This window comes from Ornithodoros turicata, chromosome 2 (genome assembly GCF_037126465.1).
Source record: "Ornithodoros turicata isolate Travis chromosome 2, ASM3712646v1, whole genome shotgun sequence".
NCBI lineage: Eukaryota > Metazoa > Arthropoda > Arachnida > Ixodida > Argasidae > Ornithodoros > Ornithodoros turicata.
This window is the reverse complement of record NC_088202.1, coordinates 30,961,334-31,033,200: the sequence shown is the minus strand read 5'-3', so window position 1 is coordinate 31,033,200 and position 71,867 is coordinate 30,961,334. Positions and strand designations below refer to the sequence as shown.

Below are 71,867 nucleotides of genomic sequence, written 5' to 3'. Positions count from 1 at the left end.
TTCAAGTGTAGAGGATGCATCTCTAGAAAATTAATTAGCGTTCCTTAGTCATAAAGTCACAACTACATCTCAACAGGAAGTATTCTTGTACCCTTCAAACAAGCTAGTAGTTCTCACCAGTTTCTTCTCCCCTTGTTGACGTCACACGAATGTTCTGCACCTGTCCAAAGACTAAAAAAAATGTCACAAAGTCTGGAACACGTAACAAATCTAGTGCTTCCATGTGTGGACTTTGCATACCTGTTTTCAGCTATTTCTGTCCTGTCAGTGCCTGGATCACACACACACACGAAACAGTTTTGCGCCACTTCAACACTGGAAGGCCCCTAAAATTAAATTTGTTGATGTTGACAATGTTGAGTACGGGACAAGTAGGATAACATAAGTTAAATGGAATACGTCGTCGCTATATTATAATTTATACATGTGTGACGCCTGTACATACCTAAGACGTTGTGTTGAACTCGTCATCTCGGTGAAGCAAAATCACTGGTTACTGAACGGCAGTTTCCTTCGGACGTCTTCACAATTCGCCTTCTACGGCATCTTCTTAGTCATCGGCAGCGAAATGAGCTCAGCACACACGACACGACTGCTACATCTAATAACCGAGTGTTTCCAACCACATTCGTTTTCTCGCACTCTCCTCTTGAATCTTGTGGTAGAAAACACCCGCCGCCGATGGTGAACGAACATGATTTTTGCATCCCCGGACACCAAAACTACACCAGGCATATTTAGGCCTCTCGAATAATTGACACAACAACCACGAACATGTCATTCACTTCTCTTCGCGCGACCAACACGACCACCCACGACGTAAACAATAAACGCGATAACACGGACTGCCTTGCAGATGGCGCGGCGGATCGTAGCTCGTAGCGGCGAAGTAGCTGAATGCTTTATTAACGTAAAAGCTATGGAAGTGAGCGTCATTTTTAAAATGGTGTTTAGCTGTAAGATAATGTGCGTCAGCTTTGTTCTCTACAAAATTAACTCTCACGTGGTAAGGGTTGACCAACCCCTGGGAGTCCTGGACCTGAAACCCAAGTTGCTCTTTTTCGCCGTTCGCTGGCAGCACCGTCCACGTTCCGGCAATCTTCAAAATATTTATACGTAAAAAATATGCGGAATTGAGAAGTAATGCTTTCTGTATCTTATGAAACAACGAAGTTGTGCACGACAGTTGGCAAAAATATGGGGGTTATTTTTCACTTTTCGGTCCCTTTAAAGTTGTTTAGGATGGCTGGATAAAAAGGCCGCTCGAGATTGATTCACGGAAGCAAGTCGGATACATGGCGGTTCCTTTCAGTCTCGTAAAAGAAATGAGGTCGAGACGATAGATGACTAAAACAAGAGATGAACGACAACGACACAGCGGTTAAATTTCGTGACATGTCTGTCAGTCGGGACATTTTTAGAGGCCATACTTTTGTCTTCATCAGCTTCGCGGCAACAATTGAGAGTAACTCATTTGGTACCTCGTGAAAGGACTGGTGTGATTGCGATCGGCCGATCGCATCAAGTAGTACGCCTTCATGGGCGCAGCAACTGTCCGCAATTAACTGTAAGAGGTACTGTACCCGCTAAGTAAAGTACAGATCACCTTACAATCGTGCCCTTTGCACATAAACTGCTCTAGAATATCCGGTTGAGGGCTTGAAGATAGGAGACTCGCGACAATACATCCGTGCCACTCGAAGTGGTCGGCAGCAGCTTTCCGCATAAAATAATGCCGAACAGAAAACGATTATTCGATTATAGTTGCTGCAACGTAGCAGGAAACCATTGCAACAACTAATGTTCTTGTAGGATGTCTGGAAAAGCGCAAAAACAACACTGAATCTGCCGTTCCCATGACTGGCCCGAGCGGGAGATTCTACCGCGTTCCGATCGCGGCGCCACCACGCGGCTCCCGTTGTCCCTAGGCCAACTAGTTTGACGGAGCTGCATGACCAGAAAGCTATCAAGGGGCCGTGGTTTTACTGACACTCCCATACAGAATTGCAATACGTCCACTTCCACGTACGCTTCGTCGACAAAATGCGAGGAACAAACGTGCCGAACGTGCGATTTCTCTGCCACGACAGGAAGCTTGCCGGCGATTGCTGCTTCCAACTTTCGTTTGGTGTCCCTGTCTTTGGGCCCGTGAAATGTCAATTCTGTGTTCGCCTCAGACGATTATTCTGCAGCCAGGAACAGCACGACGCGTTCCCGAACTCAACGACACGTTGCAATTTCACCACTGAGCGAAACTCGCAGCACTTTCGAAGAAGTAGGTTGTTTCATACACGTAGCCATGCACGACGCCATCTCCAAAGCCGACGATATCTCCGAGAGAAAATGGGGGAACGGCTCCGGCGACGCACCGCCCTCGCATCGGTCCGGTTAGCTACTGTGTCACAATGATGTCATCAGAGGTTTCGCAGATCGAAGAAACTCGTTTATTTAATACCCGAACATTTCTCAGCAGAGAAAGTCGGTGAAATCTATTGTCGAATGATGCCACGCATTCTCGTAACCATTTCCTACCCATGTCTCCGGATGCGATAGTCCCTTTAAAGCTCATCCTCGACGCATGAGGCGACACTGTGCTCCGTCACCCTCTGACATTGGGGGTGAAGGGAAGACGCGTCTCTGGAGATGCGCAATGAACAAAATAAAGAAAAAAAAGGTGTTCCTTAACGAATTCTTTGCGGACGATCTATGGAACGGTTTGCGTTCTAAAAACGACTATGGTATCAGGTGACCGAAGGGACCAGATGTTTTCATCGGGACAACTTCGTAGCTTTTATAATTAAAAGTTAAATATTGAAAGTTAATGAGGACGTTGCCTTATGAGTTTGCTGGCGCCCTCTTAAGGAGTGCCCTTCAGCATATGCTATATTGCAACTGACTTCATCGCGAAAAAAGTGATATATACATTTTTAAAGTATCTGTTCGCATTTAGCTGGGACATCCTGTATATCCCCCTCAACCTTCACCCAGATCCCTCGCGAATTCATGCGTAGGTGGACCTTGAGCGGGTTAGAACCTGTCCGTCCAACCTTGTCTCAAATTAACAATATTCATTTTCGATCTATTTTGCCCTGGAGTTTGGAAAGTCTTGTTTCGCAGGTCCTCTGTATAGGTATTCTGAATGACCTTCTGAAGCAAGTTCAACGAAATGGGACTTATATGTGACCAGTTTTATATCGAAGAGTATTCAAATCTGAGACTCATATATCAAACTAACGTTAATTAACCAATAACCATTTGCTGGAGCCATTGGTCATACACAAATTATTGTGTGTATGTGTGCGAAAGAGGGAAAAACTAGATAATTGCATGTCAGTGACTGTTTATTGGACGCATTAGGTACGACCCTGACAGGTTGGAGGTGAATATTTTGCCCTTCTCACCCGTGTGGATAAGTCATATACGTTCCACGACGGGATCCGCTGTGGTAGTTCTGGCATCTGCTGCAAGGAGTGCATCTTGAGCAAGAATGGCGCCCTGCCGTCCTCCCGTCATGCCTGACTATTCGGTATACAACTGGCGTTTGCCGTGCTGTGCTCGATTGCGAAATTTGCGTAGCAGTACCTACGTGTCCTCCACCTTTCGTCATTGACAAGATATTTTGTGTAAGTCCGGCGACTTGACGTGCAATCTGAATGGCCTCTCTCACTTTCGCTGTTTTACTGGAGACCTGCCCATTAGTAATAGTAGCGGACCCGCCGTTTTCCTCAAGCCTGGTACCTTGGTGCGCTATGCTTGTTCCGCCACTTTGTGCGACATCGACTCTTTGTCGTTGATCCGTCGTGCTTGAGCCTTTATTTTCTGTAAAACTGGCGGCTTGCCGTGCAGCCTGCGTGGCCGACATAAAATGTTGTCTTTGGTCGGAGGAATACTGTTCAGTTCTCATATTTGACTCGGCATTTCGCAAAGAATTCGCGTTTTGCTGTGCTGTGTATCTGGTGTGTTCATCAAGACCAGTGTGTTGCTGCTGACCCGCAATGCTTGACAAGTCACCTTGTGTAAACCTGGCGCCTTGTCGTCCACCTGTTGTGCTCAACTCATTATTTTGTATTAGATTAGCGTCTTGCCGTGTAGCCTGCCTGGTCGATATGAAATTTTGTCGTTGGTCAGAGGAATGATGTTCTCTTCTCATGTTTGACTCGGCATGTCGCAAAGAATTCGGGCTTTGCTGTGCTGTGTATCTGGTGTGTTCATCAAGACCAGTGTGTTGCTGCTGACCCGCAATGCTTGACAAGTCACCTTGTGTAAACCTGGCGCCTTGTCGTCCACCTGTTGTGCTTAACTCATTATTTTGTATTAGATTAGCGTCTTGCCGTGTAGCCTGCCTGGTCGATATGAAATTTTGTCTTTGGTCAGAGGAATGATGTTCTCTTCTCATGTTTGACTCGGCATGTCGCAAAGAATTCGGGCTTTGCTGTGCTGTGTATCTGGTGTGTTCATCAAGACCAGTGTGTTGCTGCTGACCCGCAATGCTTGACAAGTCACCTTGTGTAAACCTGGCGCCTTGTCGTCCACCTGTTGTGCTTAACTCATTATTTTGTATTAGATTAGCGTCTTGCCGTGTAGCCTGCCTGGTCGATATGAAATTTTGTCTTTGGTCAGAGGAATGATGTTCTCTTCTCATGTTTGACTCGGCATGTCGCAAAGAATTCGGGCTTTGCTGTGCTGTGTATCTGGTGTTTTCTACACGACCGGTGCTTTGCTGCCCACCCGTAGTGCTTGACAAGTCATCTTGTGTAAAGCTGCCGTCCTGTAGCCCCCCTGTCGTGCTTAACTCATTATTTTGCCTTAGACTGGTGTCTTCCCGTGTAGCCTGCACGCCCGACCTGAAATGTTCCCCTTGATTGGAAGAATAGTGTTCTCTTTCCATGGTTGACCCGCCATATCGAGCAGAAGTGGCACTTTCCTCTGCCACCTCTCCTTGCGCAGGACTGATGCCTTTCCGTCCCCCCGTCGTGCTGAACCTGTTATTCTGTGTAAAACTGGTGGCTTGCTGCGCATCCTGCATAGTCGACCTGGTGCTTTCTCTTTGACTGTGATAGTGCTGTTGCGTTGCCGTGGTTGACCCGGCGCTTTGCTGTGCTCTGCTCGATCCGATATTGTGTGCAAAACCAACGTGTTGCTGCCCATCCGTCATGGCTGGCCAGTTATTTCCCGTGAGACTTGCGCTTTGCTGTGCCGTGCTCAATGCAGCATTTTGTGTGCGTCTGGAGCTTTGCGCTGTCACACTCTCGCCGCGCGACCAACCAGTATGTACAGCATTGCTCTCTTGCTGCGCTCTCCCAATGTCTGTGCTCATAGTTCTAAAGGGCCTTTGCGCATTGGCGCAACGAGAACATCCCGTTGAATGGTACTGTCCCGACATGTGCTCTGTCGCAGATATACTTCTCGAATCCGCACCGAGTAGTGGCGTGACTGTAAAACAAAAACGGACAGATATCAGCTGCGACTTGTGAACGACACTGTACGGATACTAGGTCGTACAGCTTACTCCACGGTCTACGGCTTACGACCACAAATAAGGAGACTTTTCGAGCAGTGGCTAACGCGATAATATAGACGTAATTAGTGGTACAATGCTAGACTAATATAGTATTCGTCACACCACTGGAAATAGGCCATATGTTTATATGTTTATTCACTTTAAAGGAGCACTGAAATCGCATATCGCAATGCTCGAAACATCGTCTCGTTCATGAACCAATTAGTCATGAACGACAAAGCAAAATATTTTCGCCCAGCGGTGTCATTTTAGTGACTTAGGACGCCCGGTCGGACCTGCTGATTTGATGCATGGAGGACTAGCATAGCGGGTAGCCGTGAGCTCCTATTTCCCATTGATAATTCGTTTGCCACGGGCACGGCGTGCCGCTACTTGCAGCGCGCAGCGTACTCCGCGAATGATGAGGTTTCATCAGCCTCACAGATTTGTTGGAGGGATCTCTGATGTAGTAATGGTGATGGTGATGCGATAAAGGAAAAAAAAAAAGCGGGATCTGAGTCTCTGAAGTAGTTGCCCTGTATGTAGAGGGCTTGCAGATCAGAGGTCACTCTCGTGCGTCATGGATGAGCATAGATCATCGTTCTTGTGCAAGAAGCCATGCCATTTATAGCAGAACCAGGCGCAGCAAAACACGAAAACAAAATATGGATGGGGCTTTCACTTGTTCAGGTCTTTTTTGTAAATCGAATATCGCAAGGACAATACACCGTTAATCGAATATAAATATTTTATGGTTCCTCCTGGCAGCCTACTTTCTGCAATGTTTCGACCAGTTCTGTATGCCATTTCACTGCACGTTGCAAGTGCGTGTGTACTAGAGATTCACGTGCATCACATCAAGTGTGTTAACTCAGCCGTTGTGTTTTCTACTACGAATTGAAACCTGCTGCATGGCCGAGCGGGTTAAGGCGGCTCGCTCGTTGGTGGTAGCCAAGGTCGTGCTGAAGACTGAGAGATAGCGGATTCAAATCCTACCACCGACTGTGCTGTCTGAGGTTTGAGGTCTGCGAGTTTCCAGACGAATGTCGGTGCAGTACCCCACTGAAGTCAGCCTAGGGCGCATACTAACCGCCTGCACCCCACTCCTTCCTGCTGTCCTTTCTCCATCTCTCCACATCTGTGTGCCGCTCATAGCCACAGTTGCTTCGCGGACTAACGCGGAATCAAGGAAAGACAGAAAGAAACCAGCTGCATGGCCGAGCGGGTTAAGGCGCCCCCACTTGAAACGTCCTTACCATTACATAGCAACTATGTTGAACATAATATCATTTTAATAATACAGATAACCACTTCTAAAAAATAGGCATAGTGAGTCATAAATGGTCTCATGTAGAAGTTAACCCGCCGTATTGGATTACTGCGTTTGTGTGCATCTGAAATATGATGCGATGAGCCCGACTACTTCGGAAGTGAAAGTCGCAAACTTCGAAACTTGTGGGCGAGTTACATTCAAAGATTGCACTGCACACTTTTTCATCACCTCTCATTTGCGCATTACACAACCACTTGTCCAGTGCTCTTGTACGTTCACGTGCGTTTCACTTTGACCGACTCAGTCAAGCTAAATCAAAATGATTATCAAGCAGCAAAATCGTCCAGCCACAACGGGTACATCGATGGACGCGTTCAAGTTTGACACGTTTGCCTGGGCGCTGTGCACGCGAATAGCAATGGTGGGAAGTGTCCCCCAGTTTGTGTGTTTGCAAGTGCAAGCGATTTATCCACAGACACCCCCAGCATCCTGTTCCAAATTCTTTTCTTTTCTTTCTTTTCGTTCTTTTGTTTCCTTCTTTGTCTTCCCCTTTTCTTTTTTCTTTTCTTCCCCTTTTTTCCTTTTCTCTTCTCGTTTTCTTCTTTTTCTTTGCATTTTCTTTTCTTCCCAATTTGCCATTTTTTTTAATAGCAAGCCGACCTCCGCCTGGCTGATCTTTCCTTTCTTTTTTCTTAATAAACATATTCCCCCCTCCCCGGTTCCAAATGTTTAGCGTCACTTCCATCTTTTTTGTCCTATGCATCCCCTGCAAGGGGACCTAAAACAAGTTCTAAAAACACGTTCGCAGTGGATCCCAAAACCAGAAGGCGGGGGGTTCCTTGAAGCCGAGGCGGAAACAAGAAGAACGGACGGGACGAACTCAAATGCAGCATCTCTGGTGGTGGTGGCGGTGGTACGATGTTCAAAGGAAGATTAGTGAGGTCTGCCTGCTCAGGCAAGTTTCACTCCTTTGTGAAAGGGGAAGGGAAGAAGAGGGAGTAAAAGAGAAAGGATAAAGAGGTTAGAAATTAAAAGAAATGAGAAATTAGAAACTTAGAAAGAAAGAAAAAGTAAGAAGGGAGGGAGAGAGAGGGAGAGCGTTCACGACAGACCCACAGAGGAGGCGAAAGCTAGGAGCGCGTCTCATGCTTTTCTACGGATGTGGGTGGGACCGTGTGGTTACAAAGTCTCGTCAAAGTCTCGTCACAGCGAAGTGGTAAGGCTCTGAAACTCGAGGTCAAGGTGTCTCTTGCTGCTTGAGACACTGCACAGTCCATGAGCATGTGCGCCAGGTCACCGAAACAGAAACACGTCTCACAGCATGGCGATGACGAGAAGCCTAGTTTGCAGCGAAAGGCGGGTGTCCGAACGGAATGGAGTCTGCATCGGAGTCTCTGGAGGAGGGTAGATCGCTTCCGGTTGAGATCCTTCACGGGGGCATGGTTGGGAGAAGGGCCGCGCTTCCGGATAACCAGTGAGACGGATTTCTCGGATGTACGCACAGAACTGATTCCTATTATGCCGTGGGTCCAGAGGTGCAGGGACCTCAGGAGGGAGATTGTGGGAGTTCTTTACGATCGTGTCAGCTTTCGTTTCGTGAATTTTGTGCATGGGTAGGAACCCATTGAAAACCCACGGCAATACCGTTGTTCTTTGCTTTTCCCATATCTCCAGTATGGTATGTGCCATGATGATGATCATCATCATCAGTATGGTACGTGCTATGGGGTCGTCGACGCGGGAATTACTTATGCGCTGAAGAGAGCACTTGAATTACGTAAGCACAATAGCGCTGTTGTCTGCGACGTTGAGTAGGAATTGTAAGGCCTGCTTGATGGCTACGAGCTTGGCTAAGGCAGAAGACACTTGAGTGTCGATGCGGCCGCCGCACGAGTACTCAAGTGCAGGGCACCAGAACGCTGTCGTACTACTTCCGGTAAGTGAAGAAAAATAGCATGGGCTCTTTGGCTGCACGTTGACTGCACGGCTTCGCACTGGGCTTTCAGAGGTGAGTTTCTCACCCTGACGGGAGGATATCACGTTCCACGTGACCTTCCGACGCCACTCGCTCAAACGTCGCCCACCTACGCATTGCTGATGAAGGCCCAATAAGGCCGAAACAGCTGTCCAATGCTGGTGTGGCGACGTTTGGGACTTATAAACATACTTCCGGTAAGGGCATTTGTGGACCCGTCGGTGTCGATTTCCAGTGGACCCTCGTTCTTTTCCAAGATGGCTTCCTGTACAAGGGCCTTTGCCACAATGCTTGGGACATGTGACTTCTTTCTGAGACCCCGAGGAGAGCAAGAGCAGTGGGGTCCCTGCAGAAGAAACGGCGGCTCTTCCGCTCGGTCTAGGACCAACAAGCATCTTGTAGGTGTACCTCCCCAGTACCTTGAAGCGAGATCCGCGGTGATAGCACCTCTGCATAAATCATTTTTTGCCTATCCCCTTGATATATTAAGAGCGAACCTATACTAGGAGAATCGAAAACGTGTTTTTGCGGACCGGTGGCTTCTCGTGCTCATCAGACAATTAGAGAAATGGGGTAACGTGACCATATTGGCGCTGTCGGTGCATTGGGCCTCGTGTGGCAGTCGGGTTAAGTATCTCAACGTTCCGTGCGACGCGGCGGAACTGGAGCCTCGTTCAACACAATTAATGTACGTGACTGACTCTACATGAATTAATAAACGGCCAGGTTGGTACATAATCCGACACGAGGACCTCGACGTGTCCAAACTGTCGTCCTTGTCTGAGTGTGTTCGCCGCAAGCAAAGGACGTGGCTCTTAGTTGAGCGCCTCTGCAGCAACTGCCGGATAGAGGCGTTGATATACGCAAATTGGCTAGCCGTGATACTGTTAGAGGCGTAGAGTGAGCCGAGCACATGACAAAGGGTCCCTGAAAACGATGCTGTGCAAGTAGCGGAAGTCACTGGAGACAACAGGGATAGTTCAAGGCACACAAAACGCGGTAAGCGTTGTTGGGTGCTTCAGTGTACGCTAACCGACGTTCATACGACTCTTCACGCAAAGTTGCGACAGAAAGTATTATTGCAGGCTCTTCCGGACTAAACATTCGTAGAATGGCAGGCATGTACCACTATAAATATATTTGTTATTCCATCGAATGTTGCAAATGAGGTGATATCCGTCTTCGCATCGACTACCCGTGCTAATTTGCACGAGTCCTTCTCAGTGTCAGGGGAGCGTTCTGAGTTCTTGAGTGCGGGATCTTTGTTGGGTCGAAAACTCAGCCACAGTGGCAACGCACGCAGCTTATCAGCCTACAAGAAGTACAACTGGATCGAACGCACACCTGAAGGATGCAGGAGCAAAGAGGGCTTTGAAAACGCCGCGGAAAAGACTGGGCCCTGGATAACAGAATTGGTGTACTTGAGGCATCAAGAAAACCCAGTGCCAAAGCCCTTAAACACGAACAAAGCCGGGTTCATCTGATGACATTGTCAACTATGGCATCACGGTCCGGAGCACCTGATGTGGAGACACAGTTGACGATACAGGCCAACAGACAGGCTTATATACAGTCGGATGCCTTATAGTGTACGCTGAAACTAGCTTACTATTAGTTTCGCTCAGAAATTTCTCGCACGACTATGGATTGGCCAGACCTCGTAGCATTGGCGGCATCCGTGGACAGATCAGGTGCTCTTGCTACAGCTGTGAAAAGTAGTCCACAGAACACGCACCAACTCTCGTCTACGAGTGTTATAGGATTCATATAGACTCCTTCCGTGAGCCGATGTGGCCAAGAAGCGTGTTTGAGTTCAGAAACCATTGTTGAAAGTAAAGAGGAACTCCGAGTCCAGTCCAGTTTATTGCGGTGATGATGACTGACATGCGAATCGAAGTCTAGCGCGTGCAGATTTTTCCAGGTTGCGAACGTGCTGCACTGGTCGTTGTAGAATGCATGCGTCGGTAGCTATATGTTGCAGGCTCGTACTAGGCCATCTCTGCCAGGAGAAAATGCCACAAAACAAGCACGGGCCCCTTAATTTACCGAATGGTACCAAGAGCACCAGACCACCAGTGTCGGATGCAGTGCACGTAGACGATGAGCTGAAGGCAGCTCCACAATCTAGTCGCACTGCTTCTTCCTTTGTGGGATCCTCGCCCGCCTTTCGAGTCGTTTCTTAGGAAAAATCTTTGGTCTCGACGATGCTTTCTCCCGATGATTGGTCACTGCTGAGAGCACGGGCATTCCTGCCAACGCCGGTGGGTCCACCTCCCTTCTGCCTCGATATGCCGACCGACGACGTCTTAGACGCGGTCTAAATGAAGGCCTCCTAAAGGAGCACGCCGTCCTACCTTCTAGACGTGGTTTGTTACCCCTATTTCTCTACCCCGTCATGTTCACTCCCTGATCGTCTGCTACAAAATACGGAATACGAAATACGGAAATACCTTCCGGAGTACATGCTTGGCGGCCTGCGTTCTACTCGCTGGTCTCTGATGTCGTCATTCTCTTCGTACTCACACGCCCTGCGAAGGTTACGTTGAAGGGCATTCCGTGGTAGACGTCTAAAGCGGCGGTAGTTAAAAGATCTCGGTATGGGTAATCGACGCTACAGTAGCAGATGCTTGATGCCGGGAAGGTCTTCCGTCTACTGTGATGGTGGTCCTCTGCGAGACATCGAGCGACGTGTTATGGGGAACCAGCGTCCATGCAAACGACGCCGGCCTGCAAAATACGGATTTCCTGGAACGGCTTCTCTATCGGGCACAGTCACGTCTGTCGCTTCACGCCGTTTCCCTCCAACGACGACGTTGAGCTCAACCACCTCTCTCTCACCAACGCTGCGCATTTGTGGGATGTTGCGACTGATGGCCGTCTGATGAGTGAAAACGCCCTCGTGGATGTCGTCCCGGTTGATAAATCCATAGCCGTTCTTCACTTTAAACCATTTGACAGGTCCGAGCACCCGGTTGGCGCGCACAGGCTTCTTGACCGAGTCGCCCATGTTATGTCTCTTCGGTGTACCACGCTTAGCCCTTTGCCGCTGGCCTCTCTGTACAGCAGCACGTTCTGGGAGGGTCTTGGAAGAAAGCTGATCTAGTTTGAGGCCCCCTATCTCCACCGTCCCATTAGCTGTCATAAGAGGAGGGTGTCCAGGTGCTTCAGATGCTCCAGGTTCTTCGCTTGTCGATACGTTCGTTGACGTAGGAGCCTTGCAGCACAATTTTGTTAGGTGCTTTTCTTCACATGTTTCACAAGTTAGTCTGAACGCCGATCCGTACATTTTGGCTACATGATATTTCTTTCACCAACGAAAACAGCAATCAGACTTCTTCAGGTTTAGAATCTTTTCCGAAGGCGATAAAACGGTAGTGTGCACTGAATCCTGCTTAGAGCCGCAGAGTACACAGGAAAGACAGAGCGACATACGCAAGGTGATCGCATCGAAGATTATTGCAGTTGTGTGGAGTCCTTCCGTCCCAGCTTCCTCTGAATTCAATTTCCCTCTGGAGGAATGTTAGTAACAAGCTAAGTAACTGAGAATCAGCTGCTGTAGTTGAAACAGCATGGCCTTCTGGACTCTGTGCACTGGGTTGCGAATTCAAGTTCAAGCATGTGCGAAAGCTTTTTCCACAGTGCGGTCTTAAGTACTCTTACAATGGTGTAAGAACTTTCAAATACCGCCAAGCTCTTTAAATTTTGACTGAGATGATCCGAGACTAATCGTTCCCAATTTCCAAACTGCTTCTTCAGGATCTCTACCTTTGATGGATTCCTTCCTCCCCACTCATCATCTCAGAATAAAGTTGTTGTTCGGCATTGCCCTTGACTAGAGAACGTAAGTAGTGGAATTTCACCACGTTTGCCAGTGCTAGGTTGTTGTGGACAGCAGCCGTGAATTGGTCCCACAAGAACTGCCAAGCAGGCAATTAGCCGTTGAAGGCTTCCATGTGTAGCTTTTGTAAACTCGCTCGATGTGGTGTACTCATCCAGCAGATCCTTGAATAGCGGTCGCTGTTGCAGCTTCATCTCTTGTTCCGGTAAGGTAGCATCCGGCTGCCAGCTTAGCCGTAGTCATGGCTTGTAGGTACCTGCCGCAGTCATCGGCCTCCGTTTCAGCCGCGCCGATGATGTCTGCTATTTCCTGGTTCATATCTTCAATGACCGAAGCTTTCGTAGTAAGGAGATCGAGTTTAACTTCTAATTATTTTCTCGTTGAAGCAGATCGTGTAAGAGGGAGGAAGCGAGATACACGATGACAATGATATGGGGATGACTTCCGCTCATTGAGCAGAATGCTACCCCAATGCTATTGGGGAAGAACTGCTCCTATGTCCTCTGTAAGCTTCGTGATCCTTGCACGCACCGGTGCCCGTTGTTTCCGTGGCCGTTTCATAATTCCACTTCGAGGATCTTGAATCGTTCCGAGCCCTTCTTCCCAGGTTTCAGCACGAAAAAAAAAGAAAAGAAAAAAAAAACTGTTGAAAGTAGTGTTGAACTCCGAGTCCAGTTGAAGAGACCGTTTATTGCGGTGATGATGACTGAAATGTGAATCGAAGTCTATAGCGTGCAGATGATGTCACAAAGATGATGTCACACAGCTGACGTCCGAGCCCCGCGCCCTGTTCATCGTTTTCCAACAACCATATTCTGTTTTGGCAGGTGAGTGTATCGATATGAATGTGCGACAAATACTCAGTGACGCTGGAGGAACTTAAACAAATGTTCCCGTTGTTGTCGGCGGCAGCTAAGAGGGTTGTGCTTTTGCCTATTGGAACTGCAGCTGTGGAAGAGACTTTCTCTGTCATGAACAATAATATATATAAACAATAATATATATGAACAATAATATATATGAACAATAATCACAGCGTTCTCGACTTTTCTATGAGCATGTGGATGCTCTAATATAGATTTCTGTCGACGGAACCGCTATACCTAACCTCAGAAGCAGCACGCTGAAATATCGAAACAGGTATGAGGGCCTGATTAACGGAGCTTTCAAAAGATGAAAGAAACAGCCTCACAGAAACATTTAAGGACAAGATGGCAGGATACATCGTCGGCAACACATACCTTCCTTTTAATAAGGGTTACTCATTTTACTGTACGAGAAGCCTTTTGTACATCCAGCACCCGGGACGCCGTATCGGCAGTCGACATGGTAGCAGCATCGAGGAGGTCCTTCGCTCGTCAAGAAAGGATGTTAAAGTCATCCCTGGTCACCTCGGCACAAACCCTAGAGTTGAACAGCAGTGGGCATAACGTCGATGTGCGGAGTTTACACCCCGTCGAAGTGCGTTGCTCGAAGACATTCAGAAACCCGCCGCACGAGGAAAGCAGTCACTAAGGAACTGCGGCGGTTGACCGTAAGCCCTAGAGGCAGTTCTGCGGAAGGTGGTTACCGTTTGTTACCCTGCGGAGATATGGCGTGTGGCAAGAAGTTTAAGCAACCCACGAACAACCCATCAGCTGGGTGCGTTTGCGTTATACTCCTCTACGTTCGAAGACGACGTGGCTCAGGCTTTTCTGGAACACCACTGCTCCGACGAAGGCTGCAGGTACTCCGTGCTTCGCTGCCCATGTGACTGCCTTAGTCGAAGGGATCCAAGCTGCCTCTCCTGTCAGTACGTAATTCGGACCTGGTTATGGACTTGTCGGTAGCCCGGCTCAGAAGTGCACTACTGCTGTCTCAGGTTCGATCCTTTCTAGGTCTGGCCTACAGAGCTCTCCGTAACCTCGACCAGAAATATCAGAAGTATGTGCAGGAAGTAGTTAATAACTCATGGAGATCTGGGAAAGTACCTGAGGGGTGGAAGCTAGCGCACGGTATTTTACTGCTGGAACGGGTAAATCGCCATCGCAGTTATCCTCCTTTAGACCAGTGAGACTAAGTAGCTACCTTGGTAAGTTAATGAAGCGCATGTTACATTCTAGACTGTAGTGGCGGCTAGAACATCGCTTCTTATTTCAGCAAGCAATGTCAGATTTCCTTCGGCACAGGACAGCAGTAGATTCGATTCTTGATCTAATCACATCCGTTAAAGGAGCTCAGGTGCACAAGAAGACAGTGCTGGCAGTCTTCCAGTCAATTGGGCGTTCGATACCTGATCCACCCTTCCGTTTTCCATGTGTAGAGGACGATGGTCTTCCTATACATGAGCCCCGACCGGCGATGATGGTATGCCACGGAGAGGCGTTAACGGTGGCCTATCTCCATGGCTGCGCAGGTGGAACTGAGGCTGGTGCTTCAGGCGCGTGGCCATCTTCGTCATTGTCCCCAGGCGCGGAGCGGCGAGAAAGAAGAAGAATGGTGAACTGCGTCTACACCGGAGGGAGAGAGCGAGAGAGCGGCCGTGGATGACGTGCACTACTGGACGAATTCGTGGGACAGCAGAATACCCGTTGCGTGAAGCTCTCGATGAGCGAGGCAGATGGAGGGCGAATCGTTGGGCGTCAGAGTCGTGGCATGGGGTGCCGCAACCGGCACGGGAGCGTGAGCTCATAGGGTCCCAGGAAGTGATGCTCTGTACCCGTGAGGACTGCCGTGAAAACTGCCGAGACGCCGGCTAATGCGTGCCGTGGCGTCGGCGGCTGCGACTCCCGAAACCGGCAGGCGAGCACTTTGCTCTGTTGTCGCGGCCGGGGAGCACTGTAGCGGGCCGTGGACAATGACGAAGATGGCCACGCGCCTGAAGCACCTGCCTCAGTTCCACCGGCGCGGCCATGGAGATAGGCCACCGTCAACGCCTCTCCGTGGCATACCATCATCGCCGGTCGGGGCTCATGTAGAGGAAGACCATCGTCCTCTACACATGATTTTGTTGAAGCCACCCCGCTTACCTGGGAATGATCAAGGAGGATTATGCGACGTCAACATTAGTTTTCACTGACGGGTTCTCAGCCTTTGTCATCTCCTCTGAGTGGCTCTCCTGTGGTTTCCACCTTTCGCACAGGACATGCCATCTTTCTACGTGTGCTGAACTCTACACCATTCTCTTCGCCATGAAAAAAAAAAAAGAATATTAAGCCAGTTCTGCTCAGTACTGGCTCATCTTTCCAGATTTAAGACCCGCGCTCCACTGTGCAGCACACTTGGGGATAGGTAGCTCCCTCAGTCCTGTCCGTCTCTGACATCCTGCAAGTTTACAAGAAGGCGGCAACTGAAGGGCACACTGTCGCATTGTGGTAGATCCTCGGACATGTCGGCACCAGCGGTAATGAGGAAGCAGACAGAGGACTGTCTTGAGCGGCAATCAGCACGCTCTTTTCCCGATAATGTTGTCTTGGAGTGACCGTAGATATCTTGTTTGGTGTGGTGATGGTGGCAGTGATGGTAAGAACAAAGCTCGGCAGAATAACTCATGATCGCGATAACTCACGATAGGCACAATCATGATCGCCGATTGCGTCCCGCGTGTTTTCACACGGCGTGGCAGCATCTCTGTTATAATCTGCCATCACGTTGAAATGGCAACGCGAAGGACCGCGATTATTGTGATCGTACTCACGCTGCACTCAGGTATCGTGAGTTCGCGTAGTGCACTCATGCTGTAGCGTCTCTTAGCGGTACTAACGGGAACCACGCTGTACGGCCCCCAACGAAATCGTTCGCTCCAACGCCGTTGCGAGGTCGCAGTCTGTCTCTGCGGATGTCTGACGTTGACGTTCAAGTTGCTGCTGCACATTCGCACTTGCTTTCTCGAACCTCTTGTATTGGTGCATCTTTATTTCCATTTTATCACTGTATGTAGTGTACCTACGTTTTAGTAGCCGCGATGACATGAGCCTGACAGAAACGGGTCGAGTTGACTTATCGCACCTCCTCACATCAATCATCCCTAGAATCCTACAGTGCCAGCAACACCTTGTACACTGTGTTCCCCACACCACCATCTGGAATGGGGTAAAGTATCGCTCCCAGGCGATGAAGTTCCTCATTCATCATCTTAAAAATAAAGTTGTTGCTGTTCTACAACGTGACGCCCTCTGTCGACGTGTGTCCCAACTTGACTGCAGCACTCTCATTGGCTACCTTACTGGGTCCCGTTCCTCAGCCGACCCAGTGGGCTGCCACCACTGCGCTCCTCCGCTCTCTCTACGCTTCGGACCTTATCAACACCTTGTGATCGTGTGACAGTGTGTGTGATTTTTCAGTTTTCAATTCGTTCAGCATTCGTTCGCTACGAGCACCGAAAAAGTGGTACACGTTCTGGCCTCGTAACAAAACTAGGAGGTACGAGTATATATACACGCGCCGCGTGTAAACGGAGCGGCAGTACGCACTCATTCACACTGGTACCTAGACCAATGCAAAACCGATTTCTAGGTGGCGTGCTGCTGTGGTGCTGACATCAATGATTACATTGTAACCCGTTTATAATAAACCGTTTGTAAAACCCGATCTTGAGGCACTTGTTGTGTCAGATGAGGTGGGGCCTTGCAAGCAGTCAACCCCACCACCCACAGAAGAGGAGCCCCTCGCCCGGGAACCGCGCACGGCGATGGGACAAGACCAAGTCTATGTGTCCCTTCAATGCACCGTTCTTGACCATGACAGAAAGTCGTATCCTCAATCCAGTACTGAAACACGACGGTAAAAAGGCTGGCAATAATGCAAAGAGGTCCAAGAGCGTCGCATCATTGGTGCCGGCGCAATTGTGTCCTTGTACTATTCATAGTGAGCTACGTCGTGAGTTGCATTGTGGCTATCTGGCATCGAAACAAAACCTGGCATCTTCTTGTACGTGACGTCGTGAGTTTTCATACACGATGCTTCGCATATCGTAGAGAACCACCGAAGTGGTTTCTGCAACATTTTTTTCTTCTTTCTTTCCCGCCTTTTTCAATATCAAGCCAACCTCTGTCTGGCTCACCTTTCCCTTTTTTCTTTAGTCAATCTTCATATCCCCCTCCCTAGAAGATTGGTTGACACGGCCTGATGGGAGAGTACTTGCTGCGATAAACCAACTCGACCCGTTTCTGTCGAGTTCATATAAACGCGGCTTGTGTTGCAAGCACGCATACCCATTATTGTACCCGTTGCCAAAATACGATATCGCGATACCGATCCTTGTTATTTTAGTAAAAGGTATCGCAATACCGATATCGATACAATTCTTTTTAAAGTAACGGAGTACCGCTAACGTTATTAAAAAAAGTAGCGCGATACTTTGTCCGATACTTTTGTTGGAAATACGAAGGAGATACAACATGAAAATCTTGCAGACGTGAACACCTCATTTGTATATATTAGCAAATAAGGAGAAGCAACTGACGAAACTGCCATTTTGCGTGATCGAAGTGGCCATTGTGGTATGCCATGATATTCCAGCGTTCATATTCCAAATTTCATAATCCCACATCTTCAAGCGTACCAACACTACAATTTTCCAAATCAATCAGGTCTCAGAAATGTTTTCGGATTTCAGGAAAGTCGTTTTACTAGGTGAAATGCAGATTTTAGCGACGGTTAGGCTTAGCAGGGCGAATGTGCTGAGCTACAGATAACGAATAGACTTTGGTTAGTCACGAGAGACTATATATTGCTGTAGTGAGATCAATGTTACCTCACGTTTGTTGACTACAGGTCCCCACGCGTGTTCCAGGTGGTGCCATCATTAGAGTGTGCCGATCTGGGATTTTGAACGTATTGGATATTGAACATGTGGATTTTTAACAATGGAAAATCGGGATACCCTCGGTCATCCGTGGGCACGTTTCGTTTTCTTTCACATTCGCTTCGCCTTATGCGAAAATGATAGAGGCTGTTGACGAAAATATTTCGAAAATGCGACCGGTATTGGCTGGATCGCACGGACTGCATTCTGGTGAAGGCTGAGGTGGCCATATTTGTGCTCCTTAGCCGTACCTAATTTACATCTGTGTCACTTATATCTGACACATTCTAAAGTGTTCCAGTATTCTTTTGGAAATTAGTCTTGATCGACAAGTTGTGCCTGATGTGTAAGGGTGACTTCTATTACTTTAGGGCATACGAAATGCACACCAATTGCTCTTGTCGCGAGGCTGCCTTCCCTGTTGAAGGTGTTCATTTCTGGGCTTCCATTCTATCACCGTATCTTCGCATCCATCATTTCTCATTGCGATATTAAAGGCAACTGGCGATTCTCCTGCTGTCGAAAAGTAAGGTGCTTGAGTTCACACATCACTGCACTCGACTGCTACCTGAGGGTCGGTGCACTCGGCATGCGTTCTTCAAAAAATACTGTTACGTCCGTGCAGGCACTACAGAATGCCCCACGCCACCCTGCTGAAGGTAAATGTAGTATTGTGGTATTGGTATCCTGCTATCTGCAGTCTAGAGCTATCCAACATACCCACAATTGCAATGCTAAATCGGAACCCCTCGTCACACTATATCTACCCTGTCGCAGGGTGGTGCTGCATATGGAGCCTGTAGTCCACTTGTCCCAGATGACACTCTCTGGGACAGTCGTCCATGTGCTCACTATGATGCCCCTAAGAAATATCTCACTGCCGACACTAGGTTCGTGGGTTTTCCTTGTGTGGATACTATACTACATAGATAACAAAGTTTCTCGCTTTTTATACTGAAGTGAGATGTATAACGCTGTCGAATACGGAACAATACCAATGACTCAGTGCAGCAATTTCAACAAAACCCTATCCCTATGTACGATACCATAAGGGAGCTGTCAAATACAGGCAAAATTACAATGTCAAACACTTCGAAAGGAACGGCGTGCTTTCGGAACTGCTACCATGAAGGACTTACTGTTTGACGAACTCGCTATTATATTACCAACATTATACCCACATACGTAAGCCCCAGTCAAATTCTTTCAGAACAAAAGATAAGAGGAACAATCAATTTGCTTCTCGGCTTCTTCCTTATTACAACAGTACTTACCTATGAGTATCACCAGCAAGGAGTTCATCTTGAAAGTGTAAAGCTACAGTCGAGAGTGACGTTGACGGAAAAGCTTGTATGCCAGCAGTCTGCGACGAAGTACTGTTGTGTACAGCGCTCTGCCACGTGCAGATATACTTGAAGTTACTCATATGATTTGGGTATCTCCCATTTGTCACGACGCAGCTGTAGACATATAATAACTGAATAAAAATGACGCCCTACAATAATGTGCCGGTGACAGGCCAGACGATATGACGAAATGTACGTCCAGGATGCATCAACTTAATGTGCAACCGAATAGTAGGGCCAGAGAAACGTTGACACATACTATATAGAATAACAAAACGGCAGTCAGTCGTGAGGTTTAGAGCAGTTAGCAGTTGGTTCAGTTTGGTTGGAGCAAAAAAATGGAGAGGGTTTGCGTAACGTTTTCAGGATTCATACTTCACACAAAGCCATACTCGACTGTCAAGCACTGCAGATACGCATGTCTTCCGCAAAATGGATGTATACGAGCACACATTGAAGCTTCACAGCGTATGTCTCGTCTCCTCTTTCCTGGAATCCTACTTCGTGGAATGGCAGCTCCTCTACCGGCGGCCATTTTAATAAAGTAAAAATTTCGCTAGAGGCCGGACAATTGATTAACAGGCGTGTATTTAAAGCCTGTCTACTTTCTATCCTAAGCAGAGCGATAAAATGATCCAGCGAGAACAGAAACGTAACGGGATATGTGTATATATGAAGCCGACTGTTTCCCACGCTAACCGATCACACACAAACACTGATACAACAACAGCGATTATGTTCGGATGGTGAACTAGCGAGATTTTCCACTCTAGGAATGGAACCCTACCCCATAGCTAGGGAGTCCAAAATGGGTTATGACGATGATGAGCGATGAGAGATGACGGTGATGAACGTAGTGGCGATGGCGATCCTGATCGTGATCGGTGGAATGTCCGAGGGCGCTAGCGGGGTAACAATGAGTCCTTTAGGCTAGCCGCCTCAACAAAACCCAACTCCATGACGTAAGGCCGCCCTGGAGTGGGCCGCGCTGTCCCAAGGGCCGAAGATGCAAGACAAGTTGAAGGTGCGGCTGCGAAAAGTGACATGCTGTGATTGCAGTGCACGCCTCTCGTTGATATAGGTCCGACAGCGGGGAAGTATGTGCTCTACGTTGGCAAGTACACCACACTCGTTGCAAATAGGGGTAACCTCCGCGGTTTCGCTAAATTCGCGGTTTGTTTTTCTTTCTGAAATTTCGTTGAATTTATTCCCAATGAGGCCTACTCAAAGATTGTGGTGTAGCAGTAATTCGTGCATCCGTAGATCACTTTCATAATTGATCTTTATAATTCGAGAAAATAGGTTGACTGCGCTGTTACAAATTTGTATAGCAACAGAACTGTGACGCTCATGCGCTTCCATTCCACTTGTACACCATCGTGGGACCTCTCATAGCAGCACCTATATGTGCGGGAATTTCTTTCTAAAGCTCAGGGTCGAAAGATATTCTAACAAAACCAGGTGGAATGCCTTGCTTCAATGAAGGGCATTGGGTACGCAGGTCAAGTCAACTTTAAGAGGTGGTGTCCCGCAATTCTGGAAATGGGAGAGCTGCTTTGGAGTCGGTATGAATTACCCATTGCCGCGGTTCACAGCCTGCCGCATATTCCAAGAATAGCGTGATAGCATAAAGCTCAGCGGATGTCGACGAGGTGCGATGTGACAGGCGACATCCACGTGTGACGGACTCTGACGGAATGGCAAAGGCTGAAGATGAAGTGTCCCTGGCCGACGATCCATCAGTGTATACAGCGGTACAGTTGCAGTATTGAGTCTCGATGAATCAAGGGTAAGTTGCCTAGGGGTAGCATCAGGATAGCTCTTTTTGTTGTTCTTGAGGCCGGGTATGGAATGTGACAGTGACAAGCGGCGACGGCAACGTCCATGGGGGTACTTTTGTTGCCGTCAGGTCGACTATGAATTTGGGAATATGATATCTTAATAATAATAATTGGGTGTTTACGTCGCGAGACAAAATATGAGATCTGAATGATGTCATAGAAGTACAAACCGTCGTGTTCCGTCTAGCGTGACGTTTCAGAGGCTGGTGTTTATGATGGGCACGTAGACGCAGATAGTGACGTGCAGTTTCCCGAGTACGGAGAACCTCAATGGGGACGTCCCCGGCCTCAGCAAGTACTAGGCGGGTTGCAGCGCCTCACGGGACCCCGAGACATATCCGAAGGATTCGCGCGAGCCTCGAATCCTTTGTACAGTCTCTGAGGGAGTCCGTGCAAGACGGGAAGACTGTACATTACTGAGCCACGAATCAGGGCATTGTGCAACATGAGGAGATCCTTCTCGTCTTGTCCCCATCTCACACCAGCGAAGTGGCGAATGACGTTGAGCCAACGTGGAACTTTCTTTTCAAGAACGTCTATGTGACGCTTCCACGACAAATTCCATGACAGAGTTACGCCGAGAAACTTTGGATGACTCACCTGCTCCAGTGAGCTTCCACCAATATACAGTAGACAGAGTATGCGTGTTTTTGCGCTAATGCTAGAACAGCGCTTTTCTCTACGAATATCTGAATTCCTACCTAGAGCAGATACTGACGAATGACATCAAACGTGCGCTGAAGACACTGACGAAGTGCTGGACGGGAAGTGCTTGTAGTCCAAATACAGATGTCATCGGCATAGATGGACAACTTGACTTTCCACTGAATGCAGGTTCAATGCCCGCCATAACGGCATTAAAGAGGAGCGGGCTTACGATGCTTCCTTGTGCCCCCCCCCCTTGAGAGATGGGGTATTGCTCTATGTCACCTTGTCTTGTCCGGACGCAAATACACCGTTGCCTGAGGAAATCAGCGATCCAAAGCAACGTTGTACGTGACAGCGCAGCGCTGTATAAAGCATGTAAGATTGATGGATGGCTGACGGTGTCATAAGCTCAAGAAATACCGCGGCGGGGACCTTCATTCGTCGTCGTGTCTGTTCCACCGACGTGACCAGGCCGAGGACAGAATCTATCGAACTGCGGTGACGTCAGAACCCAGCTTGTTCTTGAGGGAAGAAGGCACGGCTTTCGAGCCACCACGCAATTCTACGTAAGACCTTCATTCCATAACTTTCCCCAAGCAGCTACTCAAAGTTACCGGGCGGAATGATCGCAATTGGGATGGGTGTTTTCCTGGTTTTAGCAGCGGTACCACTTGGCCCACTTTCCACTGCCTAGGAACCTGTCCGTGCCTCCACGATTGATTGCAGATATTCAGCAGGGCCTGAAGGGAAGTAGGTTCAAGGTTTCAAATCACCGTATATGTAATGGCGTCCTGGCCTGGAGAAGACTTCTTGCGTGAAGCTGAATTTGCTGACAAAAGCTCAGCAACGGAAAAGTCCATAGCCAAGGCAGGGACTGCTGATGGGTTAGCATGCTCGAGAGCCACATGGGCTGTACGTGTCAGGTACTCGTCGGTTCTGTCCCATTGGCTCCCTTCGTAATGACTCGGCAGAATTCTCTGGCCACATTTTTCTCAGAGGTAGACTTCAGAGCGCAAGAGCTTCAAGTGGATTCCTAACTGGAGGATTCTCCTTTAAACTTCTTGCGACTTCTGCAGGGCTCTCAAACGGTGATAAGGAGCAACAGAACTGCCGCCACCGTTGACGATCAATGAATCGGAGTGCTCTCCGTACAAGCCTACTTGCGCATCTTGCTTCCTGGATATCAGAGAGAGATATATTTCCTGTCCGTCGAGCTTTACGCTCAGTGCGTCTTCGGACAGCACGTAGCTGCACCACACGCATCTAGAACGTAAGTGGCTAAAACACATGTTGACTGTTTTAGATGACGAGGCAAGGGCATCGACAATGACATCTTCTAGCTGATCCACAGAAAGAAAAGGGTGGGCTCTGTTTCCACATGCTGTACGGAACGAACGACAGTTCGCCGTTTTTCGCCGAATTTCGCAGTTCTACATCTCGCTCCCATGGAATATCCATCATACGTGATGCATATGGGTGCGTGGTCGCTTCCTCTGCCATCCAGGTCCTTGTACCAATGTAGCTTCCGATAAATACCTCTTGAGCAGAAAGACGCGTCCAGAACGTCCGTAGGGAAAGACCTCCGCAAAAACGTTTGTTAGCCGTCGTTCAGGATGCTGAGATCCAGGCTCTCGATGAGCTCCGTCCACATCTTCCCTCGACGATCAGTTTTGGTGCTCCCCCATGCAGGGTGGTGAGCGTTTATATCACCGACCACAAGATAAGGAGACTCTACATCATCCAACACTACCTTCATATCGGTCTTGGACACGTTAGCTGACGGCGGCACGTATAAGTTCACCATAGCGACGACAGTTTTGCAGAAGCGAATTTTACACCGAATACAGCCTAAACAAGCCACTTTCGGCGTTGGAAGGGCGGCTGCGTTGAAATCACGCCGAACAAACAGAACCGTTCTTGAGATATCTTCGCTTCGCTTCGATAAGCTTCGCTAATGGCCGATATGGGAATTCGATGCCGAAGCAGAAATTCTTTAAGATCTGGCAGCTTGTTGCGCAGACTGCGCGCGTTACACTGAATCAAGACATCATAGCTATATATTTGCTTCATGACCGATGAAAAGACTGTGAATCTCTAGAAGAGCCTTGACTTCGGGCAAGCGCACAGCCTCAGGGCAACAAGCAACAATGGCCTTCATATCAGCAGGAATATGGGGATGATGACACAGAAGTCATTTGAAGACTGGGGGATTGCCACTTCAGCCGTCGAAGTGCTACTGGCAGGGACTCGTTGGCCTTTCTTGGACCTCGCACTGTGGCCGCGAAAGTTGCACGGAGGGGAGTGGTAGCATGAGGGATGTCATGCTGACGGATTCATCTGGTGCACGTTACGACTCACTTTAGGCTTAAATGCTTGTGGTTTGGAACTTGAGACTTGTGTGTGTGCGTGTGACCTGCGGATGTGCACCTTGGTACCTCGGAGTAGTCTGTTGTCGACCATCACTTTTGGCCGTCTGCAGTTTTAACCTCCTTCCGTTTGTGCGCTACGTCGTGCCTTCCTGACCCCTGGGGATTGGGTGTTGTCAAAAACATTAGCCTGAAAGCGCCTTGTAGCTGTCCCCTTCTGAGGATTTAAAGAATGCGAAGCGGCATGTGGTCCCTCGCAGTTAGCACATTTCGGTTGGCGCCGCGCTGTACATTCCTGAAGTGTGTCTGTGGCTCAAAGCAAAACTTGCACCGTACGGGGGTCGCCGAGAGCTTCGAGCAAGATGATCGAACCTCTGGCAGCGGCAGCACTGTACTAGGCCTTCCACATAGTTATGCACCTTGTGCGTTGAAAAACCAAACTGAACTTCCTCAGGTATCCTTCTGTTGGACCTGAAGGTCACTATTACATTTCGAAGGGGGTGTACTGATCCGACCCATCTTCATGGAAGACGTGCTGCACTTGACGGTGAGCCGTTGTAACACCACCCTCTCCGAAATAGGATGCCAGGTCCTCGTCGGTATATCCAAGCGGGACGTCACATATTTTTCCCATGTTTTTAACGTATGACGAGGGAATGGTGACCTGAACTGCAACCCCAGCCATTTCAAAACGGGTCATGAGGTTATACACAGCCACTTCCGTCCGGACGAAAATTCACATAGAGCCATCAGCGTTGACACAATGACGGAGAATTGGTTCCTGAGCAGGAGAGCGAATAGTTTTCGCTGCTACGCTGGGATTCACCTTCCAAAATACTTGCCAGAATCAACTGGTTTGAACAATACCGGGATGCCTTGAGGCCTACTTTCCTTGTACGCCACCAGTGTGAAAGGGTCCCTGTTGTGTTGCTTGGTATATGATGAGAAGCACGCACCGTCAGATTCACGTTATACTCATTATTCCGCCATCTTGAGAATCCTCCGGTTGCCAGCACAACAATCGGGGCAGGTTGTATGGACGTGGATAATACAGTGACATAATAGTACAGGTAATATATGACATTCCCCCTCCACCTTATATGTAGAAACGATTTCTGGAAGAAATATATAGGTGAAAACACAAATGGATAACGCGAGATAACAAAAGGTTCAAAAGTCACAGCTCCCCCTCTTGCAGCTCTAGGTATAGTTGAGCCGCTCTGGTGGCACACCTCTTGAGCTTCTGATGGGGTACCGGTTGGGAGAACCAGAGTCCTGTGCGGAATCACCGTCGTGGTGTCGATCATCATCTGGTGGATCGTTACTGGTTTGGTTTTGTGGGTCGTCGCGTCTGGTGTCATCAAGCAGTTCGTCGTCTTCGTCACTATTTTCTACGTTAGGTGTGTGCTTGTACTCCGCTCCAAGTTTTTTGAAGAAGCTTGCATTCCGTGTGATGATATGATTATTTATTTTCGCTGAAATTTGACTGCCTATGACTTCTACGACAATATAAGGCACCGGGTAAAATGTCGACGTCAACTTACTAATCTTCTTTTGTTTGACCAAAACAGCATCTCCTTTTTGAAGAGTGTGTTCCTTAGTATGTCGTTTTTCGTCTGCTCGTGCTTTCGATATTTCTTTTGCTCTTGTATCGTTCAAGAGAGTAGCGTCGCGTGTGTCCGTGGTCTCATGGTGTACCGAACTCGGCAAGGTGGTCAACATTTTTCTTCCAAAGAGAAGCTCATATGGCGAAAGCTTTGTAGTGGTGTGCGCAGTAGCACGGTAGCAGAGCAGAAAGTCATGTATTTTCTGCGTCCAGTTCTGCTCTTCCACATGGCACGCTTTAATCGCTTTCATGAGTGTTTGGATGAAGCGTTCTGCCTCTCCATTCGCTTCAGGCCACAACGGAGTAACCCTGTGGTGTCGGAAACCGAGTTCCTGTGCGAAGAGTTTAAACTCTGAGGAGTTGAAAGGAGGTCCGTTGTCAGTTTTTATTTGCTTCGGGATGCCGAATTGTGACAGAGTTCTTCTTAGCACTGCTATGGTTGATGACGCTGCGGTTGACGGAATGACTTCCACTACCGGGAAACGGGAATATTCATCTACAAGTACCAGAAGATACTTTCCATTCGCAAATGGGCCTGCAAAGTCCATCGCAAGGTTTTCCCATGGCCCGTCAGGCAGTGGAGTTGGCTTTAGAGGATCACGTTTTGGTCCATGTGTGACAGCTTGGCATGGAATGCAATTGCGCACTGCCTTTTCTACGAGGGTATCCATTTTGGGAAACCAAATGGACTCGCGGAGCAGTTGTTTAGTCTTCACCATGCCCATGTGTCCTTTGTGGGCAAGCTGAACTGCACGTTCCTGAAGACCTGAAGGGAGCAGTAACCGTGTGCCTCGCAGTATGAGACCTTGTGGCGTCACAGACAGTTCAGTCTCTAGAGGCTTGTAGGGTTTGACGTGCGGCTTATTCCACAGATCATGCCTCATAGAGGGGCATGCTTGAATTGCTTGTGTGAGTTCTTGACACGTGACATCGGCCAATGTTGCCTTAATGACTTCCTCAGTGTTTATTGCACGAGGTACTGTGATTCTTGACAGGAATAAGACATACTCGTCAGGTACCTTGCTGGTTCGAAACCTGGGGTTGGTTTGCCCTACAGGATGTCTGGACATGTAATCTGAAGGATTTTCTGATCCTTTCTGGTGTTGTACAGTGAAGCTGTACTGCTGAATTCGTAGACACAGTCGTTCAATCCCCGCAGATGGTCGCGAACTTGGATTTGTCAGAATATTCACAAGCGGTTTGTGGTCAGTGTGTAGCACAAAACAGGTTCCGTAGACGTAGATATTGAAGTGCTCTATGGCCCAGACCGCAGCAAGAGTCTCTTTCTCAATTTGCGAATAGCGTTCTTCTGCCTCTGTAAGGCTAGGGCTGGCATATGCCACTACACGAGTTCTGTCACCACCATCCTGCGCGAGGATGGCTCCTAATCCCTTTGGACCTGCATCAACTGTGAGATGGGTGGTTTTGTTCTGGTCGAAGTAGGCCAGGCTGCTGCTATGAGTGAGCACATCTTTTAGCTGGTCAAGTGCTTTTTGATGCTCTGTTGTCCAGTTCCATGGTGTTTCCTTCTTTGTCAGGGAGCGTAAAGGCGCTGTTAGCTGGGCTAGGTTAGGAATGAACCTGCCACAGTAAGTGATCATTCCAAGAAGGCTTCTGACCTAAGACACATCTCCTGGAGGTGACATATTTAGGAAGCCCTGTACCTTAGCAGGATCTGGCTTGATGCCTTTCTCTGAGAAGATATGGCCGAAGAATGTTAGCTCACGCTGGAAAAAACAGCATTTTTTTGGACTTAGTGTGATTCCGCAGTCGGCTAGACGTTTCAGGGTAGCGTCAAGGGAGTCGTTGTGTTCTCTTTCCGTCTCGCCGTACACCAGGATGTAGTCGCTGATGTTTATCACGCCGGGAATGCCCGCAAGTACTTGACGAACCGTATTTTGAAAAAGTTCTGCGGCTGCGTTTATTCCGAAGTCCAAACGCTTGTACCTGTAAAGTCCCATGTGAGTTGCGAACGTTGTGATATGACGACAGTCTTCCTTAAGTCGCAGCTGATGATAGCCGTCGTTTACATCTAGTTTAGAGAACATCATTGCACCGTTTACGCAGGTAACGAGGTCTTCTAGTGTGGCTGATGTATGGCGTTCTCGTATAATAGCTTGGTTAGCGCGGCGCATGTCAACGCACTGACGCACTTGGTCAGGTGCATGTGGCTTTGGAACCACGATTATGGGGGACACCCACGTTGTTGGACCCGTGGCTTTTTCAATAACATCTAGCTGTATCAGCCTGTCGATCTCCTTTTCTACTGCTTCACGAATGTGAAATGGAAGAGGACGTGCTTTCTGTGCGACTGGTGGAACCGTAGGGTCGATGTGGAGCTGAACTTTGAATCCCCTTAACTCTCAAAGGCCAGTGAACAGTTTGGGGTACTTGCTTAGAATGTTTTCTTTGCTTGTCGCCACGTTGTAAGCAATGGATATGAGCCCAAGTGCTTCAGCCAACCGAAACCAAAGCAATGACTCACTAGGCGTTGCTGTGACAAGGACGGTATCTTCCACCACTGAAGTCATGTAAGAGAATGGTGCCCGGAACTTTCCTAGTAACGGAAGCTCATTCTTCGATCCATATGCAAAGACCTTTGGCACGGGCTTTACAAGTTGGGGTCGTTGCGGGATGCTATTGTACGTGTCAAGGCCAATTATGTTCACCGTAGCGCCTGTGTCTATGATGAATTCTAACTCCTTGTTGAAGACAGTGAGCATCACCCTCGGGGCTTTAGAACTCTTCGGGAACAGTGCAAAGGCTTCATCACCATGGTCGCTATCTGCACTCTGGTTTGTAACTTCATGAACGACATTTGGGTCTTCGCTTGTGTTGTTCTTACTGCGGCACACGACTGCAAAATGGCTACGTTTCCGGCACGCATTGTATGTTGCATTTCGTGCTGGACAAGACTGTTTTCCGCCTTTGTGAGGCCAAGCACCACCACAGTTGAAACACTGCTTGTCTTGACGCGTGCTCGTTGACGTTCCCGTGTGAGTAGATGCGTTGCTACGTTGAGACTCCTTGCGTGTAAGACGATGCACATCTGTGGACATGGATGCCTCAATATCGTTCACTTGTCGAGTTGTAATTTCGTAAGTGCGGCCTTGTGTCAGAAACTGGTCAAGTGCTGCATCCGTCTGTAGTGCGAAGCGTCGGAGTTTGGTGGACGTTGTGCCGAGAACAATTTGAGATTTGATTTCTGCTTCAGTGTTTGCAAACGAGCAATTTCGAGCCATTGTGCGCAAACGCGTATAGAAGGAATCTATGCTCTCATCTTCTTGTTGCGTTGTCCGTCGGAACTGAAAGATCTCGTAGTCTTTGTTTACCTTAGGCGTGAAGTGATCGCGGAGCTTTTTCTTAGCTGTAGCGTAAACATCTGCCGTGGAGGCTGCATCGGGTCGTGTTTCTGCTTCGGAGGATTGAGTTACGGCTGTACCTGGGTGCGGCTCCAGCGAGGTGATACGTCATATCCGTCATCCCCAATGTAATGTAGAAGCAGTGCTTTCTTTTGGGCTGGACTTGTGATATTTTGACCAACGAGTAGATTTTCAAATCGATTTATCCAGCGCTGCCAACGGTCCCCAATAGTAGTGTGATCCGAAGGAAGGTCAAACTGAGGAAATACCGGTAAGGCAGCGGGTACGACCGCCATGACGAATGCTCGTTGCTCACCTCTTGTGTTCTCGGTAGCGCCTCAGGAGTCAGTGGCTTGGTGACATCTGTGCTGTACGAGGAGTTGCGCGCATCGCTCGAATGTGCCCGAAAGAGTTCGCACTCGTCGCCAGTTGTTGTGTTGCTCGGTATATGATGAGAAGCACGCACCGTCAGATTCACGGTATACTCTTCATTCCGCCATCTTGAGAATCCTCCGGTTGCCAGCACAACAATCGGGGCAGGTTGTATGGACGTGGATAATACAGTGACATAATAGTACAGGTAATATATGACAATCCCCAATATCTTAGTCCAGTGATTCATCACCATTCATATACTCACTGGTCTGACTTACGTCATACACTTTTGTACCTGATGTCCGGTCCTCTGTCAGAGAAGGCTGTTGAAGTGACAGTAGTGCCCGTTCACAAGAGGCGAAGTTCGATCGGTTTCTCCGTACCTGGGAGCAAGTACGGCATCGGGGAACCGCGTCGTGCGTTCCCAGGAGACCGGAACGGCGACCGAGACCACCATCACCGTTCTTGGCCATCGGTCTGTAGGTGAGGGGTTATTTCAGGTTTAAGATAGCTAGATTAAGATAAGGCTAACGAAGAGCAGAATAATCCATGCCCGTGCTGCACAGGCATGAAGAAGTCCCCAGACACTAAAAAGCATAATAACGGCTTGATTTCCGTAATGAACTCTGAAGCATTCATAATACAATTTATATTGTCACGAATTGAAATGGGTCGGCGAGTCGTCGAATAAATAGCGAACGGTTTATTAGACTACTTGGTAGCAAAACACAAGAGTGATAGCTCTCTGACCACAACTGAGTCCAAAGAATGAATGCTCCAGCTTGGAGCGCACAAGCATTTAAGCGTCGCGCCGAAAAGTCTAGAAACAGCACGTGCGTTTGCCAGAAAGCAGGCGATGTGTCTGGACGCTTCTTGCTTCTTCTTCAGCATGCGCCGGGATGAGATGTACCGTTTCGTGCCTGCCCTGGAAGTTTCGCGATGATGATTCGTGTCATTGCCCCCTCCGTAGACGGGGCATCGTCTCGATGCCGTTTCTTCTCCTTTTTTTTCGTGTTGTTTCCTTCCAGCCAGTCTTCAGCACTACCTGCTGTAGTACGGCTTGAGTCGAACGACGTGAACTATTTCAGTCCTCGGGGGTCGTCGAGAGGGAACGCTGCCCTCAGGTACCACTTCGTAATCCAGATCTCCAATGCGTCGAAGTACTTTGTAGGGACCGAAGTACCGCTTCAGTATCTTCTCGCTCAGGCCTCGTCGTCGAATCGGCGTCCAAACCCATACCAAGTCGCCTGGACTGAAGCGTACGTCTCGTCGGCGCAAATTGTATCTTCTTTCATCGACGCGTTGTTGTTGACCAATCCGTAGTCTGGCCAGCTGGCGGGCTTCTTCTGCTCGCTGTGTGAAGTCCAAAGCGTCGTTTTCCACATCACTGGGTTCGTGGGGCAGCATCGCGTCCAGCATAGTCGATGCGTCATGGCCGTGTTCAAGGCGGAACGGTGTGAATCCCGTTGTTTCCTGGACAGCCGTGTTATAGGCGAACGTGACGTAAGGCAGTATTTCGTCCCATGTCTTGTGCTCGACGTCGACGTACATCGAAATAATGTCGGCGAGGGTTTTGTTTAGAGGGGTTTGTTTTAGTTCGGTGAGCCCGTTCGTCTGCGGATGGTACGCCGTTGTCCTCCTGTGAGCGGTGTGGCTGAGTGGAAGGATATCTTGTGTTAGCCTGCTTGTAAATGCCGTTCCCCTATCGGTGATTAAGGCGGTCGGAGCTCCGTGCCGTAGTACGATGTTCTCGATGAAGAGCTTCGCCACTTCTGTTGCTGTGCCCTGTGGAAGTGCCTTAGTCTCAGCATAGCGTGTCAGGTAGTCGGTGGCGACGATTATGCAACGATTTCCGGAAGACGAACGTGGGAAGGGCCCGAGTAGATCCATCCCAATCTGCTCGAACGGCGCCGACGGCGGTGCAATTGGCTGAAGGTACCCAGAAGGTCGTACCGGCGGCCTTTTTCGTCGTTGGCATTCCCGGCACGTCCTTACGTAGTGGTGTACGGTCTTGGCCAGTTTTGGCCAGTAGTACTTTTCCCTTATATGGGCCAGTGTCCTGCTGTATCGCAAATGACCTGATGACGGTTCGTCGTGGCAGGATTCAAGAATCTCGATGCGCATGTCCCCAGGCACAACGAGAAGCCACGTAGCGCCTTGTGGTGCGTGGTTCCCTTTGTAGAGAACACCATTACGTAGGGAAAAACTTGGGAGTGATCTTCTGAAGATGGGAGGAACATTGTCGGTGCGGCCCTACAGATAGTCGACGAGTGTCTTCAATTCGGTGTCGTTATACTGCTTGGTAGACATGGTAGTCGCGCTCATTAGACCGAGGAAGGCGTCGTCGTCCTCGAGGCTGTTGTCCTGTCGCTGGAGTGGTGCTCGGGACAGGCAGTCGGCGTCGTTGTGTTTTCTTCCTGACTTGTAAGTGACGGTTACGTCATACTCCTGTAATCGGAGGCTCCATCTCGCTAGGCGTCCTGAGGGGTCCCTTAAACCAGCCAGCCAGCACAGAGAATGGTGGTCTGTTACCACCTTGAACGGCCGTCCGTACAGGTAGGGGCACAACTTTGTGATGGCCCATATGAGTGCAAGGCACTCTTTCTCGGTCGTCGAATAGTTCTTCTCTGCCTTGGTTAGCGTTCTGCTTGCGTAAGCGATGACACGTTCGACGCCGTCGTGGAGTTGAACGAGCACGGCTCCTAGACCGTCGTTGCTTGCATCGGTGTGTATTTCTGTTTCGGCGTTTGTATCGAAGTGGGCAAGCACGGGTGCGGTCTGTAGACGCGTCTTCAATTCATCAAACGCCTGTTGCTGGGCTTCACTCCAGATAAACGTGGATCCGTCCTTCGTGAGGGCATTCAGGGGTGACGCAATTCTTGAAAAGTTCGGAATGAACCGTCTGTAGTAGGCGCAAAGGCCAAGAAAGCTTCGAACGTCTTTCACGTTAGAAGGAACAGGGTAATTTGCGATGGCCGCCGTCTTCTCAGGGTCGGGGCGTACGCCGTCGCTGCTCACGAGATGGCCGAGAGATGGCTCACGAGTTCCTCATAGCCGAATCGACACTTCTGAGGCTTCAACGACAGCCCTGCAGTTCTGATAGCCTCGAGGACTTGCTTTAGCCGTTCAACATGTTCTTCGAATGTTCTTGCGAAGACGACAACATCGTCGAGGTACACCAGGCAAGTTTGCCACTTCAACCCGGCGAGAACTGTATCCATAACACGCTGGAACGTCGCTGGTGCTGTGCAAAGGCCGAAAGGCATAACCTTGAATTCGTAAAGTCCATCCGGAGTGACGAAGGCAGTCTTCTCACGGTCCCGTTCGTCGACTTCAATTTGCCAGGACCCCGTCTTGAGGTCCATGGAAGAGAAAAATTTTGCGTTTTGAAGGCGATCGAGCGTGTCGTCGATGCGCGGTAACGGGTAGACGTCCTTCTTCGTTATCTCATTGAGTTTCCGGTAGTCGACGCAGTACCTGAGTGTTCCGTCCTTCTTCTTCACTAGTACCACCGGCGATGCCCACGGACTGGTCGACGGCTGGATAATGTCATCTCTTAGCATCTCTTCTACTTGCGTTCGGATCGTTTCTCGCTCTTTGCAGGAGACCCGGTACGGCATGCGGTAAATTGGACGGGCCTTTTCGTCGACGATGATGCTGTGCTTCGCAATGGGCGTTTGTCTTACTTTCGACGATGCAGCGAAGCAGTCACTGAAATCGTTGAGCATCTGGAGAAGGGTTTGCTTTTGAGTTGTATTGAGTTGAGGGTTTACGTCGAAATGTTCGGTTTCGTGTTCCGTGGTGACCGCGATGCGAGCAGTGTCCATCAGGCAAACATCCGTGGTGGAGTATTGGTCTACGGGGACGGCTATCTTCGTGCCCTTCACCAGGTGTTGTGGCTCCGGGCGAAAATTTGTGACCAGGAGTTCGAATATTCCGTTTCTTACGGGCACAATTCCTCTTGCTATCCCAATTCCTCGTTCGAGGAGAAGTTGCGTGTTGCCTTCAGCCAACAAACAGCCAGTCGGTGCTCTCTCGCACGTAGCGGTCACAAGGACTGACGACAAGGGAGGCAGGTTGACGTGCTGAGTCGTCACGGCGGTTACGTCCGTGTTTGCACGTTTCTCCGGGGTTATTCGTGCCCACCACTTGTCTTCTGCTGTTTCTGGCGTTTTAAAAGAGATAACTCCATTTGTGAAGTCGATGATGGCTTCGTTTTCGACTAGAAAGTCCATTCCGAGTATTACATCCCGTGGGCAGTTCGGCAAGACGGCAAAGCTGACGACGTACTGGATGTCACGCACTTGTATGACTGCCGTGCATCGCCCAGTCGGTGTTACGACGTGTCCACCAGCAGTGCCGATGTTAGGCTCATCCCACTTCGTTTGCACCTTGCGAAGCTTCTTAGCTAACCTACCACTTATAACAGAGTCATCGGCTCCGGTATCGATTAACGCAATCATCTCATGGCCGTCGATGAGTATTTTCAGGTTATTGGTATTTTTTCGAGCGTTGTGTTGGTGCTGCTTTGCTGTTCGTCGAGTTGGAGGAATTGTAACTTGTCGTCGGTCCGCAGCTTCACCTCCCGGAGCTGCAGTTTTCAGTTTTCCCGGTTAGGGCTGCGCCACACAGGTCGTCTTGCCGGTGACGGTGAACGTGCTCTTCCTGGCGACCTGCTGCGATGGGGGACGCTCGGGGACAGGTCGCGTCGCGAGCCAGCAGAAGCATTCTGCTGCCGTAGATAGTCTTCAATTGCGGCGGGTCGACTACCGCGCTGGGGGCGGGGGGCGTCGGGTGAAAAACCGGGAAGGCCAAGTCGTCGGTAGGGACATCGGCGATAGACGTGGTTAGCCTCTCCGCAATGGTAGCAGAGCGGTCTGAAGTCGGAAGTCCGCCAAACGTCCGTTTTGCGAAACGGCTGAGAGTGTGGCGGGACGCTCGGAGTAGGTTGGACAGGCCGAGGAGGCGTCCAACGGTTTCCGTAGTACGACGGACGAGTAGGTGGCACCTGTCTCACAGCGGCGGCGTAGGTTGGTCTCGGTACTTCGGCGTCGGGGTTGGCGGTTGACGATGTCTGGATTGCCTGCTGAACCTCGTCCTTGATGATCGCACCGATCGAAGACAAAGGGTCTTGAGCCTTCTCAGGACAGAGGAGAGCTCGTAGTTCTTCGCGTACCACCTCTCGAATCAGCTGTCTGAGCGATCCGACATCGAGGCCAGCGGTCATGGAGAAAGCCTCGTAGCCCTGGTGTCGTTCGTTGACGGTAGCGCGAGAGAGCAGGGTCCTCTCAATGCGGACGGCTTCGTCCAGAAAAGCGTGGGTCGTGGCGGGTGGATCCCGGGACAGGGCGCGAAAAATTTCTTCTTTTACGCCCCTCATGAGTCGCTGAACCTTCTTCTCCTCGGATGCTTTCGGGTCAGCTCGCCGGAAGAGCCGCAGCACATCTTCGACGAAGCCCGTAACGCTTTCGTTTGGCAGCCGGATCCGTCTCTGGAGCAGATGTTCAGCGCGTTCAGCTCGTTGTTGAAAAGCGAACGCCTCGCGGAGTTTGCTTTTGAAGACGTCCCAGGACGTGAGCGAAGTCTCCCGGTTCTCGAACCATGTCTTCGCGGTGCCTTCCAGGGAGAAATAGACGTTGACGAGCTTCTGGTCGTCACTCCAGTTGTTGAACTTGGCGATCCGCTCATAGTGGTCGACCCAATCGTCCACGTCGTCGTAATACTCCCCGCTGAATGTCTTCGGCGACCGTGCAGGGGCTATGGGCGTGGCAACAGGTTGCGCCACTTGGGTACTGGTCTCCGCAGTCATCTTCTTCTTGCGTTTAGGGGGTTCTAATGGACCGAATTCTGCGGGCAGACCAAGCTGTCTTCTGCTTTGTCGCAGTTGGTCTTCCAGGCCGTTGGACGAGGAATGCCCCGCACCTCCACCAGAAACGTCACGAAGCGAAATGGGTCGGCGAGTCGTCGAATAAACAGCGAACGGTTTATTAGACTACTTGGTAGCAAAACACAAGTGTGATAGCTCTCTGAACACAACTGAGTCCAAAGAATGAATGCTCCAGCTTGGAGCGCACAAGCATTTAAGCGTCGCGCCGAAAAGTCTAGAAACAGCACGTGCGTTTGCCAGAGAGCAGGCGATGTGTCTGGAAGCTTTTTGCTTCTTCTTCAGCATGCGCCGGGATGAGATGTACCGTTTCGTGCCTGCCCTGGAAGTTTCGCGATGATGATTCGTGGCAATATGGTGTCTCATTATTTATTCCTTTTTGTGAATCGCCTACCTCATCACCACCCAACATGTATGTGCAAGTGTGCCTTCCTTTTCGTTAAAGGATGAAGCTACAGCAACTGCCTTGTTTGATTCAGCAGCCTGTGGACATGATGGGTGGGGCAGCGGAGGGCTTCTGATCTCTCAGCCCACATCGCCTCACTCTAACTACCCTGGGAATACCAGCTAACGAATTATTTAACAAGGAATAGCAATCTGTCCTTTCTGGCTGACTTTTCTATCAAAATAAATACTGTCAAAATGGTGTTTTTCGCGCGGAACAATTTTTCGCGTTTTTCACGAGCGCCAAAAAATTCGCGAATTTAAGTACCCGCGAAGTAGACTTATACACTGAAGATATACTGTCGTCAAAGAGAAACAGGAGCTGGCCTTTTCGCGTCAACAATTGCTTCCCCCAAAACGCGATAATATGTTCTACGCGAAATCAAAGACTTTTATAGTAAATCCCCCCGGGTTTGGGGCGGACTTGTGAGATCTAGTTACGTTCGCTTCCGGCGAGGGATGGCGGTACCGTCAGAAAATTGTTTTCTTTGTGCCACTTTTCTCCTGCGCTCGAAGAAAGTAATGTAATCGGAGCTAGCATGCAGAATATGGTAGCTAACGACAAAACCATTACTTTCATACGCAGGGATCTGGAAAAGTGCAGTAAGATTGTCCAATTGGTTGATTCTCATCAATTCCTAGACTGTTACTGCAGGGAATGATATCATTTTGGCCCAGATATCCCTGCCGTGCGTGCCGAGAGAAGCGTTTTTGTTGCATCTCCCATTGACTCCCACGTACTGAAAATTTGACAATTTTTAATTTACCAAAAAATCGGTTGATCGCTTCACGTCTTCAACCATGTGTCATTCCGAAGATGAACTCGAGAGGAAAACGCCTGTACTTGTTTCGTGTAGAAACTTTGCGGGCTTTACGAGAGCCCTGTGAACAAAAATTCCCCATAGACTTTCTGAAGAAGTGAGTCCGCCTTCACCACAAAATATATTTTCCGCCATGACTCATGAAGAGATGCACAAGGGTGGTTCCTTTATAGGTGACACTTGAAATTTACCTGTACTTGCGCCCCAACCAAGCTTCGTGAAAGCCTCGGTCAATCCGATTTCTATACGAAAATCTGCGTTTAGCAAAGACTTAAAGGGTCTCTGACCAGAACCGGGTCAATGTCTTTGTTTGTATGGATAACGAACCTACATGGTGCCTCCAAGTTACAACTGAAACGTTTCGTCTGTGCGGACCCGCGAACTATTCCAAACAAGGAGCCGAAAAGCGGTTTCGATTTCTGCCCTCAACTCGTGCGATCAGCGCAAAACTCTAGCTATTATGCAGTGGTTTTCCCATGTGTATGACGTCAAACGCCCGCGACGTTTATTGGTGGAAAGTCTACACCGGAAGTTCGGGTGGTTTCCGCAACTTCCGTATTGCTGGGCGTTTTTTTTCAATATGGACGTGGAAGCACAGCGGAGTCGACAAGTCAGCTTTTCAGCTACCTTTCAACAGCTGTGAGGGACCTGCTACGTGCAGGAGAGTTTGGAGGCCTTGCTTTTGAAATGTTGAGCCGCGAATCGACTTCAGCATGAAGAGGAAGTTCCAACGACAGACTGTTAGATTAGCTTTCAGCATCCATCATGATGAAGGCCATGAACAGTTTGTGTAAATTTCGTGTTTGACGGCGCCGTGTAAAGGGGCCGGAGTGGTTCATTGCATAATAATGCCGAAAGAAGTCGCGTGCTTATGTTGCAAGGAGCTGCTCTTAGAGTAGCATATATAGAACTTCAAGGGCGGTATGAACCTAGCGCTCATATTCACAAGTAAGAAGCGTGTCTCATGCACAATCATGTCGGTTGGTTTCAATACAAAATAGTTATTCTGAACTTGTCGTTATTGTTCGTCACTTATTCAGAAAGAGTGCAGCTGAATTAATAGGAGTGCAGAATAATAAGAAGTAATAATAAGCTGAAAGAGTACCGCGTCCTACTAGCTTTAGCTTTGTGCAAAGTTTGCGTGTCTCATACAGGAAATAGATACACTACATACCAACAAGTTCGTGAGATGGGTGTTGCACAAACTTGGAAAAAACAAGAGAATCGTTATACCAGTCTGCGCGGTGAACAGGATACGCAAAGCCTTTCCCATACTAACTACTACATGCTTTAAATACCCAAGATACTAGCTGGATGTACCCCCTACAGGAGGTGCCCTTGCAATTTCAGCTGTAGACACATGTCGGTAATGATGCAACTATAATAATGACCCCCCTGCCCCCAACTTTTTCAACACCCCTCCATGCTTGGGATTCTGGATAAACCATTGTGCTGATCCCTGGCACAAAGCACCATCTCATCAGCCTGCTCTGCCTGGTAAGAATTACATTGGGCTCTCAATTCCACCAGACACAAATCCAATCCTGTTCTGACGCATCCTTTTGTCCACCCATTAAGTCAGTATGTCGTAAGTGTTGTTCGAACTCTTACTGTCTGATAGCACCCAAATAGTATTGTTTAAGCACCTCAAGTATTTTAATGATCGTTATGTTGAAGTAAATCAGACTGTTATGCAGGTTGCCCTGTGTGTGGTCATCCGGTTCCTGCTCTCAGTCCTCCAGAAGTGCTCACTACACAAGTTAACTATCGAAAACCTCAATCTTCCTTTTGTGGGAAAAGTGTGCACCCAGTTAGAGTAGGATGTAGACCTTGAGGAACCAACCTTTGTATCTTGGGCTGCTCAAATAGGCATGTTGCAGTCAAAGATGATGTAACATGAAATGTGGTTCATATAGTTTATTGTGGCACTCAGATAATATATTCATAACATGTCTGCAGAGATTTTTCTAAAATAGCATATGTGATGCAGCGTCATACATTATTGGGCTTCTGGGATAAATCATAATTCACCTGATACAGACGGCAGTCTTTGTAACGGTGTCTGACACATCTTTTTTAGCCACTGTTTTAAAATATGCATTAAAACTGCTTCAACTATGAAAGTATCACGAAGTTCTTCATTTTATTTGTTTACTTTATAGACCCTTGTGAAGGGATTTACATAAACGGGGGAGGTTTGTACCCAAAAAATGACAAATACCAAAATGATGTACACAAAAATACACAAAATTCGTTCACTCACCACAAAGAAATTCATTCGATCTGAAAATGATCATAGCACATGGAAATAAATGACGATATATTTTGTTCTGATGCTATGTGGACAGGAAGGTCATTCCAGTTTGACACCATCAGCTGGTGCGGAGAGTAGAGGAATTTTTTTGTTTGTGTAGGTGGAGCAAGTACTTTGTGCTTCTCATCAAGTCTTGGAAGTAACTTGTGAGGGGATTGACAGTAAGTGGGGTGGGGAGAGGGTGACCGTAATATAACTTATGAAAGAATGCCAGGCCTGGTACTCAAAGATGTAATCTACCCGACTAGACTAGCTGATCGGGTAATCAAAGGAGTAAGAAAGGGTTGGGGAATGGCTAAGACGCTGGAAAAAGGATGATAATCACGAGCAACAAACCGTGCGGTTCTGTACAAACTCTACTTTGTCGATTAAGAGATGTTGGGATGGGTTCCAGATTGCAGAGGCATATCCCAGTTCTTTTGAACATGGCAGTTGATGTTCTCAGACTGGAACACATACAAAGCATCAAGTGCGTAAGAAATTAATGATGAAAGAAGGCAGTCACTGGAAAGGTTAGCCAGTAGTAGGAGGGGGGGGGGGAATATATATTTATTGAATGGAAAGGTCTGCCAGTAGTAGGACTTGAAGCGACATCTTCTGTATTACCGATCCAGGGCTCTTAACAATTGAGCTAAGCTAACACGCCTCTCCAGTGACTTCCAAGGGTGCGGATGTGCCCTAGGAATCTGTTTATGGGCAGAAGAACATTAGTCACTGTTATTATACAGGCATAGCTCTCTGTCCAGTATGATCACCGCAGAGCACATTTGCAGGAACTCACAGGCACAAAACTTTCATAATAAATATGTAATAGCCTCAAACAGCTATTATATATAATAACTAGTACATGGAACTCCAATAGCAGATGGTCTGGCAGTAGAACACAGGTAATCTTGCCATCACTATATATTTCCCAAAATGCTGAAAATAAATCGATAGAATTACTGCAATGAACTGCTCAATTTTTCACCTCAAATATATTTTTAGCACTCTGTCTCTCATGTTTCAAAATATACATGCATCGAACCTGCAGAAGCTTTTGTGTGTAAGTAGAGTCCCACATCTCATGTGCAACAGGCAGGTCTAAGTTGTATTGAGATATGTCAAATCCTTACGCATGCTCACCACCTGCAGATTCCTTTAAAGGGAACAAAAAAACTTTTTGTTAGTAACAACTTCACACTATGTACCACATTTATAAAAGAAATTGGTCCCGTACCTGATGGACAACTGTCATGGCCACTGCAGATGTCTTCCTCTCCTGTTCATTCCACTTCCATGAAGTCATCCCCTAACATTGTTAAAAAAAAGCCATATAAATTTATGAGGCTCTCATTTCATAAAAAATTAATTGAGGCTACCAGGCACGAAAGGCGTCAGCCTCATGGGGTGCCTAGCACCAATACAGTGTGGGATAACTGAGATATTACCACTATACGAGCATACAGCGGATCACAACCACATAAAGAAAATACACAATTGCTCCGAGCTGTGCACATTTTCACATACACACACACAAATACATAACAGAGTGGCCTGTCCCTAATAAGACTTCAACAAGTTTGTGTAACTCTGTTTTGAAACTGGACACAGGAAGGCCATTTCCAATCAGCTGAAAAAATTTGTTGGGAAAAGGAACGGTTTCTGCTGATTTCCGTAGTTGGTCGGTAGCAGTGGAGCCTTGTAAGGTGGTACAGTGATGGAGTTCATACCGTAATGGCAAGTGTTTGAGATGGCGCTAAAAGATCCTGAATTTGCAAAGCAATTTTGTATAAATGTCTGGTTTGCAAGTGAACACTTTGTCTACTGTATTTTGCATGTCTTGAAGGAGCTGAGGGGCTGGATAGATGGATGGATTGTAGTGGCACCCCTGGTGGGCCTCTTTGCAACGAGGGTCCAACACATTGCACCTGTAGACATGGTTGTCGTACACCAGGATTTCTTTCTTTTTCTTGTGTGTGCACTGCACTTTTATCGTAGTTGCCCTCTGTGGTGTTTACCCAGATTAGACAACAATAGTGCTGCTTGGGGTAAACTAAGGATTTCAACTGCGTTGGTTTAGAATCCAGAGCGCTTCTTTACTATGTGCAGTATGCTGCATATTATAAGGAAAACAAATAGAAGAAAACTTGCACCTGATCCCTGCCTTGTATTTCCAAGATTTGGTTCCACATCTTGTCCAAGGAAGTCATGAACTACATTGGTGCACACTGCTGTGACAATTAAAATGTTACACCTAGATGCGGAATACACAGCTTCATTTTACGTACTGTAGATGTTGCTTACTGCAATGGCATGGTTGCATTCTGAACAACACTCGGAATTGTACAGTATATCTTTTGATTTAGTGCGTAAACTTCAATTTTCTTTAATCCTTATTTTTCTTTGTTGCGTAACTGGTCTCCTAACATCTGCATGCCACAACGTAATTCTCACAAGGAGAGTAATCACTGTATAAATTATACAGAAAACACTAACCTCGCCACGTCCAGATGCAACAGTCTTGGAAGATAGATTCAAGAAAAGCACTGCGGACTGCTGTAGGCGGAGGTTCTTTGTACTCAAACTGAGGGGTCCGTCTTATAGCCTGCATTCTTCAAATACGATTGGCAAAATCCGCTGCCAATCATACCTGCCGCTGCGGTTGAACCCGCAGTACCGTACGGAACTGAATGCCCGCAGAGAAATCTCGCTTTGACGACACAACCGAGGCATGTCAAATGAAGTCTGTGTACCTCGATATAATGGTCGTTCTTCCAAAAGATATAAATAAAGAAAACTTGGAAATACACACACTACACTAACGCTGTGAAACAGCGCGCTGGATCCCGAAAGTCGTCGTAGCTCGTAGCCTCGTAGCTAGGCTAGTTCTTCTTTCCACGGAAGTCGCTAATTGGATTATTGCAGTTATAAAACAGGTCGCAAATTTCGAAGTACATACATACTTTTTATTTCCAGATATTGTAACAACAGTATATCGGTGTAAAAATGTTGGTTCTTGCTGAAAGTTGCAGTTGTAGTGCTCGATCACGTGACGGCATTCTGCGCGCTGATTGCATGGGCGATTGACGTCCCAGTGGGATGACCAGATGAGTTTTCTATATATGCGTACATTTTCTTGGTTTAACGCTAGGTGTGCCAGCGTCGGCGTGAACCACGATGTCCAAAATTCGAGTTTACGAAAACTACGAGGTGTTGAAACATGCATTTTCGTATGGGAAGTTGCTTTTGTGTATTCTATCGGCGGCCACTGCGGAAAAGTCTCTCCAGTTTCTGGTCAGAGACCCTTTAAGGTTGAGTCGCACATATGGAGAATGGTGCAATCCTGGATTATTATTATTATTCTTTATTTTCAGGAGCGCCTCCCCAGTCATGCGCTTGGTACAGATAAGTCTTTAAAATTTGCCAGGATATCCCGATGCATGCCCCAAAATTAAGTTTCTATATCCCATTATATACAAAACGTGTATAGGTGAGGATGTTATATAGCCTTTATCTACTCAAGCCATTCTCAATAGATATTCACTAGATTTCCACTATACCACGAGTAGATCATGAAGGGCAACAACTGGACTGCCTAGATTGCCACGCAATATGCTTGGTGTATATGGCTTGACATTCATTTTAAAGGGTGCCCAGTATTGCCGTTTTAACAGAAACAATGTACATACGTGTACATGTTGGCCTGGACTTACTTCAGCTTACTCAGGAGGCTGACGCGTATTGCCCGCGAGAAGGAGGGTTCGTCTAGAGGTTGTATCATGCAAATAGATGCGTTTTTCTTAATCTCAGGGAATCGTCTCGGTAGCTTTGAAATATCAACGTCGATATCCTCGCCCTGTCTACTTCTTCGTGTGTGGTCTCGTTCCCTCAACCTCAAGGTATGCCACCACCGTCGATAGCAACCTGGCTAAGGTCCGCGCCATCCCTCGTAGCTTCTTAAAGTAGCACAGAAGGCATTTTTAACACCCTGTTTTCTTCCTATAAAACTGTTAAGTAGGCCAGTAAGATGCACCATGCGAAGTAATTCACACCACAGAGTCATAATTACCTGAGAAATTGAATTTAAAGTAAGCAAAAAGCGACCGTGCGCAATGGCGGTGAGGAGCAGTACCAGCTTGTGGTCTCCCTGGAACCTAGCGCTGACGCTATAAGGAGAACGCTCGCTGATTGGTCTAGAGAAATGTTGCCTGCTACTCCTCTGTCATCCGCTACTCGGCTGTTCGGGGTTCTAAAAAAGCCTTTCTCCTGGTTCGGTAATGATTCGGCTGCTCCTTCTATCCCCACTTCTCCGGGAGAACTGGCAAACCTGGTTTACGGCGGCAAAGGGACAAGCCGCTGACCCCCACTGACCGGCGAACCAGAACGAGTTCTCCTTATTACGTCATCGGTGACGTCGCATCATACCTTCTCCTCCTCGTAATACCCGGAGAGGCGAGTTAAGGGTGAAGGCGCGGAACCAAGTTTATGTGAGTTTTTTTCTGGGAAACAAATTGCACACATCAAAACCTTTAGCGCCATTCGGTAAAATGACACACACACTTTCTTCAGACGTCTTAATCTTCAATAATTTTTTTTGGAAGGTCCTCTGTACTCCTTTAAGCTGGCCATTTTCAACGGACGGATAAACGACCGTTGGCTTCGTATTTGCTGGTGTGGTGTATTCAAGAATTATTGTTGGTGGTCTGTGACACTGCAGTTGGTGCCGGACTCACTTTCACATTACATATTTAATTAAGCTGCTAATTAGAATTTCTAATATCATCTTATGCATATCCACAGTGACGACCTCAGATGTACCAATTATTTGTTTATTCTGTGAAGTTCATGCATATGTGTAGAAACAATATCATTTCACGTTCCCTAGGAAACCCTACGTACGTGCGCGGATTGAACCGTGGGAAGCAACAGTTATTGCGTAAATATACGAAGGAGAAAACGAAAGGAGTAACTCTGCTCTTCCTAATAAAATATGTAGTGCCTTAGTGTCTCTGTCTTGGACACTTTACGTATGACCTCCGGGCGTTTGAAGAGGGCCTTTTAGTCGTCTTCACTTTGACACATCGCAGGCGTTGTCTAGGATTCGGATTGGGGTGTCTTTGCTCTGGTGCTCGCCTTCCGGCCTTACATGGAAGTGTAGTGCCTTGTCGTCCACCAGTCACGCTTGACCGACTATTTTGTGAACGACTCTCACATCGCCGTGCAGTCTGCTCTCCCAGCCTGGCATTTCCTCTTTTACTAGAGTGCTGCTGTTTGGTTGTAACTGTCGAACTGGCGCTTTGTGCACGATTCACACTTTGCTCTGCTGCTTTCCATCGGATATTCTGTGCGTGCTTGGCGTGTTGCTGTTCACCTGTGATGAGACTGGAGCCTTGCCGTGCAGCCTGCATCGCCGACCTAGAATTTTCTGTTTGACTGGAGTGTTGCTGATGAGTGCTCACACCTGACCCAGCGCTTCGTGCATCACTGGTGACGATAATTTGCTGCGAACCTCTTTGCTGTTTTAATGCTGCCTCCGTTCTCGACTGGGTAGTACCTGTATAACTGTGTTGTGAACCCTGCGTCGCCGACCTAGAATTTTCTGTGTGACTGGAGTGTTGCTGATGAGTTCTCACACCTGACCCAGCGCTTCGTGCATCACTGGTGACGATAATTTGCTGTGAACCTCTGTGCTGTTTTAATGCTGCCTCCGTTCTCGACTGGGTAGTACCTGTATAACTGTGTTGTGAACCCTGCGTCGCCGACCTAGAATTTTCTGTTTGACTGGAGTGTTCCTGCTCAGTTCTCACACCTGACCCAGCCCTTCGTGCATGACTAACGAGGGTAATTTGATGTGCATCTCTTTGTTGTTTTTCCGCTTTCTCCGTTCTCGACGTGTTAGTACCTCTATAACTCTGTTGTGAACCCCGCGTCGCCGACCTAGAATTTTCTGTTTGACTGGAGTGTTGCTGCTCAGTTCTCACACCTGACCCAGCGCTTCGTGTATGATTAACGACGGTAATTTGATGCGCATCTCTTTGTCGTTTTTCTGCTTTCTCTGTTCTCGACATGTTAGTACCTGTATAACTGTGTTGTGAACCCCGCGTCGCCGACCTAGAATTTTCTGTTTGACTGGAGTGTTGCTGCTCAGTTCTCACACCTGACCCAGCGCTTCCTGCATAACTAACGACGGTAATTTGATGTGCATCTGTTTGTTGTTTTTCTGCTTTCTCCGTTCTCGACATGTTAGTACCTGTATATCTGTGTTGTGAACCCCGCGTCGCCGACCTAGAATTTTCTGTTTGACTGGAGTGTTGCTGCTCAGTTCTCACACCTGACCCAGCGCTTCGTGTATGACTAACGACGGTAGTTTGATGTGCATCTCTTTGTTGTTTTTCTGCTTTCTCCGTTCTCGACAAGGTAGTACCTGTATAACTGTGTTGTGAACCCTGCGTCGCCGACCTAGAATTTTCTGTTTGACTGGAGTGTTGCTGCTCAGTTCTCACACCTGACCCAGCGCTTCGTGTATGACTAACGACGGTAGTTTGATGTGCATCTCTTTGTTGTTTTTCGGCTTTCTGCGTTCTCGACTGGGTAGTACCTGTGTAACTGTGTTGTGAACCCCGCGTCGCCGACCTAGAATTTTCTGTTTGACTGGAGTGTTGCTGCTCAGTTCTCACACCTGACCCAGCGCTTCGTGTATGACTAACGACGGTAGTTTGATGTGCATCTCTTTGTTGTTTTTCTGCTTTCTCCGTTCTCGACATGTTAGTACCTGTATAACTGTGTTGTGAACCCCGCGTCGCCGACCTAGAATTTTCTGTTTGACTGGAGTGTTGCTGCTCAGTTCTCACACCTGACCCAGCGCTTCGTGTATGACTAACGGCGGTAATTTGATGCGCATCTCTTTGTTGTTTTTCTGCTTTCTCCGTTCTCGACATGGTAGTACCTGTATAACTGTGTTGTGAACCCCGCGTCGCCGACCTAGAATTTTCTGTTTGACTGGAGTGTTGCTGCTCAGTTCTCACACCTGACCCAGCGCTTCGTGTATGACTAACGACGGTAGTTTGATGTGCATCTCTTTGTTGTTTTTCTGCTTTCTCCGTTCTCGACATGGTAGTACCTGTATAACTGTGCTGTGAACCCTGCGTCGCCGACCTAGAATTTTCTGTTTGACTGGAGTGTTGCTGCTCAGTTCTCACACCTGACCCAGCGCTTCGTGTATGACTAACGACGGTAGTTTGATGTGCATCTCTTTGTTGTTTTTCGGCTTTCTGCGTTCTCGACTGGGTAGTACCTGTATAACTGTGTTGTGAACCCCGCGTCGCCGACCTAGAATTTTCTGTTTGACTGGAGTGTTGCTGCTCAGTTCTCACACCTGACCCAGCGCTTCGTGTATGATTAACGACGGTAATTTGATGCGCATCTCTTTGTTGTTTTTCTGCTTCCTCTGTTCTCGACATGTTAGTACCTGTATAACTGTGTTGTGAACCCCGCGTCGCCGACCTAGAATTTTCTGTTTGACTGGAGTGTTGCTGCTCAGTTCTCACACCTGACCCAGCGCTTCCTGCATAACTAACGACGGTAATTTGATGTGCATCTGTTTGTTGTTTTTCTGCTTTCTCCGTTCTCGACATGTTAGTACCTGTATATCTGTGTTGTGAACCCCGCGTCGCCGACCTAGAATTTTCTGTTTGACTGGAGTGTTGCTGCTCAGTTCTCACACCTGACCCAGCGCTTCGTGTATGACTAACGACGGTAGTTTGATGTGCATCTCTTTGTTGTTTTTCTGCTTTCTCCGTTCTCGACATGGTAGTACCTGTATAACTGTGTTGTGAACCCTGCGTCGCCGACCTAGAATTTTCTGTTTGACTGGAGTGTTGCTGCTCAGTTCTCACACCTGACCCAGCGCTTCGTGTATGACTAACGACGGTAGTTTGATGTGCATCTCTTTGTTGTTTTTCGGCTTTCTGCGTTCTCGACTGGGTAGTACCTGTATAACTGTGTTGTGAACCCCGCGTCGCCGACCTAGAATTTTCTGTTTGACTGGAGTGTTGCTGCTCAGTTCTCACACCTGACCCAGCGCTTCGTGTATGACTAACGACGGTAGTTTGATGTGCATCTCTTTGTTGTTTTTCGGCTTTCTGCGTTCTCGACTGGGTAGTACCTGTATAACTGTGTTGTGAACCCCGCGTCGCCGACCTAGAATTTTCTGTTTGACTGGAGTGTTGCTGCTCAGTTCTCACACCTGACCCAGCGCTTCGTGTATGACTAACGACGGTAGTTTGATGTGCATCTCTTTGTTGTTTTTCTGCTTTCTCCGTTCTCGACATGTTAGTACCTGTATAACTGTGTTGTGAACCCCGCGTCGCCGACCTAGAATTTTCTGTTTGACTGGAGTGTTGCTGCTCAGTTCTCACACCTGACCCAGCGCTTCGTGTATGACTAACGGCGGTAATTTGATGCGCATCTCTTTGTTGTTTTTCTGCTTTCTCCGTTCTCGACATGGTAGTACCTGTATAACTGTGTTGTGAACCCCGCGTCGCCGACCTAGAATTTTCTGTTTGACTGGAGTGTTGCTGCTCAGTTCTCACACCTGACCCAGCGCTTCGTGTATGACTAACGACGGTAGTTTGATGTGCATCTCTTTGTTGTTTTTCGGCTTTCTGCGTTCTCGACTGGGTAGTACCTGTATAACTGTGTTGTGAACCCCGCGTCGCCGACCTAGAATTTTCTGTTTGACTGGAGTGTTGCTGCTCACTTCTCACACCTGACCCAGCGCTTCGTGTATGACTAACGACGGTAGTTTGATGTGCATCTCTTTGTTGTTTTTCGGCTTTCTGCGTTCTCGACTGGGTAGTACCTGTATAACTGTGTTGTGAACCCCGCGTCGCCGACCTAGAATTTTCTGTTTGACTGGAGTGTTGCTGCTCAGTTCTCACACCTGACCCAGCGCTTCGTGTATGACTAACGACGGTAGTTTGATGTGCATCTCTTTGTTGTTTTTCTGCTTTCTCCGTTCTCGACATGTTCGTACCTGTATAACTGTGTTGTGAACCCCGCGTCGCCGACCTAGAATTTTCTGTTTGACTGGAGTGTTGCTGCTCAGTTCTCACACCTGACCCAGCGCTTCGTGTATGACTAACGGCGGTAATTTGATGCGCATCTCTTTGTTGTTTTTCTGCTTTCTCCGTTCTCGACATGGTAGTACCTGTATAACTGTGTTGTGAACCCCGCGTCGCCGACCTAGAATTTTCTGTTTGACTGGAGTGTTGCTGCTCAGTTCTCACACCTGACCCAGCGCTTCGTGTATGACTAACGACGGTAGTTTGATGTGCATCTCTTTGTTGTTTTTCTGCTTTCTCCGTTCTCGACATGGTAGTACCTGTATAACTGTGTTGTGAACCCTGCGTCGCCGACCTAGAATTTTCTGTTTGACTGGAATGTTGCTGCTCAGTTCTCACACCTGACCCAGCGCTTCGTGTATGACTAACGACGGTAGTTTGATGTGCATCTCTTTGTTGTTTTTCGGCTTTCTGCGTTCTCGACTGGGTAGTACCTGTATAACTGTGTTGTGAACCCCGCGTCGCCGACCTAGAATTTTCTGTTTGACTGGAGTGTTGCTGCTCAGTTCTCACACCTGACCCAGCGCTTCGTGTATGACTAACGACGGTAGTTTGATGTGCATCTCTTTGTTGTTTTTCTGCTTTCTCCGTTCTCGACATGGTAGTACCTGTATAACTGTGTTGTGAACCCTGCGTCGCCGACCTAGAATTTTCTGTTTGACTGGAGTGTTGCTGCTCAGTTCTCACACCTGACCCAGCGCTTCGTGTATGACTAACGACGGTAGTTTGATGTGCATCTCTTTGTTGTTTTTCGGCTTTCTGCGTTCTCGACTGGGTAGTACCTGTATAACTGTGTTGTGAACCCCGCGTCGCCGACCTAGAATTTTCTGTTTGACTGGAGTGTTGCTGCTCAGTTCTCACACCTGACCCAGCGCTTCGTGTATGACTAACGACGGTAGTTTGATGTGCATCTCTTTGTTGTTTTTCGGCTTTCTGCGTCCTCGACTGGGTAGTACCTGTATAACTGTGTTGTGAACCCCGCGTCGCCGACCTAGAATTTTCTGTTTGACTGGAGTGTTGCTGCTCAGTTCTCACACCTGACCCAGCGCTTCGTGTATGACTAACGGCGGTAATTTGATGCGCATCTCTTTGTTGTTTTTCTGCTTTCTCCGTTCTTGACATGGTAGTACCTGTATAACTGTGTTGTGAACCCCGCGTCGCCGACCTAGAATTTTCTGTTTGACTGGAGTGTTGCTGCTCAGTTCTCACACCTGACCCAGCGCTTCGTGTATGACTAACGACGGTAACTTGATGTGCATCTCTTTGTTGTTTTTCGACTTTCTGCGTTCTCGACTGGGTAGTATCTGTATAACTGTGTTGTGAACCCCGCGTCGCCGACCTAGAATTTTCTGTTTGACTGGAGTGTTGTTGCTCAGTTCTCACACCTGACCCAGCGCTTCGTGTATGACTAACGACGGTAATTTGATGTGCATCTCTTTGTTGTTTTTCGGCTTTCTGCGTTCTCGATTGGGAAGTGCCTCTATAACTGTGTTGTGAACCCTGCATGCCCGCCGCGCCAGTTTCTGTAGAAATAGCTTCTTGACGGGAGCGCTGCATGCTCAGTCTTAAGCGAGATTCCTCTTGTTGTGAAGAGCTGACTCTTTGCTGTTCCGCATGTGTTTTCACCCCCATCCTTCGTGAAGAACTAGCTTCGTCATCTTCATTCTGCATCAACAAGCCGCCATTTCTTGATGAACTATCGCTTCGTTGTGCACCCCGGGTGATGGACCCCGTATTTATTGTGGAACTGAATCCTTTATTGCCATTCTTCCAGCTCAGCTCTGTGTTGGGTGCGGCAGTGCCTTGGTGACTGCTTGACAGTTCAGTTTGTGAGAACTTGTTACTTCGGTGTGTACCATGGCTGCTCGACCATGCAGCTTGTGCAGAACTGTCGACTTTCTTTGCTCTTTGGTGATCCGTCACGACAGTATGCGCTCTCTCTTCCCTATGTGTAGCTTTCTTTCTCGACTGGTGAAGTTGCAAAGACCTGTAATCCTGCGCATCTCCAATGCTCGACACGGCATTGTGCGTAGAATTGACTTTATGCCGGATAACATGATTGCTCCGCCTGGAACTTCGTGAAAAACTTGAACCTTGTAATGAATTCTGCATGTTCCACCCTGTGCTCTTTAAAGAACTCATTTGTCGTCCTATCCCCATGCTTGACCGGTCGTTCTGTGTAACTGAAGACAATTCCTTCATTTCACGTTGCACCGCAGGGTTGCTTCGGGACTCAGCATGTTGCACGTACAGGACATGCATGGCTGTAAGCAAGAGAGATATTTATTAGCGACACGGTACACATATGTACTTAACTCGTACAGTTTACCTATAGCCCTCTGTACCTTAAAAACCGTACGCGATTTTTTTATTCCGTGTTCGCGTCGCGAAGCAACTGTGGCTACGAGCGTCGTACAGATGTGAACAGATGGAGAGAGGACAGCCGGAAGGAGGGGTGGAACTGGGGGTAGTATGCGTCCTAGGCCGACTTCAAGGGGAACTATGCCGACATTTGTCTAGAAAGTCGTCGGAAAGCCCAGGGCCAACCTCAGACAGTACAGCCGGCAACAGGATTAGAACCTACCACCTCCCGGTCTTCAGCGCGACCTTTACTACCACAAACGAGCGGGACGCCTTAATCCGCTCGGCCACGCCGCTGATACACGATATTCTATTACTGGGTAAGGTGACATTGAAGATAACTAACACGTCTGACTAATATAATCATCGCACTGCTTGAAATCTTCGAGGTGCTCATTTCAGTTTCGCACACTTTGAACGGTGACTAAATACCAAATAACGTCATCCTGAATATCGGCTTCCCCGTGAAAAGAATTTTGTTGAAAATGCTCCGTTCCAATTACGTAGGAACATCGTCTTGTGGAACGTTTTGGGGGAGGGGAACTGAAACACACCCTATCGTCGGAAAATGTGATGATCGCCAAATGTGATAATGTGAAAATGTGATGATCGCTAAACTTAAAAAGATATGCTCAAAGAAATAAGAGCAAAGCTATAGTCTTCTGATCTACTAGCTTCCGGCCGACTAGCCACCTCTTGTGTAACGTACGGACGATGGAACTCGCGGTACATACTGTGCAAATAGACCGTTTTGTGGGCGAACAATTGTGCGTTTTCTCGTTCGTTTCTCAAGGTATCAGTAGTTTCAGCGACAGCCCTCTGTGAAATGGGTACGCTTTCTGATGCTGTTGCAAAGAGAGGTGTAACTTCCAAGGTTACAGATGATCGACTATAGGCTACAAAAAATATGCGAGGGTCACGAATAAAATTGTGGTAGCATCAGTGATGGCCAGTAGTTAACTACATGTAGTTAAACTACTAGTTAAACTACCTGATTGTAGTTAAAAAGTAGTTATGAACTACTTGCAGAAATGTAGTGGCAACTACTAGTTAAACTACTATTTTAAGTAGTTAGCTACAGTAGTTAGGTTACTGAAGGCGCCAACTACTTCCGATTTTGCCGCAAGCTTTACGGCACGATTGTGCTTCCGACTTTTACCTTGAGCTACTTGTTTGATGAGAACGGAGGTGCAGAGCAATTGTGTCGTGCATGTGTACTAAATCTTCACTTTTAATGCTTGTCTAGTGAAGCCTCATTTGATTTGCTGTGAAATAATTCTGCAGCTTAGTTTATCGCGTAGGCACAGAAAGAATCCCGCCGCAAGCTTTGTATTTGACGTTCGTAGCAATGGCTTGAGCCAAAGTTTATTATTGCTTGTGATTCATATTTAGGTGTCCAAGAACACTACAAGGGATTGGTGTTGGTGGACAACGTTAAGTAGTTATAGATGTAGTTAAACTACGTTGCAGTAGTTAAAAATGTAGTTTTAACTACTCCCCTGAAAAGTAGTTGAACTACTAGTTAAACTACTCAATCACAAATTAGTTAGTAGTTATAGTTAAACTACTGTAGAATTAGTTAGTGGCCATCACTGGGTAGCATTGGTAACAGAAGCCCTATATTGAACGCACGTGCATAATTCCATTAATCCCCTCAATGTATTCACCGGCGAAGGCTTGGACCTCTTGTCAAATAGGCCGCTGGTAGACGTCCACGAGGTGGTCTCGAGGTTATGTGTAATGGAGGTGATTTGAAAAAAGGAAAGGGAAAGGTTAGCCATACACGATGCTTGATATTCCGGAAAAGTCCCTGTTGGTCTTACGAACATCCTATAGGCACCGAGCAACGTATAGGCGTCGCTGCGGCGCCTAGCGCTCTGCGGAATGATCTGTCGTCAGCTGCAGGACGCGGAATGGCAAAGTCAGCTGAGTGGTGCACGAGCGCGTGAGATCGCAAGTCGTATCGATGCGCTTATAACGTCAAGGGCATCGCATTTGTCAGGAGTGGCAGTATGGGAGCAACACTCTCACCACTCCCAAGCACCACAGAAGCTTGGCCCAATATTGGCTAGATGGTGGCAAAACTGGTCAATATTGGTCGAGCATTCCCACGATTTACCTAATATTATCTGTTGCTTGGGTATAACGGTTCAGTATGTCCAGCACTACACGAATATTGGTTAGGTACTGCCCAAGCGGCACAGAAGACCAGGAAAAGGTTGGGAAGGCAACGGGGCTACTGGTTCTGCAAAGGCCGGTATCGAATGCAGGAACCCTAGGTTATGCCGATAGTATCCCAGTACCAAGAGAAAGGAGAAATGCGAGAGGCAAAAAAATGTGATGTACGTACGAAAACGTATCAATACTAGGAAAACAACGCTTCAGCGGTTCGGCTAACGTTGGGAACCAGGCTATCTGAGAAAATGGAGTAACGACGGACCCGTATGGTTCGTACGGTGTTGCGGATGTACTGCATAAAAAAAGGATAATCACTGCAAGCTCTAATAAAGCATATGTTTCTTGTGCCGATTTCGTTAGGTATTTTTCAGACGTGTAACGACTTGGTGTGCTAACACGCGTGCAACTCATGGAGGAATTCATGGATGAAGTGACATTGATGCAGTCGTAGGTGTTGGGTAGGTTGGGTAGAACTTGGGTAGTGAAAAATGTCCAGGATGAGCAACATATAAAACGTACCGCAAAACTGCTGTGTCAAACATTTGTCACGACGTTCACGTAAACATCATGTGAACGTCTCTTGCTTTCCTCGGCCTCAGCCTACGAAGAACCGCTAATGTTATGTTTGATAAGTGCCGCGAAAAGTGATTCAGCAAAGTAAAACTGTGCCGGGAACACCGTCGTAGGAGGGAGGTGTTTAATTAGATCACAGTGAAAGATAGCAGAAGACTGTAACTGGTCATGTAGAAAGCAGATCTCCTTGACCAACAGATCAATGGATTGTACAAATTGTCTTGCTGTCAGTGAACAACTGCCATTTTCCTCCCGTCTATACTGAGACATGTTGACCCAGAGCTTGGTTTCTGGATGCCACAAAACACTTCTGGCCGAGATGGTGCACTGTGACTCATGGACTGTGACTCAATGGGGCATTTACAGCTCAGTGGCACTACCACCTGAGGCAAGTTGACCGCTCAGATGCTGTCACTGCAGTGCTCTAGAAGACCCAGAGCATATTCTTCGTCACTGCCCACACTACCGAGCTTTCCAAACTACCATTTTCGGATCTCTCAATAATCTGTACTCCTGCCCCTCTCTCTAAAATTCCTTGGCCGATGGCTAAGTCGAGCCCACGGATGACTGCTCTCAAAGCTCTTTTGAACTCTATGGGACCTTATTTCCTTCCTCACACCACCAGCAGCTATGGGGTAGAGTGTTGCCCGTGGCGATGAAACTCCCTGTCCATCTCAAAATAAAGTTGATGTTGGAACGATTAACTCAATTTCTTATAACTTTCTTGAACAGCATCTGCAACTTGTGCAAGGTGGTTTAAACCACTCCTATAGCTACGTGTTCTATATGTAACATAGGAATGCTGGTATGTGAGTGAAGTGCTTAGTTTGCCACAGTACCAGAAACAGGAACACAAATGGCTGATAAATCTGTTACAGAATCTGGGCCTGGAGTATGAGCACTTGGAATGATCACAATTTTTAGTACCATGCAGAGGAAGATAGAGTAGAGTACCTTCAAATTTTGTACTACTTTTTCAGAATTTGTTGTAATTATGCTGCAGCTACATAGGCAGCAGTTTAAATGCTACTCACAATTGCAAAAACTTCATGCTAGCACTCAATTCTTTTTAAAAACTTTGGTTGGTGATGTGATTAATGTTTCGGTGACTTCCGTAGGCCCGGTTTCACCAACTCTGGTTAACTGAACCAAGATCAAAGGTTGCCAATTCTTGAACTTAACACACACTTCTTTTTTCCATCGGTGATGTGGTGAATGTTTCACTAATAACAACTCTTTTAGTGAAGCAGATAGTGTAATGACCGTTCATCTTAGTTCAGATGCTGAAAAGGTTGGTGAAACTGGGTCATAATGTTGCCTTTGTGTTCTCGTGCTGTGCAATGGTTTTTCAAGGGATTCAAACTACAAAAAAGGTTAATTATAAAAAAATTATTGGCATAACTATTTATACCTACTGACATACTTGTCCCGGAACGCACGTAAGAAACTCAACAGAATATAGATGTCATCACGACGTTGGTAGACAGACTGAAACCTAAACAAATCGGAAGGGGAGGGCTAGGTTCCACGAATGCGCACTTGTTCGCTGCCTCCGCTGGAAAGAAAAGTAGGACCGAAAGTCGCGTGCCCTTTCAGAGACCACTGTATTCCCCTCAAGATTGTGCGTTTTAGGCGCGACCTTGTCCGTCCCTAGATTTGAGTGTAGCTCAAATGCACCAAATTGGTGGCGCTGTTGAACAGTATGATGTCATTTGTTTACAAACCGGAAGAGATCTCCTGATGCAACAGGATATAAAGTGCACATACTTCTGTGCAGTTCGGTCAGTTTTCTTAAGCTCTCTGTGTTTCCTGTGCTACTTCTGCAGCTGTCCTGGGGGAGATTCAACCCAGAATTTGAGAAACAGTACTTATTTCGCGCCCATTCACCATACCAAAACCACAGTATGACAATATGTGTTGTCTCTTTGTTCAGCCTTATTTATACATACTGCAGCCATTATCATGGCTATGGCAGGAACAAGCAGTCTGCAAAGATTTCTTCAAAGTATGTTCCCTGTTTCCACCACCAATAGCATTCTGATTGGCAATTGTAGAAGGCAAAAAGCCGTACTTAAAAACGTTGATACCTGAACACAGGGCACAATATTCAGATGATGTGCACAGCCTAGTGAAGAGGATCCTGGGAGGACAAAGTATGAATCCTCTAAGCTGATCCTCAGCATACTGTTTAGTGATAAACCGAACAGCCTTCAAGTGAACCATTTCCAAACCGTTTCCAAGGCACTTTGTGCATGGATTTTGTATGCCAGCAGCGTAGTGTCTGCGAAAGGTAGTTTTCGTGTGCACTTCAAGAAGTGTATCTTTGCATTAGTGTGTATCTGTTTCTCTGCATGTTCTAGTGATATTTATTCACTTGCACCTAGTGTACTAACACACTAATTGTTGGGGATGGGGAATATACTTTTGTTTGTTTTGGGTTTGTTTGTTTGTTGTTTTGTTTTGGGAGTAGCAGAACTAGTCAGGAGACAAGTTCAATTTCTCCCTGGTTTTCTTTTAAATAATCAATCAATCAATTAAGAAGACAATTTTTTAAGAGTCTTAGAAGACACGTAACTAATGTGTGATTTCCACTAAAGATATTGAGAGAGGTGCACACCTAAATACCAGAAACCCTAAACTCAATTAATAGTAGGACCAAAATTACAAGGAATCATGCCGGCTGCAGCGTATAATACGGCGTCACCTACAAAGATTATCTTGGCAACAGTGGCGGTCTTTCTGCCCCACACTTTCGCCATTCACACCCATGACGCGTGTACGGCAGGTAGTCCGGTCGCTTGGGACAGCAAACTCGCAATCTACACCTCTCAGGGCTCTGACTATTCATCACGATACTGATGAAAGGTCTACCGCAAATGAATTTTGTAAACTGTTTACTAGGCCGTCTCTATCGTCCACGGCAACTGCATATCATGTATCAGTGGGAAATGACAAACGGAGTACTGTGTTGACCGATAACGCACGGTGTGCGGCCTTGGATGCTGATTTCAGCCTAGCAGAACTTGACGTCGCAACAAGTTCGAGAAGACTGTTCCCAGGATGCAAATCGTCCCAGGTCCCGACGGCGTTACCTGCAAGCATATAGGTAGCCTACACATCAACGCTCAGAATACTTTATTAAGTCTAATCAATAAGAGCTGGAATGAGGGCAAACTTCCTGCGATATGGAAAATCTCCAGAGTTGTGCCCTTGCTGAAACCGGGGAAATCTCCCAGGGATATGGCATCCTTCAGGCCAATTAGCTTGTCGAGTTGCGTGTGCAAGGTAATGGAAACGATGGTGCTAAGTCGAGTGGAATGGGTCATCGAAACACAAAAGCTGCTTCCAGAATGCATGTCTGGCTTCCGTAAGGGCAGGTGCACTATGGACAGCGTACTAGACCTGGTGACCTTCGTAGAACATGAACGCGCGCGAGGTCGCACGACAGCGGCAGCATTTTTAGACATCAAAAGGGCGTACGAGACGGTCAGTTACAGCCACGTCCTATATGATCTGTATAGCCTAGGAATACAAGGTCGGTCTCTACGGTGGATCGCAGACTACCTTGAAGGGAGGTCCGTGTATGTGCAAACCGAAGACGGGAATAGTGACAGTCATTGCCTCTTAAGCGGGGTGCCACAGGGCGGCGTGTTGAGTCCCCTGCTGTTCAACGTGGTCACGGCGAACCTGCCGCAACGGTTGCCGAAGAACGTGCACATTAGTGTGTACACCGACGACATCTGCATATGGGGCTCTGGTGTGCAGATGCCCGCATTGCGGCAGCGCCTTCAAAATGCCTTAGATTGTACGGTCTCCTTCTTAACGGAGAGGGGCATGGATATATCAGTCGAGAAAACTGTATTTCTTCCCTTCAGTCGAAGGAAAATGAAGACTTTTCAACTGAAGCTTGACGGCCAGCCAATAAGAAGAGTGTCTCATCACCGGTTCTTGGGAGTAATAATCGACTCGCAGCTCTCGTGGGCTGCGCACATTAAACACCTCAAGGAAAGAACTGACGCACGTATCAACATCCTACGGCGTATCAGCGGCTCCCGCTGGGGAATGTCGACAGCGTCTCATCTCGCCATACACAAAGCACTCATTCGGCAGATGATGGCCTACCATTTGCCCGTACTGCACGGAATAAGCGACACGTCAGAGAGGACACTGCAAAGCGTATTATCGAAAAGCTTAAAAGTCTGCCTCGGTGTACCTTGTGCAACTTCAAATGTCCTAACTACAGTAGAAGCCAGAGAACTCCCATTAGATGTACTGAGGACGCAGGAAACAGTGCGGCACTACGTTCGTCTATGCACGCGGCATCACAAACACCCCCTTGCAAGGAAGGTTGCACGTCGAAATTCGCAATTCATCAACGTGATAGCTCCATATCGCAGTGCTTTACCAAAAGCACATTTGACATTAACGGCGGTCGATCCTCCGTGGACACTGCAACTTCCTCGTATCGCGCTGACTGTTCCTGGTGTATATCACCAAAAGGCTTCACTACCATCTCCAGTGTTGAAACAGTACTGTCTGTCTCTGATGGAGAGCCATCGTGCCAGGACCGCAATTTTCACAGACGGGTCGACGTCAACGTCTGGGTCTTCATCAGCGTTTGTTGTACCACAGCATAGTAGAGAAGGAATGGCAAGGCTTTCCCACAGAACATCGTCGACAGCAGCGGAATTGGTAGCCATGCAGCTTGCCATGCAGTATGTGGCCGCACGCCAGGAGCCCGCGCAATGGGTCATATATTGCGATTCAAAGGCCGGCCTCCAAGCCATAACATCATTCTTGGGAAGTGGCTGTATGGCGCCAATAGTACGGGACATTCTCATCGCATACAAGAAAGCAGCAGATACTGGCCATGACATACTGCTTCAGTGGATTCCTGGACATGTTGGCATACGGAGTAATGAAGCTACAGATGAGATGGCGGATATAGCGCACCAATCGTCAACGGAACACACGGTGACATATTCCACGTCAGATGTGAAGCACATGTTAAAATTGCTGACAGAAGACATTTGCAGAGGACAATGGTTACAAGTCGACAGGCGGTCATCCTTGCTTCATCAGATTGATCCGGAGCTGAAATTCCGTGTTCCGTCCAGCATACCGCGACCTATACAAACACTTTTGCATCGGTTTCGCCTTAACGTTCCGTATGGTCAACACTTTCTCCATAAAGTCGGCAGGGCTAGTTCAGCAAACTGTCCAGTGTGTGCATCTGTGGAAAACACGGAACACATCGTTATGCACTGCACAAGATATGCATCCCAAAGGGCTACATTGAAGTTTGCTCTAGACCGCTTGGACAATAGAACCTTCGATATAGTCAAGGTTCTAGGTGTATGGGAACCCAGGAAGAGAGATGCGGCGTTGTCAGCGCTTGTCAACTTCGATGTGAGCAGTGAGATGGAATCTGTACTTTAGGACGGCATTCTAGGCATGCGTCGTCGAGTTCCCCGTTCCTGTTAGTTTCTTGCACTTCAGCTCACTTCTAGCGGATGTAGCTACGCATATGCACGTACAGTTCGGTGACTGGGAGGGGTGATGTCTTTCTATTTTTACCTTTTCATCTTTTCAGTCTTCTTTCTCCTTTCATTCATTTCATTTCGTTTGTGGGAGTAGCAGAATTCGTCAGTGACGAATTCAATATCTTCCGTTTTTTTTTCTATAATCAAACTCAAACTCAACAATTACAAGGGAATATATTGAGGTTTGTCTTGTTCACAAAAGAAATCATTGCACACTCTGGAAAGTTCATCCGTAGTTGTCATGGCCTACATCAATCATAAACACTGCAAACGACTCATTGAGCATAGCCGGTCCGCGGTACGGAAAGTGAAACGCATCATTGCCCATTGTGAACATGGTCACGCAGCAGTGTTTGCGGCTTTGCATGTCTCATTAGTTTTTTTATCACTTTGTTATGAGATGACTAATGCTTTGCCAATTCAACAGGAACATAATTATACTCTATAACAACTTGTTTGCAAAGCATATTGATTCGTATGCACTTCCTTTAATCGCTCCAGGAGTCTTTGTCTCTCGTAACATATCTCGGCAGATGCAGCTTGTCATATAGGTAACACAATTTTGGCACAGTATTTGCTCGATATATCCAACAAGCAGAGGTATCGAATCTTTGTGCCAAAATCGTGTGCCACGTGTCCGTCTAAAGACGAGTCGCTTAGATGGAATAGGTATAGCACCTTGATGTTGAATGCAAGAAGTTAGGTCCGTCAGGTCCGTCGCATTATTTTTCACTGCATCATGACGAGACCCCCGAACCTACAGCATACGTCACTTGCGCACAGCAGTATAACATTTATATTATTGTATATGTGTCAGGACACACACGCTCACGCATGCACAGACAAAGAAAGATACCAGCTGTCGCACACACAGCCATCCCAAGAGCTATGCCCATCTTCATTTATGCATCCAGGAATCCACAGGAAGACTGCCGAGGCTTTCCCACTCGCATTAAGTACCTGTACCTTGAACTTCGGTGTACACTTCGGTACAGTTCGGTGTACACTCCAGAAAACGAGAACCGCTGATTGCTGATTTCATGGGCGCCGCCGTGCTAGCCGAGAAGGACAGTTCAACAGAGGAGCAATTTTAGGTGAATGCGCAGGTGGCCCTAGTGTTGGGCGCAACAATTTGCACTTCAAATGAAAACGAACGTAAAACATCAAGAAGTGAGCAGCGAGGATGCTTGCTTGTTCATTTGCCATTATTTGGGCCTGTAATCCACATCAGGGTTCAGAAAAGCTGCTAAATGCCGATGGCCGGCACAAGAATGATGTGTTTGCAATGCTTTTCGTCCCGTTGCGGTTCCAGCGAATATACCTTTTTTGCTGCTTCCTTCCTCTTTTCTTTTTTTTTTCTTTATCGTTTTTTGCTGTTGTCGGTTCGTTCCGGAGCCCTGGCTTGGAAAGCTGCTCTCGTTTAGTTTCGGTATCGTCGGAAATTGGGGTAATCAGGAGCTTCGGAATGTCGGGGCAGGGGGGACAGTCCACCCCTCTATAAGACTATAATGACCAATAAGAATGACTAATTAATTAAATTCATTAATTAACTCTTTAATCAGAACGTCCTGAACAAAAGCCAGATACCGATATGGGAGACTGTCCTAGTTAAAATCCACACCACGTTTAAAACTTTTGAAACAGGCACGTGTATTAAAATATCCTTCCCTGGATTTTGACATGCAAATGGGCCAAAACCCAAATGGGGGGGGGGGTCTTCGTGGTACGGGACCTGTATATACTTCTGTATTTCAACTGCGCTCGCAACTATATTGTCTTGGCTCAGAAACCGTATGTTTCTGGAACGTAAAGAGAGGAAAAAGGAATCATAAAACACGAATATACTTCAAGTACTCTTCTCCTTAGGGAAGCGAGAGTTCTCCGTTTCTTTGCTACACGCTGTGAAATTGAACCGCTGTTTTTATACCAGCTATTTGTTGACTCTACGTTGCACTAGCAGGCGCCCACAGCTCCCCATAGAGCCCATAGTTTGAGATAATTCAGGCAACACTGGACATATGACCAATGAAAATGCGTCGTGATGCCTAGCAGCCAACCAATCAGCAACCTCTCAGTTTGGCTCGGCTTTCGGCCGGCCCTGGCTGCCATTGACTTCTACTGGTTTTCATACCTGGCGCCCGTTATTCCAAAATAACTAAGACATTTTTGATAGGCGAAATACATATTTATTGATGCAACGTATAAACTCAAATGTTTGACTCATATATTCACCGTGCGTACAGGACGTATCGTTCCTTGTATAGACAGTAACCAAACCAAGTTCGAACTTGCAAAGCAAACATACAGTCTACTTCTGGAGGCGAGCGAAGTCCACGAGTGCGTGCGTTTCACAGATGAGCATCATCTTCTCATTCTGGCGATGCACCGTAGGTCACACAGTCACGGGAAATACTTTTGTCGTACGAACAGTCTCTTCTTAGTCGCTGTATTGGAAAATGCGACAGCGCTCGAAAGTGTTCCTCAGGCGTCAGCTCACCAAGCATTCTAGTTCCGACCCGGCAAGAATGTCCGTAGGTTGACATTTTATCGGAGATCAGTACATGGCCAGAGTCACTATAGCTCACGAACAAACCCGCGCGTACACTTCCTCTTTGTTCGTTGTGGACAACCGACATCGTCGAGCCGCGGAGACGCAGCGACCTCGCTTGGAGCTGCCCGCCTGGCCAACTGCCCAGACTGCCCGCGAAAAGTGAGCTGTCAGATATTTCGAAACTTTATCAACCAATCCCGGAGTGCGCATCCTCCTTTGGCCAATGGGCATCCGTCATGATGCCTGACGATGTAATACCACGTGACTGTGACGTGTTTTATTTTTCTACTGCCGCAAATGCGAGGAGCTGTGGAGGCCTGGCACTAGTGTCAGCGCGCTGAGCGGTTGAGCTGGAATTAGAATTAGAATTGGAAATGAAACAAAAGTAATAATGAATGATACTAAAAAGAAAAAGAATGAAAAGTGTTGAGCTATCTGAGCTGATGGAGGTCAGTTCACTCTGCAAATTGTTGAACCGACGACTAGCGCCACCTTCGAACTCAGGTAAAATTAGCTCTCTGTTGAACGTTGGACTGTCCTTCTCGGCTCGCATGGCCGCACCCATGAAGTCAGCAGTCAGCTGTTGTCGTTTTGTGGAGTGTGCACCAAATTGTTTGCAGTTCAAGGTACAGGTACGTAATACGAGTGGGAGAGCTTCGGCAGTCTTCCTGTGGATTCGTGGGTGCATCAACGAAGATGGGCATAGGTTTCGGGATGGCTGTGTGTGTGACAGCTGATGTCTTTCTTCGTTTGTGCATGTGTGTTAATAATTGGGAGTTTACGTCCCGAGACAACTGAGATCATCATCTGTGTATGTGTGTGTGCGCACTCTTGTTTAGGAAGCTTGAACTCTGCCCTAATACATATACAGTACTATGAATGTTATATTTCGCGCAAGTGACGTCTGATATGGATCAAGGGTTTCGTCATGATACAGTGAAGGATACTGCGACACACTTGATTGAAAGCATTGCTGCGAGTTAGCTTGTTTCCCGACAGATTGTGCGCTGAACTGAACTTGCATTTTTGTAAAACAACTTCAATATAATGCAGTTGTAGCCAGATAGTTTCCTTGGTTTTGTCGCATATTGCGCTCACTTCATCTGCTTTTTCTTGTGCCCTGCTTGGGCTATCGCGGCCTCAATGGGTGTCCTGACACAGGGTTTGGGAAACACTGAGGTATGCTATATATTGTTGCATGTGACATATTGTACTGTACTGAAGCCAGCTTCATTGTTGTATTGTTTCTTCGCATGGTTACTTCTTCAACGTTATTTGAATGAGGAATGCGGAGAATGAGGAAATGTATGCCTTGCATGTTCCGGATGTTCTCTAATTGCTGACCCCTGCTGTTACACAAAAAGATTAGCAATTGTAGAACAGGAGACAGAGAAACATGGACACAATCACATGGATTATCTGTGCCATGGAGATTACTACGAATATTTTCCGAATGAAATTTACTTAAAACTCGAAGAAAGGGTCATCCGCTTCGACGCACCCGTTTCCGGAAAGAGCAACACGCTCACGTGCGGTACCGCGTTAACGCATCGGGCGCAGAATCCCGTTCGGTTTCGTTTATGCGGTTGGGGAAACGTGGCACGGCGCGTTGCCGAAACGTCTTCGAGGACGCGGGTGACCCTTTCTTCAAGTTGTAAGTAAATTTCACTCGGAAAATATTCGTAGTTACGCTGTGGTTTATAGAGAAAATATCAAACTCTTCGATTGAAATTCTCTGTCATCGCAAAAGAGCGCTGGTCAAAGTGAGCGAGCTAAAGCTTGCGTATTGTGAACTTACACATTCTACAACACAGATCGTAAATCGTAATACCCGTTCAAATTTTAATTAAGCTCTTACTGATGTGTGGTAGTCTCCACTTCTCCTGAAAGTGAATCGATAAATTTTAGCATTTAAGACGCAATCAAATATCTTGTATAGTATGTGTGACTATATGCGCAACTTTTTAATCTATATCTATAAAAAAACAGTAAGAAACAGTGTACAGTTTTGACTTTGAAAATTTAAATAAGAAAATGATCTTTAGTGTGGAGTTTGCGTTTTACCATTACTGAAGTTTTCCCCACGCGCTGTGCTGCTTGGGTGGGCATTTTCGCCCAATATTCCCAAGACCCTTCCAATATTGGATATGTATTGGGAATAATGGCCATTGCTGAATAACTGAAAAAAGAGAAAGTAAAAGAAAATTTTCGATGGATCTACTGAATGTCTCACACTAAAAGCAGTAAAAAAAACACATGCGTTATGACAATTCTTTACTTCAATATTTTGTGCTGCTTGGGTGTAATCAAATTAAACTTACACAGTTCACCGTTGATTTTGACCCTAAGGAAAGCAGGATCCTCGAATTTGCGGAAGTTCGTGCGACAATGAAGGTATAGTGTCTGTTTTCTCTTAGAACTAAGTGAGCTTTTGGTCGGTGATCCCATTTACTTGATGTTTCAAGCCTTTATCATTGAATTTAAGCGTGTATATCTGTAGGGCATCCTCTGTACGTCATTGTGTTGTTTGGGAACGTATTGCCAGTCAGGACATGTAACATGCTATATATTAATAAATTCAGTGACCTATATCTATGAAGCCGGATCAGAAATGTTGAATACGTTTTTTGGTGCTTGAATTTTCTTTTAAATGAGATCTGTCAATTTTTTTATCTTTTCAGTGCAGTTGTTGGCGAATTGGGATAGTACTCCTATTGAATGCCGTGTCACCCATCCTGAAAACAACAACAACTTTATTTTGAGATGGAGATTGGGGAGGTACACCGCCAGAGGCGATACTCTACCCCATTGCTGGTGGGGATGTGGGGAATAAAATAATGAGCCCCTTCACAATAACGATCGAAGTCCGATAGTGTCCAGAAATGTCAAAAGAGCTTTGAGCGCAGATCGTTGCTGGGCTGGATTGGGCCAGGGACCAAGCAATTTCGATAGGGAGAAGGAGCGAGAGTCCAGCTGACTAAGAGACTCGGAGAGTGCGGTTCGGGAAGGTTGGTAGTGGGGGCAATGAAGAAGCATGTGCTCCAGATCCTCAAGAGCACCACGGTGGCAGGCCACCGAGGCCACATCGAAAGGCCACATCGAGTCGCATTTGGCGGATTAATGCAGTATCTTGACGAGAGGTGTTTCGTGGCATGCGAGAAGCGAGTGTTGGATCAACTCTGCTCATCATAGACGGAGGGGAATGTCTGTTGTCCATTGGCGGGAAGCTAGGGGTGTCACGAGGCGTCGAAGAATGGAACGGACGGTCTCCTCTCAGCAGAACAATACTGGTCCGTTTCCGAGACGAGAGTGCTGCTTCGGCGGCGCTGTCGGCCTGCTCGTTCCTCACGACACCACAATGCGCTGGAACCCACTGAGAACTAGTCTGTGGCCTGGTGCGTAGACAGTGTGGTAAGCCATTAACACATCTGTGACTAGGGGTGCGGATGGGCCTCGTATGCCGGAATTTCATTTGAAGATTTGGAGTCTGTGAAGACTGCCCATTCCAGCGGGGTAAAATCAGCGATGTTTTGTAGAAAGAAAAGGATGGCATAGAGTTCCGCAGCTGTGGAGGAGGTTGGATGTGAAAGGCGTCGTCCTTGCACTACGCCTTCGGATGGTATGACGAATGCTGAGGCGGACTTGTTGTTTCGGGATGCGCCATCTGTATTTGCTGCCGTAAACGTAGAAAACTTCTCGTCTACCAGAGCATGAAAATGGGCTTGGAGGACTTGAGGGGGGACCTGATCTCTTCTTTCCAGAAGGTTTGTAAGGCTTACAAAAGTCGGCGGTACTGGCAGAGACCAGGGGTGTTCCGGCGGTATAGTGTCCTTAGCTATGAAGCCAGTGAGAGTGTGGCGTGTCCCCTGCGGTACTCGATAGAAGTCGCTTTCAGGGCGGCATCGAATTTTCCTGAGGAGCGGCTGACGGGGAATGTGAGCACGCACACGTAGGAAGACCCGAGCCGTTCCACGTTCACATAGAACCTCAACCGGGAGTTCACCAGCTTCAGCCAGTACTTGCCATGTTTCAGTCATTCTTGGAATTCCGAGGCAGAGACGAAGGCTTCCAGCAAACAGGGAACGAAGGGTATTCAATGATGTTGTTGATATCCTGTGCAGAATAGGAAGGCTGTAAAGCACAGTCGCCTTCACCAACGCCGCGTGAACTGCCAGCAGGGAACGCTGATCACAGCCCCATCCTAAGCCAGAAAGATGTTGAATTGCGGGGAGCCATCGCAGCACTATAATTTTAAGGTGTTTAATGTGGCGAGCCCAGCACAAGTCTGAGTCGATTACCACGCCAAGGAAGCGGTGGAAGCGTACCGGCTCAAGCTTCTTGGCACCGACCCAAAGAGGGAAATTGGTCATAGCTTTGCGCGTGAAAGGGAGTTGACGCACTCTTCGGGTGAAAGGTCCATCCCGAGGTGCGTGAGGTACGTATGTACATTATTTAAAGCGAGCTGCAGGCGGCGCTGTATGGCTGGGCGTGATTTTCGTACTGTCGAAAGGGCGACGTCATCTGCATACACGGAAAACGACACTTTGCGGGGAATTACTGATTGATCACCACATTAAAGAGTGTCGGACTAAGAATACTTCCTTGGGGGACTCCTTGAGGAACAGGATGCTGAGGGCTTTGGCCTTGGGACGTACGGACAGCGACAGTTCAGTCGGTAAGGAAGTTGAGAGAGGCGGTACCCGAGACGGGGAGGGAGAGGGGACGGGTACCGCCTCTCTCATCATGCACCAGCTTGTCAGCGCCCTGTCACTTCTTTCGGTAAGGAAGTCTTGGAGCCAGAGGAAGAGCCGACAGGATACCATAAACGAGCGCGAGGCGTGCAGCACACAAATGTGCGAGACGGTATCATATGCGTGCTTGATGTCGAGGAAAACCGATAGGACGATCCCCCGATGGGCACGAGCGTGTTGGACTGTAGAGACTAGGTCGAGAACTGGATACATGGAGCTTCGGTGGCGACGAAATCCAGCCATTTCGTGAGGGTTGTTGGTTGGTTGGTTGGTGGTTGGAAAAATAACCACCAAAATAACGCACGTTGTTTTTCGAGCCACCAGTCGAGGCGATGCAAAACCATTCTCTCCATCAGTTTTCCCATATATCTTGTCAGGCTCACAGGGCGAAAAGAAGATAGGGCATTTGGGGGCTTGCCTGGTTTCAAGATGGGAACAACCATTGCCTCCTTCCAGGTAGGTGGTAAAGATCCTTGTTGCCAAGACGTATTATACACATGAAGGAGAGCTTGGAGTGACCGCCCGTCAAGGTTTCGTAGTGCGGCACAGGTGATTTTATCGGGTCCCGGGGACGAGCCGGCGTTCACAAGCTTCAACGCTGCCTTTAGCTCGATGACTGTGAAGTCGCGGTCCATAACTTCCGGTGGACGGGGCCAGTCTTGGTGAACTTCAGCCGTCAAACTGTGGACAAAACTGCGGTGTAGCGGTGTCGTCGAGGCAGCCGCCGGTGTCGTACCACACAGAAGTCCGTCGCTAGCGTGTTCTCGTCTACACCTTTAACGATAGCCAAGGCCGCGAGAGGATTCTTTCGACGGGGCGCCTCCTTCAGAGATCGGATTGTCCGCCAGATCTTCTGGCCGGGTGAAACGGTGAAAGATGGTGACAAAATTTACGCCAACGCTTCCCGTCCTCTTTCTTAAGTTCTCGTATTACTTTAGCTTTAGTAACATTAGCCATTTAGTAACTCTAGCCATCCTGAAAACATCGTCGTGGGTATCGCAGAAACATGATTGCGAGTTGATATCTGCATTTGAATGGGTGCTGGCTTCGTGAACGTGGAAAGTATCTTCAGGAGGCTGTCGGGGTATTTCCACATCTACCACTGTCAGCTGAAGGTAGTGTACTGTTCGCTATACAGCTAGCCCACCCAAATTTCTCTTCTATGTATTTATTTTTCCTCTTCTTGCTCAGAACCCTTCTTTTAGTAAACAACCCTGGTAATGTGTATCTACTACCAGCAAAAGATAGGGCAGCATATTGGATCAACCAGTGTTGAGCCGCGTTCATAAAACGGCGCCTCCTCAATATTACCTGAAGAATGGATATCTCCTATTGACAACAAGTTCGTATCTTCTAGGATAGTCAGTCCCACAATTCTACTTTCAACTGGAACTCTACTTTTGTAATATATTGTCAGCCTTCGAGGTTACCAAGATTTATTATTTTGCGCCTACCATCTAATCTGGTGATATCAACCTACAAGAAATGCATTTTTGATTATCGCATATACTGTGGTCATGACTGGCTGTGTGAAGGGTGATGAAGTCGAGATGCCGCGAATCAGTGTCCCACAGTAACTCCTTGTTTTATGTTATGCACTACCATGTGTACACAAGAGACGATAAGGAGGGGGAATAAGCACTTTGTCGAGAAAAAGCGCAGAAGACAGTGAAATCGAATCTGGACTTGCTATTCTGCTAAAAAAATGAGGAACAAGACGAATGAAAAGGAGTATACAAAGAATATGCATTAAAGACGTCTTGAAACTGTTGCTGATACTGCCTCAGTGTGTGCTTGTAGGAGAAGGGCTAAGGGGTTAGGCAGGGAACGTCTGCTAGTCGCATTTCGCATATCAAACGAAATGTTTATTAGTTCCCCACAGGTATGAAACAGCCTGATTGGCTAATCACAATAAATGATGTGAAGAAATACGATGTAATCATGTCACTTACAGAACGAGTTTGACCTGCTTAGGTGCTCGCTTTTTTGGTGCTAATTTTGCGCTCTACGCATTCCACCCAACTGCGTAAGAGTTGACGTTGTTTGGAATTTAGCTGTTTGCACCACAAGCACAAGTGGAAAGAAGAAAGAAAACAATGCAGACGTTAATGTGTTCAACGTGGTCCGCTTTCCTACCCCTGAAGACAAGCGCTCCGCAAGGTGGCGCTTCGTTGGAGGAGAAACACGCTGGATCGGTCCACAGAGGCATAGCTCCGCATTGCGGGCCCTCGAAACTCATGATCACAATCACCTGCTAAGGCGTGAGTTCCCAAGCCGCACAATGTACCGCCGCACAATGTACAAGTGCAATTGGGATGAACGGGTAGGTGGAAAGCTTTGAACAGTCCCGTGAAACTAAAGAACGTTGATAAGACATATGCCGTCCACCACCATTGCACTCGACTTTCAGTACATTGTGCTGCTTGGGTTCGGGCACTGCTACGAACACACGGGTGAACATGGCGTATCGGTGAGCTGGCTCATGCCGGATATTAGCGCACTGACCAGATAACATCACATCTGCTCTGTTTACAAGTGCGATGTTATCCGGTGAGTGCACTAATACGCGGCATGATCGAGCTCACCGATAGGTCATGTCGACCTTCACGTGAGTTCGCAGTAAGGCCCAAACTCACGCCTTATCAGATGATTGTGATCGTGAGTTTCGAAGGCCCTTAAATGGCGAGCAATGCACAGAGGTAAAGATCGCCATCACATTGCCAACATCATATCCACAAAGCAAGCCCTGTCCAGCCGGCCTCGTAGACAACGTCAGATTAAAAAGAAAAAGGAAAGAAGCTGGACGCATAGGGAATAAACATATTTAGTAAAGAGCACCTTGGTGAGGTAGAGGACCGCTGTCTACACCTAGTTTGTTGCTTCATGGTTCAACACTTACCGACTAGTATCACGCCGAAGAAATTCATCCTGAGGATATCAGGTTATCGTCGGGAGTGGTGCGGATGGGAAGCTTGCACGGTGGCAGCCCACTACGCAACCATGAAATGCCGTTATGTAGAGTGCACTGCCTGTCTATTTCGTCACGCATGGATATCTCTCATTCATCATGGCGCAGGTGTACAGGCACAGTAGGTTGGACGACACCCTACAGTGATGCTTCAGTATCAAGACAGATAGCAGGACACGTTTTATAAAATGCCTGCAGTCCATTTCGTAAAAGAATGCGAATAGAATACGATGTAGAGTATGACGAAATACAAGAACTAGATGAACGGTAACACGGACTGCATTGAATAACAAAGCCGTAATCAGTCATAACCAACGTTATGTAAGGTAAGAAGCCGACCATATTCATGATTCGCACTCCGAACAAAGCTCTGCACGACTGTCAAGCATATCGTTTTCGGATGCCTTGAGAGAGACGTACATGTGCGAGCACGCATTGTTCGGGCGCAGTAAAGGTTCAGACCTGGGACTTTAAGTGCGCGTGGCTTGTCAACAGTTTGTCTGTCCTCTCGTTTGATAGAAGTCTACTTTGTAGAATGGTAGCAGCTTCTCCATGAATGCGCGTTTTTGGTAATTCACACATAGGCATGGGTAGCGCGGCTGTTATCCCCTATGAAAATGTATTTTGCCTTTCTACAGACTTCTTATGGACTTCTTGTTTCCTGTCTCGACAGTGTGTTGACTTTGACTTCTTGTTGATCAAGTCAACAGGAATTTCTGTTGACATCATGTTGACAGTCTCTTGAACTACATTATGTGTACCCTCTGTGGGCAAGGTACATAAGTGTCGTTGTTGACAGTTTGTGGACTTTCTGTGCACCTATGTAACAAGTACTTATTTCAACCGTTTTTATAGATGGATTTCGTATTAGTAATTACTGCATTATCGGCCAGTAATGTCCCCAGAGGTCGACCTCTAGGGGGTACCGAGCATTCCCTAAGAAGGGGGGGGGGGGGTATGTGTGCATAGAAGCAGATTTGTGGGTCTTGGAAGACAAGCTGTATGGGTAATATCACCAATTTCAGGGTGTGTTGCAAAAAACATGTGGGGTATACACCCCTCCTGGGAGGTAGACAGATCCGTTTATCGGCTTTCTAAACAAAGCGGTATTTGAATCTGAACTTACTGATCAAATGTAGTAGCTTGAATGCCACTTTGACACGTTTTAGGTACATATTAAAACTCTAAATACATTTTCGATGGCTTTGAGATGGGGGTTCCTCGTATTATTTATACATCAGTTCAGTATACAATATATTTCCAACTTATACGAGCACATGAGGATCATGAGCTTGCGACAGGTTTGCTCCACATTTTGACTCTCCGTGCCCTGCCCTCGCCTCGTCACGAAGGAGCCATCGCCATTCGCATAATCGGAATGTCGTTGGAACGGTTACAGCATGTTTGAACTGTCTGAGCGTTCGCTCGTCCATTAGTGAACAAAGGAGGATATGATTTTGCGTTGCAAGGGGTAAGCTGTGTGATAGAAGTGCATGATCAAGCCGCACTTGTATTCATACCATGACAATTGTTCTCTAGGTTTTCGTTGTTTGTTTCCAGGAGCGGCTGCAGTCTTGCGTCCCGTGAGGTAAGTGTACAAGTATCAGTTCGTGGCCAGTGCTGCTTCTGCTAATTTCATTCTCGTTGTTGCAGGCCATGAAATAACAAAGGAGGATATGATTTTGCGTCGTAAGGGGTAAGTAGTGCCATCGAAGTGTGTGATTAAGCTTCACTTGTATTCACACCATGGCTGTTGTGCTGTAGGTTTTCGTTGTTTGTTTCGAGCAGCAGCTGCAGTCTTGCGTCCCGTCAGGTAAGTGTACAAGTATCAGTTCGTTGCCGATGTTGATTCTGCTGATTTCATTCTCCTTTTTGCAGGCCTTACTTTGTTGAAGAGTGAACTATGTGAACCGACTTTGACGATTTTACCCAGGTTTATTCACTTGCGTTTGAACATTTACTAATTTGCGATTGCACGCTTTATTTCAGACACATTTCTCTCCAGCGCTTCAGAGACGTCGATTTCGCGGAAATTCAGTGCATTTTGAAGTCCACCGTTTAGCGTTTCATCGTGGGTCGCCGAAAGAACAGCAGATCATTGACTGCGACGCGACACTGTGTGGCACGAAGCATGTGTACGTGTGAAATACTTCACAACTGTGTGCGCGGGAAGTTTGTATGATTGTGTTGACACTGGATACTACGTTCAAGGTACGCGTTTTCGGAATAAAATAGATACATATCAATAATGTTGCAGTACTTCATTTCCTGTATTTTATGCGTGTTGCGAGTGAGTGAACATATACTCTTAAAAATGAACTTCACCGCATAGCACGCACCTAGCCAACCATAAACTCGAATGATATCGCCATGTGTCCTAATTTGTTCAAAACGGCACTTGTGACACTTACGCTGTTCATAATTGTTACAAAAATGGCGTACGTCACCCGTTTTCAGCAG

At 47.6% G+C, this 71,867-nt stretch overlaps 2 protein-coding genes and 1 long non-coding RNA gene across 3 annotated transcripts; all 3 read right to left on the bottom strand.

The window, feature by feature from the left end:
• Positions 1-3,323: 3,323 nt before the first annotated feature.
• Positions 3,324-19,788, bottom strand: LOC135383294 (uncharacterized). Its single transcript, XM_064612813.1, has 2 exons — positions 19,646-19,788; positions 3,324-5,433 (listed from the first exon to the last, which is right to left on the bottom strand). Exons 1-2 carry the CDS (start codon positions 19,671-19,673, stop codon positions 3,398-3,400), a joined length of 2,064 nt encoding a protein of 687 aa, XP_064468883.1. The 5' UTR covers positions 19,674-19,788; the 3' UTR covers positions 3,324-3,397.
• An 8,009-nt stretch (positions 19,789-27,797) lies between these two features.
• LOC135384486 (uncharacterized protein K02A2.6-like) lies at positions 27,798-29,420 on the bottom strand. Its single transcript, XM_064613688.1, has 2 exons — positions 28,664-29,420; positions 27,798-28,522 (listed from the first exon to the last, which is right to left on the bottom strand). The coding sequence occupies exons 1-2, from the start codon at positions 29,418-29,420 to the stop codon at positions 27,798-27,800; spliced, it is 1,482 nt and encodes a 493-aa protein (XP_064469758.1).
• Positions 29,421-44,168: 14,748 nt separating this feature from the next.
• On the bottom strand, positions 44,169-69,533 carry LOC135385272 (uncharacterized). The gene is made up of 2 exons (XR_010420381.1): positions 69,339-69,533; positions 44,169-50,746 (listed from the first exon to the last, which is right to left on the bottom strand). It is a non-coding gene; the product is annotated as an uncharacterized LOC135385272 (long non-coding RNA).
• Positions 69,534-71,867: the final 2,334 nt, after the last annotated feature.

Excerpts from the sequence above, each read along its gene's own strand:
- LOC135384486 (XM_064613688.1), bottom strand. The coding sequence starts at position 29,420 with ATGGCTCGAAATTGCTCGTTTGCAAACACTGAAGCAGAAATCAAATCT. Across the intron at positions 28,523-28,663 it reads CCTTGTCACAGCAACGCCTA|TTCAGCTCCACATCGACCCT; the intron begins GTGAGTCATTGC and ends GGGGATTCAAAG.
- LOC135383294 (XM_064612813.1), bottom strand. The coding sequence starts at position 19,673 with ATGAACTCCTTGCTGGTGATACTCATAG. Across the intron at positions 5,434-19,645 it reads CTTGCTGGTGATACTCATAG|TCACGCCACTACTCGGTGCG; the intron begins GTAAGTACTGTT and ends TTTGTTTTACAG.